The 70,958-nt window shown below is 42.2% G+C and overlaps 4 protein-coding genes across 20 annotated transcripts; 3 read left to right on the top strand and 1 right to left on the bottom strand.

Moving 5' to 3' along the window:
* The first annotated feature begins 550 nt into the window (after positions 1 to 550).
* On the top strand, positions 551 to 14,439 carry Dop (microtubule-associated serine/threonine (MAST) protein kinase dop). 6 transcript variants are annotated; one of them, XM_076423873.1, is made up of 21 exons: positions 551 to 1,791; positions 3,728 to 3,950; positions 4,396 to 4,616; positions 4,688 to 4,767; positions 4,851 to 4,953; positions 5,434 to 5,515; positions 5,843 to 5,945; positions 6,152 to 6,366; positions 6,765 to 6,840; positions 6,921 to 7,724; positions 7,792 to 7,964; positions 8,060 to 8,130; positions 8,209 to 8,436; positions 8,551 to 8,778; positions 8,926 to 9,463; positions 9,668 to 9,852; positions 10,173 to 10,393; positions 10,530 to 10,862; positions 11,138 to 11,203; positions 11,528 to 12,014; positions 12,691 to 14,439. In XM_076423873.1, exons 3-21 carry the CDS (start codon positions 4,439 to 4,441, stop codon positions 13,815 to 13,817), a joined length of 5,298 nt encoding a protein of 1,765 aa, XP_076279988.1. In that variant the 5' UTR covers positions 551 to 1,791; positions 3,728 to 3,950; positions 4,396 to 4,438; the 3' UTR covers positions 13,818 to 14,439. The 6 variants fall into 6 exon arrangements, with proteins under 6 accessions (XP_076279988.1, XP_076279984.1, XP_076279986.1 ...); XM_076423869.1 differs by having other exon boundaries at positions 8,926 to 9,493; XM_076423871.1 differs by having other exon boundaries at positions 3,728 to 4,029; positions 8,926 to 9,493.
* Positions 14,440 to 21,526: 7,087 nt separating this feature from the next.
* On the top strand, positions 21,527 to 30,077 carry LOC143208924 (prolyl 3-hydroxylase 2). 3 transcript variants are annotated; one of them, XM_076423897.1, is made up of 11 exons: positions 21,527 to 22,777; positions 23,042 to 23,306; positions 24,122 to 24,446; positions 24,744 to 24,869; positions 25,607 to 25,743; positions 26,095 to 26,244; positions 26,676 to 26,918; positions 27,220 to 27,315; positions 27,549 to 27,699; positions 28,193 to 28,467; positions 28,605 to 30,077. In XM_076423897.1, the coding sequence occupies exons 1-11, from the start codon at positions 22,413 to 22,415 to the stop codon at positions 28,782 to 28,784; spliced, it is 2,313 nt and encodes a 770-aa protein (XP_076280012.1). In that variant the 5' UTR covers positions 21,527 to 22,412; the 3' UTR covers positions 28,785 to 30,077. The 3 variants fall into 3 exon arrangements, with proteins under 3 accessions (XP_076280012.1, XP_076280011.1, XP_076280013.1); XM_076423896.1 differs by having other exon boundaries at positions 28,047 to 28,467; XM_076423898.1 differs by lacking the exons at positions 28,193 to 28,467; positions 28,605 to 30,077 and adding an exon at positions 28,047 to 28,185 and having other exon boundaries at positions 27,549 to 27,782.
* On the bottom strand, positions 29,104 to 45,196 carry LOC143208923 (F-BAR domain only protein 2). Of its 10 annotated transcripts, none has more exons than XM_076423888.1 (15): positions 44,482 to 45,196; positions 42,326 to 42,637; positions 41,679 to 41,936; positions 41,399 to 41,594; positions 40,995 to 41,315; positions 40,180 to 40,293; positions 39,569 to 39,619; positions 36,258 to 36,357; positions 35,499 to 35,760; positions 35,240 to 35,289; positions 35,025 to 35,167; positions 34,192 to 34,672; positions 33,628 to 33,844; positions 33,178 to 33,526; positions 29,104 to 33,023 (listed from the first exon to the last, which is right to left on the bottom strand). In XM_076423888.1, the coding sequence occupies exons 1-15, from the start codon at positions 44,509 to 44,511 to the stop codon at positions 32,953 to 32,955; spliced, it is 2,955 nt and encodes a 984-aa protein (XP_076280003.1). In that variant the 5' UTR covers positions 44,512 to 45,196; the 3' UTR covers positions 29,104 to 32,952. The 10 variants fall into 10 exon arrangements, with proteins under 10 accessions (XP_076280003.1, XP_076280004.1, XP_076279998.1 ...); XM_076423889.1 differs by having other exon boundaries at positions 35,246 to 35,289; XM_076423883.1 differs by having other exon boundaries at positions 35,025 to 35,289; positions 44,482 to 44,565; positions 44,643 to 45,195.
* Positions 45,197 to 46,247: 1,051 nt separating this feature from the next.
* Positions 46,248 to 60,701, top strand: LOC143208852 (uncharacterized). Its single transcript, XM_076423715.1, has 6 exons — positions 46,248 to 47,487; positions 47,549 to 48,439; positions 48,529 to 48,642; positions 48,853 to 48,942; positions 49,046 to 49,093; positions 49,883 to 60,701. The coding sequence occupies exons 3-6, from the start codon at positions 48,558 to 48,560 to the stop codon at positions 50,014 to 50,016; spliced, it is 357 nt and encodes a 118-aa protein (XP_076279830.1). The 5' UTR covers positions 46,248 to 47,487; positions 47,549 to 48,439; positions 48,529 to 48,557; the 3' UTR covers positions 50,017 to 60,701.
* Positions 60,702 to 70,958: the final 10,257 nt, after the last annotated feature.

Below are 70,958 nucleotides of genomic sequence, written 5' to 3'. Positions count from 1 at the left end.
ATCATTTAGTAAAATATTTGAAAAAATTGATAATAATCTAAACAAAATACTGTGATAATCTTTACCACAAATGCATCTATCTAAAAATGCTAAATGGTATATATCTGATTGTATACTAATATATGTTAATTTACATAAAATATGTTTATGATTTTCAGATATTAGAAAATCTGATTCCAAATTAGGAACATTTATTATGGCCTCCATTATTGCACACATGTGAGTAAAAACATTTATTACATCTTCTGTAGGAGTCGAAAGACCACCCCTTTGTAAATGATCAAAATATACATTATTTACAGTTGTTCCTTTATCCTCCACAATTAATAATTTGCATATATCACAATTTAATTTTTTTGCAACAGAATGGGACCCATAACCGGATATATGAATCTTAATGGAATCATCAACAATACAAGTGGATAAATAATCAGTGTCAAAAATTTCTGAAAAACCGCTGACATCAACAGGAGCATCACGAAGATCGTTACCATCGTCGTCGTCGTTGCAAATTTGGAATTTATTTTTTATATTAGCAAAAGAAAACGAACTTGCCGATTTTGAAAACATACGTTTTAATCTAATCTTTTTTTCGGCATGAATTGCTTCTTCATGTGATACGTATCATTATTTTGATACTCCAATGGTTCGAAATTACAAGCTTTTCTTTATAATTGTTTATCAAATTTAAGAAACCACTAATTAGATCAGAATCAATAAACTCTCTAACTAAATTTTCATGGTTTTCAATTCTTTCCCTGCGTTCTATAGGATCTTTTCTTTGTGGTAGCACACGTTTTGATGGCGAATTGGAAAAAATGGAAGGTATTGCATTTTCCATAAGTCTTGGACATCTGAACAAAACATTCTCCAGTACACCGTTAGGAGATGGAATATTCTGATAGCTTTGGATATCAGTTTCTGCAAAATGCAGACTACAAACTGCAGAATATTTTGTCGGTGTCCAATTTTTACGGGGAATAGCAGCCATCCATTTTTTCCGCAATTGCTCATCTTTGGGGAATTTAAATATAGAAATATAATTATTTTCTTTAAGAGTAGTATCATAATTTCCCTTACAATTGGGGACACAACAACGCCGTGGCATTATTAACTAATAAATAAGGTATAAAACTTTTGAAAAGAACTATGTAAAACAAATTTTCTGAGAACTCTGTATGTATATGATTTTGTAAAAATTTAGATGCTATACTATTGAAATGTTATTGAAATGCATTGAAAGAACAATAGATTGTATTAAGTAAATGTGCGACACACAAAGATACGGACCTAAAAAGTTAATAAAGAATACTTAGCTCCATTATTGCACGATGTGTACTACACACTGATGAGAACATTTGAAAACTACGCGGGAAACTGAGAGGCCGGCAGGGGAGATGGAGAGTCTGATTCAGTGGGTTGGGTTAGGTATATTGGTATATATATTTTTACCTTCAGCACGGCTAGTACTAGAGTAGGCTGTGATATAACATATTTACATACTCTTATATGGAATCGTACGTCAAAAAGGAATTATACCTCAAATTGCAGATAATTCATAAGACACTCAACTTCCGATATAATTCTGTAGTCGTTTCGAACTATGTAATTGGAAGTAATTGTTTGCGAGTGTTTTGAGAATCATCGTTGAGAAACGAGATATCGTATGTCGTATATTATTGTGACAATAAGGATCTTGCGAATGCGCCTGTTATTTCTGAATAATCCAATCGAATTTATCGAGAATTACAGGAAATGCATTGGTTCGATCGGACATTGGATGTAACAATGGTGAGATTTCTATAGGAACTGCACCAATAAGTACGGCAAGTACAGATAGCTGGTCACGAATTAATGGTTTCAAACCGACACATCGATTCTTCTTCCGTGATAACGTATATTTACATACTTAGCACGCGTATAAAATATTTTTGATCAAACTCATTTCACAGACCTAGCAAATCTATAAACTCTGACATAAGAAGCTACAACGTCGTCTTTTATTATTTGTCATTCTTCAAGCTTGTTCAAGCTTTCATTCGTGCGTAAAATCGATTTAGTTTAGGAATATTCAAAGAAAACGTTGGTAAACGTCGCGCGTCGACTCAAGGGGTTAGAATGGTTAGAATATCGTGAAATCTGAAAAATTTTCATTTCGAATTTTTCTCTAAAGAACATTACAAGATTTCACGAAGATCTGTTTATCTAATCGCTTTGAAATTCGCGAATTGTCTTATCATTATTTTTCCATTGAAAGGTCTCTGAACGATGGTTAATTTTGAATTGCGACTTCGAACTTTGAAGTGTGTTCCATCGAGGGAATTTCTCTCGGACCAACATAAGAATAACAAATGTAACAAATAATCTTGAGAATGATTTACAATAACACGATTTATTAGAAAAACTATATTTACAAAATACACATCGAAAAAATGTATATCTGTGGTTGTCAGGAAGAACGCCGCATGTCGTGATCACATATACTTTCACTTTCGAGATATAGTAGTGTCGTTTGAAGTTTTGATCACTACATAATGCTTTGACATAGGACATAGGATATATATCGGTTAAATTGTATTACATATTGTTTTGAGCCTTTCGAATTTGTTTTCATGACTTTTTCTGGTAAATATATAAATACTATACTATATATAGAGCTCAATTAATGCGTAAACTGAAATGTTTTGAAATTGTGACATGCGGCGTTTTTCCTTGCAACCACATCAATCAATCAATTGAACACCTTTTCTGTATGTTGCTTTTCTTGAAAGGAAAACGATAAGATTACTTCTGTATCGATCAGCCTAATCGATTTTCTGTTGTTATTTATTCGAATAAAAACAATGAATTAATCGGAACGATTCGTTAGCTGAAACTGATGGTTCCCTTATTGTGAGCATCCCGTAATACGTAAAACAGAGGTTCGCGCGCTGTATTCATCGTCGCGGGGGTCGCGGGGCGGCGCGGTGCGGTCAAGGATGCGTGTATTTGTGCGCGTTTTCATGCACGATCGTCAGGTTTGCGCGTGCGTGTCGCGTCTGTGTGCACGCGGTCCGGACCAGTCCGGACTCCGGCTACGCGGCTATGGCTACGGTGTGAATTGTCAGTGTGTGAAAGGTTCGTGCGCGGGCAGCGTGTATGTATGTCCATCATGAGTCAGAGCAGCCATGGTTGGTCCGTGTTTCGTAATTAATTCTGTTCGGTTGACGAGAAAAATGCGAGTCTAGTCCCCGGGAGCAGGACACCTGCACGTTCCCGGGCCGCGGTTGTCCGCAGAGGACATGCTCGTTGTGCCCGGTAAATCGCGCATCTCTCATCATTCTTCACCTCCCGCTTTCGGCTCTGCTCCGTTCTGCTCTCGTATCCACCTACGTGGTACGGTGGCACCCAGTGTTTTTCTTTTTCGCAAGTGTGCTTCGCTCCTCCCGTGTCTCACGACACAGACATCGAAACCACCACCACCACCCGGTTCCGTCTTCCCGCGGGACTCTTGTCTATCTTACCTCTCTGTTCGAACAGGTAACATTCGCACGGGGAATACGCATATTCGCTTTACCTAACGAACCGCCTATTTATGTATATTTACACCTCTCTCAGCCGTTTCTCGCAATCGACCGATCCCGCCTTCCTCTCTTTTTCTTTTCTTCTTCTTCTTCTTCTTCTTCTTCTTCTTCTTCTACTTCTTCTTCTTATATTCGATTCTCATGTATTCCACGAATTTTTATAGAACACCACGGGGAACGAGAAACTACTGCTCGCGGCGGCGGTTTCAGCCTCCGAGGACCACGGCCACGAATGCCCCGCGTCGATTTTCCAATATCGGTCTCTCCTCCGTGACGATCGAACCTTCACGCGAAAGAATGGACTGTGAACAACACGTCGACGGTCTCGTTGATCGGACTCGCCTTTTATTCACCGTTTTCTCCCGCGAATAAAACGGCTCGAGTCAGGTATATTACCACCTTCTCCACAGGGACATTTTTTAACCCTCGCACGACAACATTTTCACCCGACCATAACCGTTGTCACGTTTGTTTATTCTTTTATTCTTTATATAATCGAAATGGAACCCATGAAAATCACTGACACAGTTCATTCACCCCGACGATATTTCGCCGTCTCCAGACTCGACCAATTCCAGATTCAACAGTATTCTGTATTCTTTAACTATTCTGCACTGACACTTTTACTTTTGTAGAAAAAAAAAAGTTAGATGCAGTTGGTTAACGTTGTTGTCAAACGATGTTAATATAACTAATCTCGTTGTCTGATAAAGTTATTGTTGGTGAAATCTGTGTAGTCGGCGAAACCTGTGTCAGCAATTTTCATGGGATCCGATCGGAATATTCTCTGTGTGTGTATTTGTTACTATCTGTTGCTATCCATTCTGCGTAGATAATTCTGTAACTGTCAGGCGAAATAAAATTGTGGGAGAATCATGGATCAAAACAGAAATAGACCCAGTAGACCCCGTCTTCGGTCTCATGGCAATTCTGCCAGGGTTCTTGTGTTCGATCAGCCCGAAAGCGAGGAATCGGCTTGCAGCGCCGAGGCGGATGTGCAAAAACGTCCGATGCCGCCCAAAGTAGAGAGTAAAGAGGCTCCGGTTCGACCCGGTTTGTAAATCGACGTTCGGCGACTAAACCGATTTAACCTTGCTTCATGATTCACTGTCGAATGTTTTCAGTGAGCGGAGAACTATCGAATCTGGTTCGAATGAGGAACTCTGCTATTGGGAAATCTGCACCTTCTTTGTCTGTTCATGTGGTCAGCCGTTTAACATTATTAATCGATATTACAACAAGCGAAACATTACAGAGACATGTCTATATGCATCTTTTTCTTTACAGCGTGATTTTAACATTCCTAGGCGGGCTGCCAAAGCGGCTCATCGTAAATCTTTCATCGCGACAACATCTCCTACCTTACCAAGATGTCATTCACCGCTATCAGGTATGTAAATGTTGGCGACACGGATTCTTTCTTGTTCTCGAAACTTTTAACTTGAATTTCATCCGCCAAACATTATAGGCTTCCTTAGGAAATATATCGTGCTCTAAAAGTATATTTACAAGAGCGAGTAAAGCGTATAAATACATGCTACTCGGTTATAACCAACTCTATTACAGTACCATGTGTTTCTACTAATCGTATTATATAAGTGTTCAGGCACAACTTTATATATATATATGTATAGAGATTTGTATTTGATATGCTCGTGTAATGCAGCTGTTACAGTTTGCGACAATTACACGCAATCAGTTTATTTGCGAGTGTGTTAGATCTAGAACAAATAACTAAATAACTATGTCCTGAAACAATGTCCCAATGAGAATTCATTTTCATCCACTTAGAAGCGTGTGTTTTATATTGTTTATGTCTTTCAACAGCGATAGATGATTAATTTCTTTTACTGCTTGTTTCCCAATATAGCATTCGTCCCGATTGTAGGCAGTCCTCTAGAGAGTCCTAGGATGTCATCCAGTCCACATTTTGCTTTTGCTCCGATTAAAAGGTATCTACTTGGTGCCTACTTGGTGCCTACTTCGTGCCTACTTTTAGTCTGTTTATATCTGGCCCGGTCGTCTATGTAAGTAGTAGGTGTCGCCATTGCGAGCATTATATTTTTAATGCATTATTAATAGTAAAGAAAAACGCGAAATGCCAATGCAGAAACTAAGCTGTCTAATCTATCGGAAAAGACGAAGAACGTGGCTGTAAGATCCATTCTCGCGTTATAGTAAAGTGTTATCATTGTCCATGTGTTAGTACTGTTAAATAGAATAATTTATCGGTTCGTTCGTTACGCGAACATTAGATTAAACTGTGCGCAATGATTAAGGATTGGAGGAGGTGCCGGAGGAACCGGTGATGGCAGACGATGGTCAGTTGCTAGTCTACCGTCAAGTGGATATGGGACGACACCTGGCTCCAGTAATGTCTCGGTTAGTCATTTCTTGATAGATTGGAGGTGTATTGGAGGTGTGCGAGAACCAGAAAATCTCGACCCGTTTATCGACCAGATTATTATCGGGACGGGTCGAGACGAGGACGAGTCTATATTCCGGTTCTCGCACACCTTTAACAACGGTATGCTCGAAAGCACCGACGCGATTAACTAGAAAATCATGATGTATGTACTTAATTTTAGTCACGATACTCGAGTCAAGAACGCTTGCATCAACTTCCAAATGTTCCGACCAAGGACGAGTTACGTATGCTTTCTTGCCATTTCTCGAAACCTGGTACACCTTCTTCGACGCACCCGGGATTCCCGGGTTCCAGCATACCAGGAAGCGTGTCTCTCAGCCTTGATGAGGAAGGTCGTAGATCGCCTTTACACAGACCACGTTCTCGAAGTTTAAGGTAAATATCGAAAAAAATTCATGATCGTTACCGGACTGCCGATTTTTATGCAAAAAAATTGTTTCCATCTATCGCAAGATACATACAGGTGCGCCACATAGAGATTCGATTCTTAGTCGAATCATTCGAAAAAGTTGAAATGATATTAGGTTGGAGTAATTTTGCAAGGAAATGAGAAACACATGTTGCTAGCGGGAAACGAACGGACCCTTCGAACCTAATAATACACATACATAGGTGTTGTTCTCTATACTCTAATTCTCTATTGTCTACCGTGTTCGAAAATGCAGCTATTCTCGTTTCTGCTATAAACGCATAACAAAGTCCGCAGTTTAATCGTTAGATTTCAAGTAAACACAGTGTTTAACAAACGGATGTGTGTTCGGTCAATTCCACAGTAGTCCGAGTCGATCTCCAGTTTTGGATAGTGAAATCATGATGATGAACACTCTTTACAAAGAACGATTTCCAAAGGTAAGTATTATATAATTTGAAGAAAGAGGATACAACAACACATATTTAACTTGATAAACTTGAATGAATGAATGTGGTAGGCAACGCAGCAAATGGAAGAACGATTGACCAACTTCATCAACGAGAACAAGGATCTGGACGAGTACGAAGTGATGGCGAACATGACTCAAGACTCTTTGCCGATTCTACGGTTCGTTCATCATCAAGTGATCGAAATGGCGAGAGATTGTTTGCAGAAATCTCAGGAAAAGTTAATCACAACGAGATATTTTTATGAGATGAGCGAGAATTTGGAGCACCTGCTGATGGAAACGAAAGAGAAATCGCTCGAAGCTGCAACCAGATTAACGGGGCTTATTAAAAAATTGCTGCTAGTAATATCGCGTCCAGCCCGTCTGTTGGAGTGTCTAGAGTTCGATCCGGAAGAGTTTTACCATTTATTGGAGCAAGCCGAAGGTCAAGCGAAGATAAACGCGGGAATTAAAACAGATATACCTCAGTACATTATTACCAAGCTTTCTCTGAATAGAGATCCGATATCCGAGCTTCAAGAAGATTTAAATAAATTGGAGGATTCGGCAAGTTCGAGCGACAGCAACTTGCAGATCGCTTCGAGTCCGAATAAGGACGAGGAGAAGTGTTGTACACAGCGAGTGCCGTGCGAGAGCGACTACGAAGTATTAAAATTAATTAGCAACGGCGCGTACGGCGCTGTTTATTTGGTCAAGGAGAAAACTACGCGGCAAAGATTCGCCATGAAGAAGATAAACAAGAACAATCTGATGCTGCGCAACCAAGTGGAGCAAGTGTTTGCCGAGAGGGACATAATGAGCTTTACGGACAATCCTTTTGTAGTATCGATGTATTGCAGCTTCGAGACTAAGGTGTGTATAGGTTGATTCGGCAACAACAGGTATTTGTCAACGAATGATCACAACGAATCGATTGCAGAAACATTTATGCTTGGTGATGGAGTATGTGGAAGGGGGAGACTGCGCGAACCTTTTGAAAAACATCGGTCCACTGCCACCGGATATGGCAAGGTTTTATTTCGCTGAGACCGTGCTGGCTGTCGAGTACTTGCACAGCTACGGTATCGTCCATCGGGACTTGAAGCCAGACAAGTATGTAGAGCGTAGACTGTAGACGAATCGCGCGCGTTTTATCTTCGAATCGGTTCTTCGAATGTATTCGAATACCTTTTTTTTTCTTATTTCAGTTTACTCATTACAGCGCTCGGCCACATCAAACTAACAGACTTTGGTTTGAGTAAAATGGGTCTTATGTCCTGTAAGTGGTTTACGAAACCGGTTTACGAAATTCGTTCGAAGCATTTACCTCTGAAATTCCTCTCTGTGTTTCTTTTAGTGGCAACGAATCTTTACGAGGGATACATAGACAGGGATACGAGACAATTTTCAGATAAGCAAGTGTTCGGTACGCCCGAATATATCGCTCCAGAAGTGATTCTGAGACAGGGTTACGGCAAACCTGTCGACTGGTGGTCCATGGGCATTATCCTCTACGAATTTCTGATTGGCTGTGTTCCATTCTTCGGTGATACGCCCGAAGAATTATTTGCTCACACGGTTAACGGTCAGTATACATTTTCAATTGTATTATATGTATATCACCACCAGTGATATAAGTCTAAAAATCTAAAACTAAATGTACATAGATAATAATAAATGATTCGACCGTGTTCTGTAGATGACATCGAGTGGCCCGACGACGAGGATTGGCCTGTCCAGGTGGAAGGGAAAGACATTATAACCGCGCTGCTGCAACAGAATGCTAGGGACAGATTGGGAACCGGTGGGTCGCACGAAGTCAAGGAACATCCGTATTTCTATGGCGTAAACTGGAACAGTTTACTCAGACAGAAGGCTGAATTCGTGCCACAGTTGGTCAACGACGAGGATACAAGTTACTTCGATAGTAAGTTCTAGCTCTGCTTCTTGTCTGACTTGACGAAGAGCGACCGAAAAATCGGTGGTTTCGCGCGTCGCCTCTTTATTTAATTTAGCAGTACAACGAAAACAGCGATACAACGAAAACAATATTGACAATAATGATATATTGCAGCTCGTATGGACAGATACAATCACGACATCGGCGACGACACCGACGACACCGATGACTCTCCTCTCTTCGGATCATTTTCATCGTACTCTCCCCAATCGCGGAAGATCTCTCAAACCCGTCCACCGCAACTAAATCCGGAGTTAGAATCGGATGCCTCGAAGAAACTATCGTTCCGTACCGAGCTGGAACGCACGGTTGCTCAATTGTCGTTAGGATCTGGCACAATAGTCGCCACACCGCCATGCAAGTTAATCGATTCGGCGGTTCTGTTCGAGAAGAACCGACCGTTTTCGTCGTCCGTGAAAGGTAGCACGTGTCTGGAGACTCCGCCCAAGGCAGACAAATTGAACGCGTCGTTCACCACTCCCGTTGTTCCAATGTCCAGCGGTGACCCTCAGTTAACTATTATAAAGAACACGCAAATAGAAGGGGCGTCGATCAACTTGAGCACACCCGACTCCTCCCAAACAGAGTCGGAGGACATCAGTCCGCAGATCCAAAGAAAGAGACACGTGCACTCCCGCGACAAGCTGCCCAGGTTCAGTATATCCGTTGACGATGACCACATGTGAGTCGTTTATACACATTGAACATGACGAACATTATATTATTTCTTTCCTTTCTTCTACCGCGTGCATGTTTCATTCATCTTTGACGCGATTGACATACAGAAATAGGAGAAGGAAACGGAAACGAAAACGATAGAAACGTTATATAGAAATGTTGACTATTTCGGTTGCAGGTTGGACTTGGTTGCTGCAAGCAGGGACATGACCGAGGATAGCAAGCATAATTCTAGCACTGATTCCTTTGAGTCGTTCAACGCGATGCCAATTATACCACCGGTGAAACAAAAGTCTCGATCTGTGATCAAATCCGCTTCTACTAGTGGATTGTCGTTGGTGATACCTACCAGCGACTTCTCTTGTATGCATTCTCTCGAATTCTTTCTCGTCTATTCGTCCATTCGTCTGTTCCGTTCCGCGGGGAGTTCCAACGTGTTCTCTCTCTCTCTCTCTCTCTCTCTCTCTCTCTCTCTCTCTCTCTCTACGTATGTGGCGGTATGCCGCGCCCACGCCCACCAACTCTACGGCCCACCATGCACGTAGCATGGTAGCGGGAAGAGGTGTTCGACCAACGGTGCAGAGAGAGAGAGAGAGCTTGCGCGGTTCTCGGAGGGGAACAAGTTGGAACTCCTTGCTGTTCTACAATGTCCAAATCAAACTTAAGCGTATCTAATTTTTCAGACGACGCGTCTTTAAATACTCAGCCAATCGAATCTCCCGGTGGATCGTCCACTGCTTCCTCGAGAGACACGTCCCCTTGTCGCGAATTGAGTCCTCTCGTTACAAGCTTGAAACCTCCCATCATTATTCGAAGAGGACCATGCGGATTCGGTTTTACCGTGCACACGATCAGAGTTTACTACGGGGACAGCGATTTTTACACTATGCATCATCTGGTTATGGTAAGGCCGGCGGGGTTAATGTTTAGCATATATGCGCTCGTCTTCTATAATAGAAATTCTGCTCTTTGGCAAATTAGACAGTGCACGTTTCAATTGATATATATCGGTATTTAATCGGTTTATCGATTACACACAGGTTGTCGACCAATCTAGCCCAGCGTTCGAAGCTGGCTTGAGACCGGGCGACCTGATAACTCACATAAACGGTGAACCGGTACAGGGTCTATATCATATACAAGTGATCCAGTTGATGTTAAGCGGTGGTGATCACGTAACGCTACGCAGCACACCGTTGGAGAACACCAGCATTAAAACTGGCGGACGGAAACGAGATCTAGCCCAGAGTAAAATGGCACGTCGGACGCTGTACAAACAGCGGAAACAGAAGCGCGATCATTCCGATAAAAAACGAAAAACGTCCCTATTTAAGCGAATTAGTTCGAAACGAGCTAGCGTAGAGATGCAACAGGTACAGAAGATTTGTTATTTCTCATTTTTGCTTCTCTGAATGTAGTCGTGATAAACATTCTCAATGTGAACACGTACACGTGTTCGTGGCTAGTACGATCAATGTTACAATATTAATATTATGTACGTTCTATGTACCATGTACGTTCTGTTGTTTTCTTTCTCACACAAATACTAGACGCGGCATAAAATACGTTGAAGCACCGGCGCGGCGGCTTACTCACGAGCAATTTATACACCGATTATGTTAAGCGTTACTTTTGTTTTTTATTGCAGCCATTAACTATCAGTTGTCCATTGTCAGCACCCATTCTATCCAGCGACAGCAAACCTCCACTTATGGTATGATTTTTCGTAACGTTTCCTGATCGCGAACACTTACCCGAGAAAATCTGATTCATTTCGTCGCGTCGCGCGTCGTTTCTGTTCGAGAAACGAAAGAAATTCGGTTGCTTCGTTCGGATACGTTCTCTTTTTTCTCTCTCTCTCCATTGTCCGACTAACCGTAGAATTTTACAAGTCTTACGCAACACTCTCTGATCACCGAAGACATTCAGTTTCATAATGCTGCTTCGTAAACCTGTATTAATATGATATGAAAACATCGATAACCCTGGACGAACGATAATCCCGGATAATCCAAACCATTTGCTCAACGTTTTACAGATGGCCGCAGGAATCTGTTCGCCGTCCATGGTGACTCCGAGCCGGTCTTTCCAGTCGTTCGCACGCCCTCAGGAGACCTCGCCTTATTTCGCAGCCTGTGCAAAGTCCGTTTGTAGTCCATCGCCGCCAACGAACCGCGTCACCACCGATTCCTACCATTCGACAGGCAACTCGAGTTCTTCGAGTCCGAACTCCTCGTCGCCGGGTTCGAACACCTCCGCCGCGAACCTGGCGGCTATCTCGAACCAGTCGCATTACCAGAGGCCGAGCACTCTTCACGGTTTGAAGCACAAGTTACATACAGCGGCGAAAAATATTCACTCACCGAATCGCAGGAAATCCGTCGGTCATATACCGTTGTCTCCGTTGGCCAGGACTCCTAGTCCGTCACCACTTCCGGCCAGTCCGACCAGGAGTCCAAGCCCACTAGCGTTCCCCACAGGACATCAGCCTGGTAGTTCCAACACTACGCAGTCCTATAGTCCAGGTGCGGTCAACTCTATAACTTTCTTTGAATCTTTTAGAAATCTGCATTTCACAGCATTTCGGAGATTTCGGAGATTTCCGAGATTTCAAGGTCATCTTAATTCCTCCTCTCAACGGAAAGACATACATATCTTTTCTGTCATGAATCGGTAGCCTATCTTTGATAGACTATCAAATTCTGCGTAAACATGTATCGATCTTTGTATGTCCTATCGAGATCGAATAGTTGACGCGATAGGTCTTTCCGTTTAAAGGAATCAAGGTGACCCAGGAAATCTCCGGAACGCCTTGATGCATATAAAAATTATTTCTAATATTTCTTATTTTGATTTTTGATAACGGAAACCACCCTATACACATACTATTATACGTATTATGAGTGAATTTTTGTAAATTTTCTAAAGATTGCAATTCAAGTTTCCAATGAAGAAATGCCGACACTCTTCTCTAAATGCTAATAGACGCGCATTAAGTACACGCCTGAGGTGCATCGAGCACCATTGAAAGGCGCGGCCGGAAAATAGGAGCGTAGCCTTCGAAAATCGGCGGCCGACGCCGCCGCGAGTGATTAATTCCGAGGCCTGCGCGCGGTAGAGGAAGTGCTCAGATTAAAAATAAGGAAAAATTCCGATTGTTCCGAGTGTGTAGACTGTTTTAACGGGGAACCTCGGTTTCAGGTGTCTGTTTGTCAACGCCGAACAACCAGAAGAAGAGTTACGGACGACCAAAATCCGCGGAGCCAGGGTCTCCTCTCCTTAGAAGAGCATTAAGTCCAGACAGGCTGCACCCACGCTCCGCGGAGAACAAGACATCGATATCGCCGTTGGCGAATTCGGTGGTGAAAGTGACTCCTCGCGTGACGATCGCTCAAACCTCTCACTCGGAGGCCTCGGAGGAGAGCGGAGACAGCTTCAAGGACACGAGCGACTCGAAAACCGAGAAGAAAGTCTCGAACGAGCAGAAGTCTGATTACTCAAAGCTGTCGCACGCGATATCGATTAATTTAGGGAACGTGAGTATGACGAACTCGTGCGGTAGCACGCAGCTGCCCAGAATAGCGGAGGAAAAGGATTCGCCGACAGGTTCGAAGGGCGACGATTATTCGTCGAAGGGCGACGATTACTCGTCGAAGGGCGACGATTACTCGTCGAAGGACGCTCCTCCTTCGGAAAAGGCCGAGAAAGCCTTTGCCAAGTCGACGGAGACGGATCGAGTTCGCAACGAACGCCGTGACCAAGACTCCAAGGTGTTCCCATCTTCGAAGACCACCAAGGAGCAATCCATCAATAAAATCGGAGAGAGCACCAAGCCTGTCGATAATTCTCCCAACCCGCAAGCGCGTTCAACGAGCGCGTCCCACAAGCAATCTCAAAGCGGCGAGAAGGGTTCTCAGGCCATAGTTTTGAAAGCAGCGTCGCACGGCAGCGAGAGAAGCACCCAAACCGCGACGCAGAAGGCACCGTCGTCGCATTTCAGCGACAAGTGTTCCCAAGCCTCGGCCCAGAAATCATCGAGCAGTGATAAGAGCTCGCACTCGTCCCAGAAGTCGCAGAGCAACGAAAAAATTACGCAGGCTGTGTCGCAGAAGCCTCACACCGAGAAAAGCTCGCATGGCACGCAGAAGGCTCATAGCAGCGAGAAACCAGCCGGTCACAAATCCAGCGAGCAGAAAACTCCTGGTAAAAGCTTAGAGGCTAATCTGGAGGGTAGGAAGACCTTGAAGAAGCACAAGGTCGAGGCGTCCGAAGACGCTTCCAGCGTTCTCAACGCCAGCGGATCTGGAAAGGATAAGAAGAACGCTTAAGGAACAACGCGTTTTCTTGAGTCGATGAAAAATTATGTCCGCGCGTTAGTCGGACGCGTTAGTCTCCTCCTGCCAACTAATCACGACGAATGCCTGTTATAGTTACATTTCTACCCCCACCCACCGCCACCTGTTTTTTAAATGTTCGTTCTATCTCGACGAAATCTCACGAAACGGAAACAGTTAAGCGTCTAACTTATAAGCTAGCAGTACTTGGGTAAGAGCGAGAGGAAGGTAAATCAAAAGCAAAATGGAACAGTTCTTGTATTCGCAGCTTTAAACGAAAACAAGTGTTTGTAGACTCTCCGGTCTGAAGTGTTTTGTAGGCTTCCATCGAATCGACGCATCATGGAGAACAGCTTCGGCCAGTGTGTCTTGATACATACAGGCGGAGCGTGCGTATGTACTGTGTATCTCGAGGCGCGCGTCTCAAGCCATCTTGTAATTATAATCTTTATTGTCATACGATTGATTGGATACAAAGAAACCAAGATGAAAGTAGAGAAACTCCGACGTATTATGTATTTAAACGGTTTTAACTGTGCAATTCGCGAGTGAGAAATGTGTGTGTGAGAGAGAGAGAGAGAGAGAGAGAGAGAGAGAGAGAGAGAGAGAGAGCGAGTGAAAGAGAAATAAGAAGATGTAATTGGAGTAATTTATATACTTCAGGCTACAGTATTTACACGATCTCATTTACGTTTACGTTTAATATATTAGCACATCACTATAGGGATCAGCATCACGAATCGTGTACAGAGTATAGGTACAGATAGGAACGCGTGTAATATTTGTGAAAAAGCGAAAACAAAGAAGACAGCAACTATCGTATACACTCGTGATCCAGGTTTAAAATGATAGAGCGAAGGTTCGAAATCTAGCTGAGAAAAGCCGGTCATCTCGCATCTGAGATTTATCATGTATCGTACCTCTCTCTACATACAATATTATTATCATTATATTACCAATGAAAATAGGATTTTATTTGGTACCACTTTCTAATTAAAATTTGTGTAGAAAAATTGAAAATTGCATAAACATCCGCAGTCTAATAATATTAACTATGATTACGATTTGTTCCAAATTGGAAAGCGAAGATAGTGAGCACACGATAGCAAACGATATTTATTTGAACGGTTGAACGGATGAAAGATGAAAGCAAACGCGAGGGGTTTTGTCAAGATGACCTTCGCGTTCAGGAGCCACGAAAATCGGCCTACACAAACGAGTGTACACGATAACCGACTTCGCGCTGCGACGACTAGCGTACAAGATGCTCCCGTATGCACAATGACACATTATCTCTGTCTTTTTATAGTGATTCGAAGCACGCTGTGATGCATTTAATGTGTGACGTATAGAAATTGGTGCTACGATTCTTGGCTTGGGTATCATCTACGCGAAATAACTGGTGCTCCCATTCTTCTCAGTCAAATTGTTGCGAGATGATATACGAGAGAAGCAGAAAAGAAAAAAGAGGATGCAGAGAAAGAGAGATCGAAATAGAGAGATGCGAACGAGAAAATCCGTCAATTCACGACAAGGTAGGACGCGATAGATAGTGGCACAGAGCAGGAACGAACATATCGCATTGGAAGCATCTTAAGGTTTTCCAGGTCGTGTGAGAGTTGTGAGCGTCCTCGAGGGCCCGTTGGCTTCTGACACGTAATCTTTTTAGTATTAGGTACTCGTTAATTTATTCTGTATATATACACATATATGTATACAGGGTGTTCACGCTATTACTAACCAGCGTTTTTCTTGTAAATAGCAAATATTAAAATATAACCTCATAATACCTCATTCTCCATTAAAAATATTCGAGGTCTCCTGCATATCTAACAAAATAGTATAAACGCAAAAAAGTTACATACGCCATTGTGTCGCATATAAAAAACAGCACTACTTTTTCCTTTTACATTTTTTCTAATACTTGCTATTTAGAAGAAAAACGCTGGCTAGTATGTAATAGCGTGAACACCTTGTGTATATATATATATACATACACGTACACACGCGCAAACATAAACGAAGAGGGACAGACATACACATACTCACACACAAAACAAAAACCGACATACACGCGACGAAGAAAAAGGAGGGCAAAAAAGATAACAATGAAAAACAAGTGTACATTAGTAAAGTGCAAAGTATGCTTTAATCGTGAGAACGGCCGCGGTACCAAAATGGTCGCCGCGGCTTCCGGTAGGGTTCACGCATTCCCCGCGCTTCTCGCGAGCGTTCGCTTATGGAGGAACGTCGTCCTTTGCCATAAAGGGACGCGACACGACGCGAACGTGAACGTGTCTCTGCCATAGGTTTGCACGGACATGTTCCGCAAACGTTTTGTACAATGTACAAACGGGTACGAGACGCGCAAGATGCCTGGACGGGCCTCGAGTGCCCCTCCCCGGCGAATGATAATGCTTGGCGTTTCAAGCGAATCGAATCGAATCCAGCGAGCCAAACGAACCCGTCTCGTTGCTGCTGCTATTTTAAAAAAGGAACAAGAAAACTGAGGAACCTTTCTTTCGTCCGATCCATGGACCGTTCTCGCCAGAACGATCACGGGTTTTGTGCGCGTGCTACCACGAATCGCGAAAGTGTTCAAATTGGACTTCAAGTTCGAGCTTCGGCTTCGCGATTTATAGGATCGTGCTGCGACCTGTTTGTACCGACTCTGCCGAGAGATTATTGGCAAAGCATGTTCAATGAACTCGATAAAATACTTGTATTGGTTTCCCTTTTAACGCGACTGTCTCGTATTCGCTAGCCCTGGCAGAAAATGTTCGAACAACTATTTCGACATATTCGAATAGACTGCGGATCTTTATGCATTATGGCTTAGAAATATTTTCAAAAGAATAATTCTAGAATGTAAAATTCGAAGGCTGTTCCCATTCAAAAAATAGGATTCTATTTCATTCCATTTTCTGCAAATTTCTCTATGAAAATGAAAAATTGCATAAACATCCGCAGTCTATATGTGAAACATGAAAAGTACTACATATTGTACAGTGGGTATACAAAGTGTTCGTACATCTTTTGAAAACGAATCGCTTTTTTAAGAATTTTTCTTGCTAGCGGTATTGTGTTGTTTTCCTTGAAAAGTGTCGTTTGTAGAGCGAGAGCTTAAATGTAAGTTTGCGTGCGTGTGTGTGTGTGTGTGTGTGTGTGTGTTTAACGCTAAATTCGCTGATGCAAACAGATTTTTAGAAATTCATTTTTACGAGGATGTATGTTACCAAAAACAGAAAATCGTTTTGGTCTATTGCCACTGAAATTTGTATGCATGAATTAAGGCCATGGAATTTTTGTTTTTATCGTTGTGATAAATACTGTGTATTATTTATTATATGTTTTCAGGATCGAAGTAGTTGCAAGTTTTCTGAATGTTTTACCAAGTTTATATTGTTTCTCGATTTAACGTTGCTTGTCGTGATCTGACAATGAATATGAAACTGTTTTGTATTTTATCGAGTTGTAAATAATTTTCGGAACGACTAAAAAAGTGCAACGAGTTCAATGGACAATTTGCGAGTGTCTTGTGTGACGACAGTGCCGACACGAGCGCAGAACAACAGTAAAACAAAAATTGATCGCGGCTCCGACCTAGTAATAGGCGCTATTTCGATACCATTTTTCTTTTGCCAACATCTAGTGTTCGCGATACGATTGTCCGTATCGTTTCGTAGCAAATTACTCTCGTATAAAGTCAAATCAAATGTTAACCCTTTCGACTCGAAGCAATTTCAATTCCGAAATCAAAACATACATATGTATGTCTTTCAACCTACAAGATACGAGTATCTTTTTTATTCTATGTAATCTTTTTGACATTATGCAGATGAAATTGAACCTGTTTTGTCTCGTACGACACAACATTTGAATTTTTAGCAAGTCGGTCGGGCGCGTTGATACGATGAGAAATTTGTCTCGCGAAAAGCGTATGAACACTTTCACGATTCATCGCGTGTTCGCTGCGTGTGTTGTTTTAAGGGTAGATAAGGGTAGAAGATAAGGAATGCTCTTAGAGGAAAACTGGCTTTAGAGAAGTAAGGCACAACTTGAAATTCCATCGACTTTTTTTTCCAATTATCCGCCGGCGCGACGCGACGTAGGTACTATTAGTACGATCTCTTGTTCTCCTAGAGTGACCTAGAGATTGCAGAGTTTTCGTGATCATTTGTACGGTTCTTGTATCCGGCCCCGAGAGAGAGCCACGTTTCATCTCGAAACGACAGTCTCGAGCGCAATCTAACCGCTAGACAGCGGATCTTTACGCAATTATGGCTTTTGAAAATTTTAAAAAAATCCTACTACGCGGAAAATCAGACGTTTTATTTGATTCGAGTTCATTCAAATTAGTTGACAAAAAATTCCAAATTGCATAAACATCCGCAGGCTACTAACCGCTTTCGCTGTTGCAGTTTGCAGCAACCATGCAAGCAACCGCATATTATATGTATTTTCGACGCGAACATCTATCTGGCCTTTTTTAGCGAACGATTCATTTTTTACTCGTTGCGATCTTTCGCTTACGTTTACGGAGATGTGAAAGTTTAGAACTCTGATTTTCTATTAAAGGTGGTCGACACTTTTAATCAACGAGTCGAATGGACGTCTCGAACAAGGAACTTTAGTTGCGTTGCGTGTACTGTATACAATAATTATAGGCAGCGGATTTTTATGCAAAATAGAAATTTTCCAGCTGAATCGCAACAAATCGGAGCGACATAGAAATTGATTGTCTATGCGTTAACATATGTTCGATGCATACTTTGAAATCGTACTCGTAAATGCATCAAATTCGCTGTCTAATTATATCGTAATGTACAAGAAACATCTTATTCAAGGTTTCCACTCAATCGTTTCCAAGTGTCATCTGTCAGCTTCTGGCGACCAAGTTCGTTTGTGTCATACATATTCCAAAAAGGATCGATTGGTTTCCGGGGGTGGAGTCCCTTAAAATACTTTCCAGCAAGAAAAATTTAATTTTCATTGTTTTCGGCAGAATTTCCTGATATTTCTGCAAGAGAAACTGGCAAATCGTGAGGAGTTGCTGTCTTCGCATCTCTGTACATAGAAATGTTCCTCATTGTTCAACGGCTAAAACCGACCGATGCGTGTACAGTCTACATGCTAGACAGCGAATTTGTCGAGCAGACTCATTTTATTATACTTGACGATCGTGAACAGCTGGGGGATCGCTCGTCGCCTCACAACTGTTGTCGTTCAAACTGTCGCCTCACCCCCGCTCCCGTTTGCATACGTTAACTCCGCATGGTTGTTGATGGAAAGGATACCGCGGGAACTAGGAACTCGTCGAGAAGATCTCGAGAGAAGGATCGATACCGATCTCCCGTTCGGAGAGAATGCAGTTTGATCGAGAGAGAATCGCACGAGGATGTGGGCGGTAGACGAATTTCCACGTACAGGGGCGAAGCTTCCCTCGAGAGGATCGGTGTACAGGGTGTTTCGAAAATCCCGGTTCAATCGAGAAACGTTCGAGCGAACAATTAGTTGGGGGTGAAAGAACGCTGAAATCTTGTTGACTCGAGATCTTGGAAATTTGTCGAAAGGGGGAAGGGAGGGAGGGGGGAGCGAGAGAGAGAGAGAGAGAGAGAGAGAGAGGGAGAGAGAGAGAGAAAGTTGTGTCGTGTTCTTTTTCTTCGAGTAGTTACGGGCGTAGTCTCATTTCCAGGATTGCAAGGGTGTGTTTAGACCGCTGTCTTCCTCGAAAGTCCTATTTTTACGTTTACAAGGCGTAATTTGCATTATTCGGCAGCTTTATCAAAATGTCTACACGCGCACCTTTATGCTTTCGAATAATGCAACAGCGCTCGCCGGTTCTACAATTCTCAGATGTTTAATTTTGTGCTTTCCGGTTGCAGTTGCAGGCTTCGAACTGTAATTGAATTTGAAATGTCTGCTTGATCGCTGTTTGCTCGATTGTACCTGTACGCACATGCTGTGTCTCCTCTGTTCGATGTTTCTGTTTTGGTTCGAGGCTAATCGAGACACGTCGACGTCCATCATCGTCTTATTGGTAGCTCGGACCATCGTGCGTTGCACGCGTAGCGTGCGACACAGAGCAACATAGACGAGGATCGATGATTTGTTGAACATTGTTTCATTACATTTAAGTGGGTTGTGATTATATATATATACACACATACACACAATATGTATGGAGGAGTAAATGTATTAGTTGGTGTCTTATTACCGGACTACGGACGTTCCGCGATCTCACCGTGGCTACCGAAACGAACTTCCATCTTCTTCTTTGCTCGACGAGAGACTTTTTCTAAGAGAGAACCGCGTAAATCGTTTTTAGACGACCGTGAACTCTCAGGGGCGTCCGTAGTCCGTATGTATTATCGTTGAGACGTGTGCGTGGTGTTTGATTCTACAGCCGGAAACGCGAAAACTTCCGAATTTCGATTCGCCGGCGTCGAGTGTCGTCGTCGCGTTTCTCCTCTGACCGTCTTTCCGTTTCCGATTGTACAGCGAAAATTGACCAGCGTACAAGGTTCGACGAAATCCTGCCCGCGGAGAAAAGACCCCCAGTTCTATTTCCTCGATTGTATCTTGTGTAATTGCAAGATCGTTCGATGCGAGACCGCGGCGGGCTCCGACGAGATACATACTGTTAAAGACTGCCAGCCTTATGGGAGATCGAGTCACTCGAATAATTCAGTGTTTTCTTAAGCCCACTAGGATGTATTCTAGCTGGCATAAGAAACGGAAGGCCATCGACGCGATCTCGTGGGTGCAGAAGGTCACCGCGAGGAGATTCTCGTCGCGTCGCGTCGCGTCGGTGAGAAGGCAAATCCACGGAACCAACGTTACGGAACTATATCGATAATATTACATTGCGAATTGTTACATTTTGCACCGAGCGTATTCCAAGTTAAGCAGATATTTCAGACAATGTTTTAGTGTTGATTTTTATGGTTTAAAATATGAAAGTTTTCTTTAGGTGCGCCTGCGCTGTCTTTTTTAGACAAATACGTATGTGTATTATTCAAGCTGGTTCTCACCCCGGGCGTGAACACTGTCATATTGTATTCTCTGGTTCCATTTGGGTAAAGAGCGCGGAACCACCGACTCTTCTCTTCGGTAGCGGAACTTTTAGCGATGTTGGTATTTCAGATGATTGTTAGTTCCACGATATTCCCGCGCCCACCTGTGCCCGCTTGCCAGATAGGCAATGTCTATGTCGCTGAATAGCACAGAGGCTAACAGTCTCTCTGCATATCTCGTCGGTGCCGCGCCGCGCCGCGGGAAACCGATCGAGCAGTGATATACTATCATATTATATGTAGATCGTAGGAAGCAGGCGCTCTTTTTCTTTTTCTTTTTTTTTCTCTTCGCTTCTTTTTTTGTTAGGAGAAGAAAAAGAACACCTCCGATGGAACTCTGTTCTTCGTTTCTTTTCTTTTTTATTGTGATAAGCGAACTGGATGTTCTCCGTGAGAATGTTTATCAGCGAACTCGACGAACGTTTGATAATTATATTACATGCTCTCCACGTGAAATACAGTTTCGTTTCTTTATTATACGGCACGATTCTCGTCTTATCATTTCAACACCCTCCAACACCAAAGACAGATCATTTTATGGTTGTATCAACATTATCTCCGTTGAAAAATCACCGGCTGCCGGCTGGCGGCTGGCTTCTTTCTGGAGGTATGCCACACTAATTTATTTTTAGCCTGTATAGATTTAACTTCAGCATAGATTCAGTTTTTTAATTCTCGTATTTTTGCAGTTGTAGAGTCGTAGAGTTATCGGGGAAAGTCCTAATTCAATGTTTCGTTGAACCGAAATCCTTATTTTCTTTATAAGATAACATTACTCTATCTTTTGGCTGTTGTTCGGTGTCTTCTATCCAGATAAAGACAACGGATCTTATCCCAGAATGCACAGGTTTGCGAATCTTGAAAATCGCATTTGCATATAGCAATAACACAGTGGCTTCGTCGATCGGAACCAGTTTTCGATCGAAGGGACCAAAAAATGAACAATTAGGAAAGCGTTCTCAACGTGTAGATGAAATATGTTAGAAACATCGAGAACGATGATGGTCCAGAGATCTGCATCTTGGTGACGTAAAAATAATTTTATTACTCACCTTTTTCATCAAATGAATTGGTTTAGAAAATGTCGACGCCGCGCCGCGCCGCGCCGCGTTGGCCAAACAATTAGTTCATTTAAATCTTAAACGAACAGATCTTTCCGGGCTACCGTTCATATCTTCCCCGACTACTGATCCAATTGATTGAATATTTGGCGAAGACGTACTCTCTCTTATATTCGATAAACACAGGGAAGAAAGATATATGCAGAAATGTTCGCTTGGAAGATAAAAGTTTGATTTGTTGAAGCTTCCGATGGAAAAAACGATGGAAAGTTGAAGTGGTTGTTCGGATCGGTTCTGCACTGGTTTGAATCGTTTCATGGAGAACTCGTCTCGCTACTGCCCCCCCCCCCCTCCCCCATACCCACCAACCAGCATCAGCACCAGCACCAGCACCAGCAGCGAAAGCCGCGTTCGGAGCGTTTGCGTTGCGTAGTGGGGAGAAACGATTACGTATGCTTCGTGATGTTAAATCCCACATCCCACAGAGAGCGGCGGCTGGCGGCGGCTCTCGTCGCGTCGCGTGTCGCGTCGGCTCGTCGGCAGAGTTCAGTGCGAAACAGCGAAGCGAAACGCGGTGCTCGACGACGATGAGATTCTTTGTGTTGATCTTGTTTTTCTGCGGCACGATCGCCGGCAACAACGACACCCTGTTCAACGAGATCCGGATCGATGATCCGGCCGATCCAATCGTAGTACCGGAGCTGGATTTGTCGGTAACGGACAGAACCTTGCACGAGATCTACTACGATGCTGTCCAAGCTTATCTCGATGAGGACTGGGACCGTTGCGTCGAGAATTTCAACCAAGTCTGGCACGGGTACGCACTACGCACTGAAAATCGAAATTATTCAGCGGATGCGAAACTTTCGATGTCTCTTTTTCTCTGTAGATTAATATTAGTAAACTGCGGATATTTATGGGAAATCTAAAATTCTCTGCATCGATCGAATTTAAGAAATGGAAACCAATTTGAATTGTACGGTTTTTCATATTCTTTCGAAGAACGTTTAAGCTAGAATAGCTACATCCTCGACGTTTCTGGATTCTACTTCCGGTAGAAATAAGCGAGTCCTTCTTGCAGGTACAAGGTTTACAAGCGGATGGTGGTCAACTGCAGAAAAAAGTGCAGGGCAAAAGCTAACAGCGAGGCTCCGATCTTCCCGGAGAACATCGAGGATCTACACTTCTACGAGAGGAAGATTGTGGAAACGCTGTGTCTTCTGACATGCAATCAGGAGTACCTCGAGATCGCCGGTGACAACGCTTTGAAGACGCTGCCGCGTGAAACTGAGAGCAAACTGACAAACTATCACGTGTACGAGTACTTACACATCTGCTATTTCAAGGTAAGCGACGATGCTACCCGTGTTCTTATCTTTAAAAATGGTATAGAGTATAGAGACTAGAAACTGTAGAAACTCTTTTTACACACACACACACACACACACACACACAAATGAGTCTCTCCGACTTTTTACAAGTCATAAAAATCTACATTCTACATGAAACATACGAGGTACTGGAACTGTGAATCAAAATTTATTCCTTTCTTTAATACTTTTAGTTCGAATCTTTTGCTTTTTTCTGTTCCATCAATTTTCGCTAGCTTTTCTGGAGTTTATAGTCGGTTTGGCCGATCCCACGCCCGCAACTTTTTAGTAAATTTTATATAATTCGAGTTTAACGAATATACATATAAGCGGATGGGTCGTAAAAACCAGCCTAAATACATCGTCGGCTCGACGAGGAACCGATGCTGGAGCTGGAACCATGCAGTTACACGCGTTCGGATCTAGTCGTAAAAGCTCCCTTGGAATACACAGGGTAGGGGAGGGGGGGGGGGATAATGGCGCCAATATATGTATATCCTTATCTTTCTCGGCACTAAAAGTTTCCTAGCATTTTTGCAGCAACCTTTCATTGTACACGTACAACTATCCGTTTCACTGGAAGTACCTACATACCTCTTCGATCAATAGCGATGATAGCGCGATTTGCTAACCCGGTACCTCAAACTTGATCGCCTCCCTTCGCCTTGCACCGAATCTGCACCGAAAAAATAATTGAGGAAAACGATTGCGAAGAAAATGGTTTGATAAAACTGTAAAACGCGAAAGCAGACGCAGCGTCTAATGCGCAACGATAACGATTAATCTTGCAGAAGCAACGCTACAAAGACGCGGCGGACGCTGTTTTCACGTTCCTGGTTCGCCACCCAAAACACGAAATGAGCATAAAAGCTCTGAAACACTATCTAATGTTTCCCGGCGTGGAGACGCAGAACATCGTAAACCTAGAAGCAGCGCCTTATGTCAGCATATACTTCAAAGGGGTGTTGGCTTACGAGGACGCAAACTACGCGGAAGCGGTGGCTCTGTTCGAGGCTTCTTTGGCGTCCTATCTACAGGCCGAGGAGGAGTGCAGGTTCTACTGCGAGGGGCCTTTCGATCAGGGCTGGCACCCGGAGTTCACGTCCTCCATCGCCAGTGAGTGGAACATGTCCGAGAAACAAATTTTCCCTTCCATCGAGCTCGAAAATTGATTCGTGACGTCGCGTCGTGTCGTCAGTCGTCAGTCGTCAGTGACGACTGTCGTCACCGATCGCTTCCCAATATTCTCTACCTTTTATCAGAATCTCTCGAATAGATTTTTATTCAACTTGAGTTTCTTACGATTCGGTTGGAGAATTTACATCTCGCTGAAACGCTCGCGGTCCAGTGACGACAGAACGAATCAACGAACAAGTATTTTTCAGTCTACACATTTTCTTTATACTTTTTCAGACCACTTCACGTTCTGCCTGAAGTGCAAGCAGATCTGCCACCAGAGGCTGAACAACATAAACGGCGACTACCGGGGAGACATGCTGAAGAGCCACTACGATTACCTACAGTTCGCCTATTACAAATGTAAGTGCGTCGCGGTGCGGCGGGACGACTGGACCACAACGTTGCTCAATTTTTATCTGTCATATACATATACGTATCCTGTCCGTGTCTATTTGTGAAAATTCTTATCGACGTTGGTCCATTCACGATAAACCGAATAGACGAATAGAGTAGAGGAGACGCGAGACGATAACGAGCCCCCGATGTGTCCGGTGCCGTTGGTTATCGTACGAAATTGCGCGACCTTGTCGTCCCTTGTAGTCCCCGCGAATGAATCGTTGCGTCGGCAATCAGCCGAAACTCCTCAGGAAGCTGTTACTCATGCTCCGAAGGAGGTTTAATTGGATTAATCTCGTCCGACGAGTTGGTCCGATTGGTCGAGCAGCCTCGTTATCCCTGGAACGCGGTTTCAGACTTCGTCATCCCCGGCTCGCCGCGACCTATGCGACAATGTTTTCTGGTGACATAATCTTGTTCAGCCGGTTAGCCGGCCGCCGCGCCGCGGAGGAACGGCTTTGCTAATTAGACCGGTGTCAAAATACATCGTTTCAAGCGCATTCCGTTGCGTCAGAGAGGGGATTAATATAATAATTAGCTATTTCACGTGTAATTGTTCGGATCTCAATCCATATTGTATGTATAGTGTATTTCTGTTTGACGGATACACGCAGCACGTGAAACGTGAAACGTGAAACGCGCCACGTGCACGCGTGTATTTTAGTACACGTTCAAAATACCAATCTCTGCTTCGCACACAGTGAGAAACTTGAAGGCTGCCTGCAACGCCGTGGGAACGTACTTGCTGTTCGACCCTGTCCACGAGACCATGCTGCAGAACAGGAAGTACTATAGCACCCAGCCCATGGTCAAGGAGCAGTACTTCCAACCCAGAAAGGTGAAAATTTCGAATTTCAGGTCTTTTCATTAGGTTGGAGGGAAAGTCGTTTGTCGTATTTGAAATAAGCAAATAAGAAATCTCAAAGTTGTTCGTTGCATCCACCATAATAGCCACTTGGTTTAATCTCGCGGTTTGGTGGATTAATTTGAAATCGAAATTCGGAGAAGCAAACATTGTAATCGTTAGCCAGATCCTAATTCAAGTTGCACAGACAATTTATGGTGGCCAGTATACATATATACAATAGGATAGTTAGAGGGATGCTCGCAGAGCCCCACGGAGTTGAACCGGCACTGCGAATCGTTCGACGAATTAGTAGTTAATTGATGCTCAATTGAATGTTTTCAGGAAGCCCTGGCCTACGTTAAGAGACACGAATACGAGCTGACTCTGTTGCGCTACATATCCGACGAGTTTTCAGTGGTCGACAGAAAATTCGCGGATATAAGGAAGAAGCATCAGGCCAGGCGAGAGAAAACGAAAGAGAAGCCAGGACAGGTAAAGAATCGAGGAGAATGAAGGTTAAAACGAATTCTAAACACGTGTTCAAAAGACGACCCGCGTATTTTGATCGGGGAATCCCTTTTTCGACTCTCTGTATATTTTACCGAATAAAATACTAAAACACGACGACTATTCTATTATATTATTCTATTGATTCTATTCTATGCTCGAGTCTAATGTCTTTGTCTCTCCTATAAGCGTCCTGCTGCTCGATTTCTCCGCGGAACGCCTTGAGAATGCAACCAGGATTGCATCCGTGTATTCCGAGCATTGCATTCGAGGCGTGGAAAGATCGAAATTCTAATCGCAACGTTGCGCGTTCATAAGATGTAGAATGAACTTTGCTGCGGCGCGGCGCGGCAGTAGAGAAAGATATTTTTCAAGTCGCGCTGTCAGAGAAATGAAAAATGTTGGATCTTTTGCAGAAAATCGAAGAAGTCGAGGCTCTGCATCCACCGCCCGGTCATTCTTTTTCTAATACGCTGCTATTCAACAATCTCTCCGCGATTCAAGATGAAAAACACGCGATACCAGATAGGAAGCCGCAAAGGGTCAGGGACGATATCTCTGTGGTCGCAGAAGCGAAAGAACTTGGCGGAAAAAATCGCTATGTGGCGGATGGATTCCTCAACTCGACGGAATGCGAACTTCTGATGCGATTAGCATCGGTACGTCATTGTAAACAAGTTGTTCGATGAATCAGGCTCGCGCAATTAACACGAGAGTTGCCAGAATATTAAAGACTGATCTACCAAAGGGGGTCAAGATCACTTGCTGCTCCTGACTTCTTCTTTTAGAAATATTGAAATTATAAACATTGTTTTTCTGATTCGCGAAATTGTTTTAGCAAACTTATTCTCTATCAAAGTATATTATACATTATACATACATATACGAAACAACATGTACGAAAACTGGTAGGAAATCTAAATAATAAAAGAATAAAATGTGTTTTGAAAATTGTTGCAGATGACAGCAGTGGAAGGTGATGGTTACAACGAGTACAAGAGTCCACACTCCAAGTACGAGCGATTCGAAGGCATCACTGTCGGCAGAGTCGCCTTGGTGAGACAGCTTCTAGGGTAGATGATACATATATTTATGTACCTACTGCTGCGGGTGTACGCGGTTTTACATATTTTTTCCGAATCAGATCAACCCTGGAAACGAGACTACCCCGTTAAGCCCTCGGCATTACGTATATGTATATAGGAGTAGGAGTAGGAGTAGGAGTAATTTAGAGTTTAAAGTTTAGACTACGTTACCGTTTGTTAATTCTTTGAAAATAATGATCGCAGATGGTGTACTTGGGACAAATCGAGTCTGAACGATTGCGGCAGCTTCTCGAGACAACGGAAGAGGCTCGCAGCCACGTGGAAAGGTATTTCGGTCTTGATCGAGCGCTCCATGTCACGTACACTCACCTGGTCTGCCGCACGGCTCTACCTGGTAATTTTGATCCGATGCATCAACGTGATTCTGGTCCCTTTCGCAGCTGAAACCGCGTCGCACAGACTCACTTCGTGTGGAAAGTGGGTAACAAATTCTAAGGGCTGAGCCATTGTGATGCGAATTTTACCGGGAAGACACTGACTTTTGCTGAAACCAGTCGAAATTCGAAATTCGAAATTTGAAATTCACATCACAGGTGGAACAGCCCAGCAGCAAACTCGTTCACCTTTTCAGCGAATCATGCTTCGTGTCTTGAAAACGTAAAATCTAAAATCTAAAATCACAACAGTTCAACGCATATGTATATATCCGCGAACTCGGAATGTTGCGTCGATCGTTTCTAGATTCACCAGGGGATCCTAATGACCTTAGCCATCAGGTTCACGCGGACAACTGTCTGTTGAACGATCGGAACGTCTGCGTCCACGAGAGTCCAGCCTACACCTGGAGGGACCATTCGGCGATCCTTTACCTAAACCAAGATTTTCAGGGTGGAGAGTTCTTCTTCGCGAAGGATCGCGTGATCCGCGAATCGGACAGCTTGGTTTCTCCGCGATGCGGCCGTATGGTGGCTTTCTCCGCCGGTGGAGAGAATCTTCATGGTGTCAGGGGTGTTGTTCGAGGCAGACGGTGTGCCTTGGCTCTGTGGTTCACGCAGGATCAGAGGTACAGAGAGTACGAGAGGACTTTAGCCGAGGCGATCTTAGAGAGGGTGGCTTCGGTTGGGCCTGCCACCAACGAGGAGGACGTCCAGGTGCCTTTGAGGTGAATTATTCGATGCTTGATATATGAAGGTTGCAACATATGAAATCTCAGAAAGACAAACAAATTTCATATGCAGCAAATAACATATGGTGTATCCGTATCGGATAGTCTTATTTAAACGAACATTGAACGATCAGGTACGAGGATCTTCTTATCCGGTATGCCAACAGCGACGTTTTCCTAAAGGAGTTCTTGAGAGATTCTTCCTGAAGAGGACTGAAGTGTCGCAATACCTCCAGTATTTTAACTGTTCCAGATATCTTAACGCTGTACCTACCGAGAACCTATCTTCTTTTCTGAATAACCATTGTCGATGAAATTGTTAGAATATATTATTTCGGTTAATTTGTTATTTAAAAGCCGTCGGTAGGTAACGCGTTAATAGAATAAATAATACTTGAAAGAGTAATATATTTTCCCCCGTCAGTGACTGGACCTGCTGCAAACTAATAGGTACCTGAGAAAGACATGCACGAGTAATCGCTATTACTATATGTACTTGGCAGAGTTTTCGTTTTTTCCTACAAGGAAGTTTCATATACTTCCGAGTCTTAATTATTGCTACCGAGACTTTTGTCTTTACGATAGATATAGGGTATAGCGTCGCAGGATGTTCGTAGTCCCGTCGAACCACTGTTATTTATATAAAATATCCTAATCTTTATTAGAACATAGACATTACGTGTCAACAGGTTTACATAACCATCCTATGTATCGTGTAACATGTATACGGTAATTAATTTTTTCTCCTCGGCGTATTTATACTATGTATAAGGGTCATATATATATATATATATATATATATATATATGTATGTATACACGTACGGAGTGTCCGATTTCGATCTAGAAGTACAAATTACTCTGAGAGAGCCTATATGCTATACAAAAATTATTCAAATAATTAACGAACGACTCCACTAATGTAGAAGCTTGGTACGATTTTGCAGAAAATAATTGGCTGCGTGAAAGAAAATCTATATCATCTTCGTGCAGCTTCTACGCGAGAAAATGAATTAGAAGACCTTAGAATCCTTCGAAACCGTTCGCTTTCTACCTGCACAATTCTTTTCTACAACGGATATACATATACTATACTATAAGCTAGTTTACTAGCAATTGGAAATTATCAATGAAAATCGAACACCCTGTACGCATGATACATACGTGTGATGGTCTCTCCTGTAGCGTCGGTTCCTCCTCGTTATTGCAATTGTACACGCGAAAAGCGGATCGCATAAATTGCTCCCTATGCCGCGCCGGCGTGCTACCGTATATGTATACATATAGGTGTCGAAAACGTGTCCCCTATCATCGTTAATTAAAAACCACGATTTTAGTGATCGAGGAGTGCCATTTCTCGTGCCGTGATCATCGCGGGATCAGTCGGGAAGAAAGTGAACGCGACCCATTAACATTATTATGTTTCGTTACAAACATTTATTACGAAATTATAGTGACATCTGCGTATCACAGGAGAGCTCAGTCGATTTTTTTTTCTTCCAGGAACGACTCCATGATTAGTCGTATCGTAATATATGTATATTTTTATTATCTATCTATATTTATATCGTTCCCCTCGTGATATAAATATAAATATACGTAAATGCACATATTCCGAGTACGTACAGGTCCGTTTGCCACTCCGTTACCTTGCGCACGTCTGTAAACGACGGATCTCGTTGTTTGCCCCGAGATATGATCGATCAACGATATCGCGAATAAAAATTCAATCGTGCTAGCGCGCTACCCAAAGAAACAAACGCATACCGAACCGCTAACCGCTAACCGCTTCCCGTTGATCGTGCGACCGAAGAAAACTGTCAACGCGTCGCGAACGGAGTGAGAATTCCGTGGATCATCTTTCTTTCAGCGTTTCCGGATCACCTGTTCTTTTGGTTTTCGTTAGTATTGCTCTTTCGTAGACCTTTCGATTCGTTTCGGTTTCGTTCTCTTGTCTAGAGAACGAGAGTGAGAGTTAGAACGACAATGAAGCGAGAGAATGTGAAGTTCGTAAAATATACACGTGACACGTGTAAACGCAGAGCGGTGAACGACAACGGTTTTTCTCAACGTCCTGGGACGTCTTTAGAAATGTAAAATGATTATGTTACAGCTCGTCGTTCCGCGCAAGAGACACGTGGCGAGACACCGCGGGCAGATTAACGTTACTTTGCCGTAATCGGCAAGTCCGAAATCGTTAGCAGTTTCCGCGTGGTCATCGCCGCCTCATGAGGGTTTTGTTAAAATTAAGAAGCATAATGCACTTTTAGAGCCGCCAGGTAACGAATACCTCGCAATAAGTACCGCATGTACTCGTGTACAGATCGAGGATGGAAACATCGCGTGTTCGTCGAGAGACTTTCGAAAACAATAAATTGTTCGTAAAATCTTTACAAGAAGTCGCAAACATTTTTTTTTATTAAAATACTGGTGGACAATCTGAGGCACAATCTCGAATGTGAACGAAAGTAAAAACACGCTTTGTCTTTTTTCCTTTTCTAGAATGAAAATGATAAATCAATCACAGATCGAACTATGCACACGAATATATGCACGGTGCATTCGTCAACTTGTTGTCCATTACACTACAATCTGTACTGAAGGAAGCATCGTTGTGCTGGACTATCTTATAATAATAATAATAATAATAATAATAATAATAATAATAACAGTAGTAATAATAATAACCGAGTTTCGTTTTCAGACTTATTCTTATAGAGTTATTACTTTGCCTTGTATACATATATACATATACACACACGAGTATGCACATGTAAGTAGTTTGAACGAAATGGCCTGATATTCTAGCGTACGATTCGTAGACGTTGCAGTTAGAGCACGGTGACCGCTATGAACGAATGACAGAGGCATAAAGAAAATCAACGGGAGAGACGATCTCGATTCCTGTTCGAAGAATAGGCTCTTCAGAAGACTGAGGCAACATCCTTCAAGGTTTAGTAGAGTCGTTGAAAGGGAGCCGGAGCCGGAGCCCGAGCGCGAGACAGCTCGGGCAAAAGTTTTTACTCTAGGTTTTTTTAAGTGTACCGAGAAATACTGGATATAGATTCGCGACCATGAAACAGACGAACCGATCGCCGAAATCGAGCGACGATTAGAACACTCTTTGCGACACTCGCGAGACTACGGATCGCAATCTATTTAGTAGCTTTGATCGTTGCGACGCTAAAGTATTTGCGTCTCCGCGCGCGACAGTTCAACGTTCGACTCGCGGCAAAATAGCGAACGCGTTTTTTACGCGTGTTCGCCTCCTCCGCGCCTAACTCTCTTAACTATGTCTTTCGAATTTCCGAGCGAAGCGGAACCTACGCGTTCGTTTTATGTTACAGTTGGTACGCAAACAGCGTTGCGTACGCAGGATTTCTCAAACGATACGATCGCGAAACTCTGCGGATTTCTTTTTTCTTTTGCTTTGTTCGATAATCAATTTCTGCGCACACTTTTGCGTGTCTATACGCGTCGAGGATCGATAGACCTCGTGTAGAATTATAAATGCTAAATTTACAAGAAGTAATTCGAAAATTAGCGTGTACAGATCCTTCGCAATTCTCTTCCGCTTAACGGTTCCTAATACGAGATAGCTATACATTAAAGTAACACAAGGTGTAACAATAGATTAAAGACGTTGTACTGTTTGATGGTTTTCTTTTCGATAGAGAGAAAGAAAAAACGACAAAAAGAAAGAGATAGAGTGAAAGAGAGAGACAGAGAGAAAGCGAGAGTCCACCCATCTTCATCTTTCCTTTCTTATTTTCCTTTTTGTTTTTCTTTTCTCTTGTTCACGTAAAAAAAGTATCGTAACGTATTTTGATTATTATAGACACAATAATATGGCGAGAGTATACCGTGGCGAAAAATTTGCTGGACACCAAAGGCTTTATGCGAACACCCGCGTCGATTTCTTAACCGACGATTCCCACCCCCCCCCCACCGATCGAACCCTTCACCGTTGTATATCATGATCCTCGGATTGAAAGCTCGTTTCACACACGTTATACAAACGTTTAAAACGTTTACTAAAAATAGTACAATCTAATCGAGGACATATAGAAAATTGAAAAATATACAAGATATAAAACACATATCAGAACGCCGTTCTCATTCAGGTAGCGAGCGATTTACCGAGTCCGACCACGTTTACGAGTATTTCCGTTCGAGTATCCCGCGCGCCTGAATCGCGACCCTAATCCCGTCCGTCGCCATTCACGTTCGATTATTCAGAATTCAGAATCAGCATTCCACCAGGTTCGTGCAAAGTCCGCGAGCTTTTGTACAAATAATTTGCCTAGTCGACGACAACCCGAATCGTATCGCACATCGTTCTTTGGTATCCAACAGGCTTCCCCACGCCGATCTCGTGTTCAGTTCGAACGGACATTAGTCGCGGTATGGGCAGTGAATGAAGAAGCATGTACCAATATTAAATGGGCTGGCTCTCCCACTGAGGCGCCCATTCTGGAAGTCGTCAATCTACGTTCGATGGGGGCGCGGCGTATCTGGTTCTTGGGTCGGAATCTCCATCGCATATGTACTTCCCTAAGAGGATAGATTTCATTTCATTATGTCCGTGAAAAGATCCTTGGTTGATGTTGATATTCATTCGTTTTCCGTTCCGTTCCGTCCCGTCCCGTCCGTTCCGTTCTACAATTCAATTTCTCCGAATCGATGGATGATAGAAAAGGACACTTACCGGAAACGAATCTGCGCTTGACTAAACTTAATCTATAGCCCGGGCCCAGAAGTTCGAACTCGACACCGGACAACGTGGTCCCTTCGCAATTGAACTGGGTGAATATCGTTCCCTGGTTCCCCGGACCGTCTTCGAGTTCGACTCTCGCCTTCAAAGAGCCCACGCCGTGACCCTCGCTGTACTGGGACAGTTCCGTGAATTTCCACAGCACTCTGTTCGTCTCTGGCAGCCATTGAGCTTGAGGCTTGCTGTTCAAGGACTTGAAATCTCCGTCTATGGGCGCTGCAACGTGGAGGTTCAGCAAGGGACTCGGCGAAGCCATAGCCCGGCTATTATATTTGTAATCGATCTACGAAAACGGATATATTTCGGTGCTGATGATAATCCGTTTCGGTATAAGATTATCGGCCTAATACCGGATACAAAATGCCGACAGGTGTCTGTGAATACCTTGAGATCCGTGTGCGTTGACTCGCACTTCCAGTAGGCTACCAACTGGAAAGGACATGAGCCCGCGCCTTCCTTGCATTTGATTTGATACTTGAGTATGTCGACGTTAAAATAGGAAGCCGAGGGATTTTGTTCAGCCTGTTTACGTAACAATGTGGTTAAGGCACTCATGTTGAATTCGAAAATTGTACTGTCGACGGTTGTCTGCGTGGCGTCCCTGCAACGGATTCAAATTGGTTTAAAGACCTTGCTTGAAACGAGCCACGTCCGCGGTAATCGTCAGATCGAACCATAAGCAACGCGGCTCTCTCTCTCTCTCTCTCTTGATCGAGCGATCGATCGAATAGTCCAAGCACAATTTGCTTTACAATCTTTCGAAGAGCCTCGTTTCTTACAGGATGACTCATAGCAGTCCGCAAAATATATTTGCATGGCGTTCACCTTCCAACTACCGTTGCGGTAGGGGAGGGGTGGGAGGGGGGCCGGCCTCAAACTTACCACACAGAAAATATAATTTGCGGACCACGGTGCGACCGAACGCGAACGCGAGCGCTATGTACTTACATGCTGACCAGCTGATTATTAGGAAACAATTTTTCCAATCTATTGCTGTTCCTCACGCGAAAGGTGAGCTTCGCGGGGCTGGGATTGTTCGCCAGCACGGTGACGATGCCTGCGGGAAACGACAGCATCATGTCGCCGCTAAGCTTCACCTGACATCGCGTCTCGTCGGTACCCCGAAAGTAAGAGTGTACAATTTCGTGAAAGGCCACCGCCAGAGGAATGGTATCCGCTAATCCGATTGTCAATGGGGAGGGGCCCCTCGAGGAGCCGACTCCGACGCCAGCTGTGCGAAATTCCAAGCTAGCCACGCTGTCCGCTCTGGATATCGTCGCCGGCGACATCCTACCCCGAGAAGAAGGACCCTCCCCTCTTCGGGACGGCGGTCTGGGAATGATAATAGATCCTGTCGGAGTGGAAGAAGCGGATTGCTTAGGAGGTAAGGCCGGAGTGATGTCTCCCACTTCCGAAAACAGGTCACCATCTGCGCGAAACAGGTATAATATAACATCAGCATCGGTTCGATGATACATACAGTATACAATATACGATATGATATACACGCTTACTTATCAAAGTATATAAAATGGTAATTAAAGAATACAAGCTTCCAGCTTGATTTGATTATTTGATTTTGATCAGATGTAGCTGTTATACGTGACGCATCAATTTGAAATTCTGATAGCAATATATGCAGCTGATGGAAGAGGAACGAAACGTTCGACGGTCCCGGAATTGAGCGCGGATCCCACGCGTAATCTCGCGAGACAAAAAAGCATGCCGATGAGCCGAGAGCCGAGAACGTAATCTCGCGGGAGACTCTTGTTTCGACTCACCGGGGAACCGTGAATGAGGGTGCGTAGGTGGTGCAGATTGCGGCGGCTGCGGTTGAGGCGTCGGTGACGAAGACAGTGGCGGAGGACTTTGCAATGGCGCGTACGGATGACTGCCGGTTGGCGTCGAGGCGCTCGATGGCGTACTGCTGGGATTGAACAAGTTTAGGCCAAGTAAATCTGAGCTTGGCTTACCTCCTAATTGTTGTGACACTGACTGAGACCTTTTCATATGGTGATCTGAGTCGGTATTCGATCCTCTACGTCCCTGTTAGAAAATAAACCGGAGAAATCATCTTTTCAGTTCGAGTTTTCAAAATTGATAGAAAATTTCGATTCCTTGCGAGCTGAACGCTGAACAGCTATAACAGCCTTCAGGGCACAGTTTTACCAACAGTTAGCAAAATTGTAATTTTTAGCAAAACGGTTCAACAAAATGGAAAAAAAGAGAAAAAGAAAAAAAGAATGCAAAAATACCGTCGGCGCAGGCGACAACGATAAATTCTCCACAGTTGCCCTCAGCTCGTCGACACTGGCGCTCATAGGTGCCCCGCCATTGCTAAGCGGTTTAATTTCCACCCTGATCTTCCTTTCCCTCTCATCCTCCGAGTCGGTGTCCGAGCTGGAATAGAATCCCTTCTCGTTCTCCCACGGGTCTGATTTTGGTCTGATACAGAAACCATCCTCGTCGACTTCCGGTGTCGGTGTTTCGGATTTTCTGCTGTCCTCCTTGTCGTCCCTATTATCAAATCAGTCGAGTTCAGTTTAATGCACTTTCACAAGTTCCAGCAGGCCCAGTGCATTTTCTTCTTTTTCTTTTTCTATATACATACGATCGATATTAACTACTTTGCGACAAACAACAGTATTTAACGGACACATTTCTTTCTTTTGTAACGTCTCCGTACCGATGTGTGCTCTATTAGGTGACTATTAGGTGCTTACAGAAGCAAAAGAGAACGATTAAACAACGTGGGAGATCGGTTCCGCGACCAGGCTCGCGCAATTACTTTTTCCAATTAACGCGCCAACTGCCAAGTTGATCGGTATCTTTAATACCGATACGAGAGATACCGTTAAATGTAATAGGAAGACATCGAACTCTACCGAATCTACCGAATAACTCTAGTGTTAGTTATTCGATAGTTCGAAACTAATGTTTCTAGTAAATCAGCAACTTGGTCGCGGGATCAATCGCGCGAGTGCACTAGATCTGCTGAACGTGCGTATACTGACAGGTCAGACTTTTCTTCTTTGTTGCTGCTCGTCTCCACGACATCCTTCTTCTTTTTCGCTTTCTTTCCCTTCCGCTTTTCTCTCCTGCTGCGAAGGAACCCTGTTGGTCGTGGACGCACGATATATAGAAAACAAAGCGGCTCTTAATTTTTCACAATCCACCAGGCGCGGTTCAACGAGGCTATCAATGAGGTTTTGCCAATAGATGCGCAATAGTTGCTTACACTCGACAAGATAGAACAATTAACCGTTTGCACTCGGAGCTATTCTAACTCGAAAACCGAATTTTTCTTCCTTTTATCGTTTTATCGATATAGCACGATAACACTGATACTACACCTCGTACAATACACTTTCATTAGGTTGTTAAAATATTAATACCTTTAGTAATTCATTCGATACAAACTTAACGATGCAACAAATATTTTGAATAATGATAGAACAATTATTAGTGTGACGCCTCTCCCTCTCTCTCTCTATCTCCGAGTCACCGCTCGAGTACAAAGGGTTAATTTACCTGAGATCAAATTACCCAAGAAAATTTACGAAAATAATGCTATTTCTTATAGCATAGAACACGAGAATAGTACAGAAAAATATGTACAAACGATTCTATAAATATTCCCCCGTTTCGACGATCAAGAATGGCAACAACGCTGTTACGCACTACTTTAGGCGTCGCTTCAAGTACTTACTCGCAAACGTTAAACTCTCGACTAGACTAGGGGAGGTTAATCAATTTGTGTGTACTGGGACACAGTCGGCGAGTGTCTTATAGTACATAATACAAGATAAGTTTCGAAAAACGAAACATATAGCTACGAACTAAGAGACTAACAAGCGTAAAAACTACTATGTTTGGCGGTGTCAAAACGTATTTGTTGTACTGAAAAAGTTAATAACGGCAATAAATATCTCGCATTAGAAATTAATAGGCAACTGGTAATCCAAAACGGTGTAATGGAAATTAATTTACTTTCCAAGTGTATCAGGCGTAGCGCAACGTGATCAAACAAAAACATCTACGGTAAAAAAAGAAAAAGAGGAACGAATAAAAACAGACCAACAAGATGAAAATAGAAAATAATAGTCACCGGATTAACAATCAGCGGATGCATTTTTTACGATGCTTTTCTAATCGTTGTTACGTTCTCCAACTATGCCGACGCATGCGTTTCAGGGCTGAGCAAATGTCTGCAAAATTTATTCGTCAATTATTTCATTTTGATTTAATCCTCTCTTGGAAAAGTCGTTTCCGACTACTATCAATTTGAATCGAAGCACGTCGAGAAAATAAGATTTGCGTCTCGTCAGACCCGAACACCGCGTCGACATGAAACTTTTCTTGCCAAAACACAACGCACGCAATTAAGTACGCTGTCACGCCTGCAGTAAAATCAGACAATAACGATAGAAAAGGAGTACAAAGAGGTAGCTTGGATAAAACACGTTACATTAGCATAAGGCGCAAGAACAAACCCATAGTACACCATCACCATATATTGGGGGGAGGGGAGGGGAGAGAGAGAGAGAGAGAAAATATGAAAAAGTTAAAAAATCTCATCTAGGGATCTGCAAAAGGTCGAGTTTTTCGGGTTAAATTGTTTTTCTAACAATTACACGTCCTACTGACGTTACCGATATGTAGATACGTTTTTCTCAAGACAACAGAACGATATAGGAGGTTGCGCAATCTCCACGGTTATAACGATACCCTCTATGTAGACTCTAGAGAAAATTCGTGAAGTATGTATACGCCGTATACCACATGTTCTGCAAGCAAGTATACGCTATATCGACATGCAAAGTACGAAAAAGATACGAGAAGAAAAAATACATTTAAAAATACATAACAAGTTCGTGATTGACGAAAGACAAAAAACGAAACGGTAATTCCACAAGCGATAATTCCGTCAACTTCGAGACGGATTGTAAGATCATTTGGAAACGCGAACGTCCGGAGCTAATTAACACGTTGAATGCCGTGAGGGTCACCGATGATCAGCGCTATCGAATTACTTAAAAGTAATTGCGAATTCTGGTGTTCCAATTAACTGGATAATACCGTGAAGTAAATAGTACGTAATTGATAATAATTAACGATGACCAACACACTCGACGTGTTAGAATATGTTTCGCGATACGAGAAATCTGTATTTTTCTTTTTTTTTCGTAAACTACTGTCAGCTAATAAACAATCAAATGAACAAAAAATAAAGAAAAAAGGAGAGACGGGGTTGCTTGCAGAATCACATTACGCTATCACGAAGGATATATGTAATAATTTGCACTTGGAAAATAAATACGAGTACGAGTGAGCCATGCAGTAACAGTTCTCAATAAAAATGGCTCACCTTGGGCCCCCGTCAGTAGCCGAACCCCGCATTCGTATTTCAACGTTATTCAAGTCCAACTCCCTTCGTTCAATTAACTCTCTATGTGTGAACACGGTGTTTATTAGAAGGAGGTGGCGACAGAAAGTTTCAAAAATCGTTCTCACGACTGACGTGCGTGTGTGCACCAGCACGTTCAACTTTTTCCTGCAGGGAACACGTCTACGTGTATGTACATACTGTGCTTTCTGGTCAATGGAATCGATTAACTCCTCTGACGATGGTAGCACGAATTTCAGAAACTTTCCAGGACACATCGATTCTCTTAATGCTAACACATTGTGATATTATAATGTAAATTGTAGTCTCTATCGAGCGAGCATAATGCGATAAAAAAAAACAAACAAACAAACAAACAAGAAACATATGTAAAATTTTTACAATGAGTCGTGTTGACAGAAAGAAAATAATCCCCCCCCCCCCCACCCATCCCGTTTGGTATGTTTATGCAAAGATTGTTAGAAAAACAATTTATAAGTAAGAATTTGTGAGAATTGTGTTAGAGAGTATCGCCTGTTAGAATTGCCATGTACAAATCCTAAAGCTACAGCCTATAGTCTAAGCAAGCCCGGTTTTCTGTGTTAATCGTGTTTTAGGAAAAATAAAATATTTCTTCCTTCTAATGCTGGCTAGGTATTATGCTATCAACTGACAAATTTTTATGTACCTTCGTTATATGTACATACCATGTATACATATGTATGTATCTGTATACGAGGGGTACTGTATGCGAAAGCGAAGAAATATTTTAACTGTGCCTCGAGAACTAAGGATAAATCAATGTTACACACAAGTAAGTATATCTCCACTAATCGCAACATGACTTAGCGTGGAAAACCATTAAAAGACGTCTCGCAACGTGATTCTACGCATGTAACATTAATTCAGTGTGCTGAAAAACATTGTTAGTATACGTACACTGCTGATCTAAAAGAGTGCAGAGTGGAGGAACCATAATACGCGTTACCACTGTAAGTCACCAGATATTTTCATTTAACCACTTAAACCTGTATGGCCGTAAAAAATATTGCATCAGCAAAGGTACGGTAATGTAATTGGTCACCGAATACCACAGGCAGAGAACAACCAACAGAGCAAGACAAAGATAAAGGTTGCGTAAAAGGAGTGTCGAGTTATAGATGGCTTTACTTGTTTTCAATTGAAAATGAAAATGAAAAATTCAAATTGAATACTGAATACGTATAAATTAGATACTGTTGTCGCAGATAGTGATATTTTTAAACATTTTCTTTTTTTTCACCAGAATTTGATCGAAACAGAATTTAATTGTAACAGTAAATAAAAAATTTGAAAAAATGTCGCAGAAAACTGTAGCTATTGTCTAATAAGACACCCTCACCTCAATCTCTTTCCACTATAATTACTAAAGAAAGAGAGGGAGGGAGCGAGAGAAAGAGAGAGAGAGAGAGAGTACCGTGTAACCGATTGTCTAAATAAGTAAATAAACAGTTGAAAATGCAAGTAGTGGATGTGGCAAGGGTACAGGTAATCACAATGTAAGCAGTTACATTTAGATCCTCTGAGAGGGTTCCTGGAGATGCTGGGAGGTGGAACAGCAGGAGGCAGGTTGTTCCCCTGGGGAGTTGCAGGTGCCGAACCAGACCCTGCTTGCTTCTGTTTGTCTGAAACAACACTCATTGCTCATATCTTTGAATAATCTGTGCCTCCGAATGGCCCTTTTCTCTTCATCTTGCTATTTTTAACATATTACTTATGTCTATCGCGCGTTTCAATTACAGTTTGTGCTTTCAGTGGCATAAATGTGTTCCAAAGGACAATCGCTTGTAACTCAATATAAATCGGAAGATTAAAATATCTAAATAAGCTGTGGTCGTATACAACATATTCATAGATTCACGCTCAAAAGTAACAACTCCCTTGGAATACATTTTAGTTTATAATGTCATCCTCCACCTATTGTTAGATTATAACGTTCAAGCATTATGACACAACCACATAAGCGATAAGTCGATAAAATTGTTCCACGTATGCGTAGATTAATAAATCTGTGAGATCGAGTAGATAAAAAAACAAGTATAAAAGTTAAACAAGTGTAAAATTGTGTGAAGAGTAAATGGTACTGCTGCAGCAAATTAACATTGCAAAACACATCCACCGAAACATAATGTATTCGATTAGAAGACTTTGCTGGTTTCGAATCGCGCAGAGTTTACCGATTTTCTGAAACATTCGGGAACACGTAGAAATTTCTGACAACGATAACCAGCAATCTATGCATTATGTTAAGGTAGAATAAAGACTATTGCAATTAGAAGATAATAAAATCTGGTAAATTCGGTTCAATTTTAAAAAGAAAACCTACCCTGGGAGTTGGACATGAACAGGTTGAGTAGCGAGGTAGTACGGCGGGAAGCCTTGGTGGCTTGCGCATGTGACAGTTCTCTATCCCTTTCATTCAGTCTTTCGTTTTCTTTGTCTTGTACCCTCCCCTTTTCCTCATCCACCTGATTACACCCCCCTTTTAATCCCTGATCTTTTTTTGAACTGTGAGCGTTACCAGCGACTCCTGTTTCTCCATTGGCTCCTTTCGACGTTTCCTTAGGTGTCTCGACGTTACCATCCGATTGAGAATGAGCGGTCATGTCCCCTAAATTTGTCATGACTTCTTCGTATTCGATTATATCTGATCCAGAAAAAAGATTACACGAATAATAGAATGATTACATAAGTATAAAAATTTTATCTACGCGTTATAAGATCCGTTACCTGGTTTCTCGAAACCTGTGTACTTGCTTTGAACAAACTGTTCCAGCAATTTATCCACCGTCATGTCTAGACACTGACGCTTGAAATCGATGTGCACCTGACCAACCTGTTCGTGATTTGTTTGCAAGACATCTGCATAGATATTTAAAAACTCCTTCATGTGTTTTAGATGTGTTTCCTCCACATCCTGGAATCTCTTATTGTTCAAAGAAAAGAAATTCTATTAGTATTACGTAATCGCCATGTAATATTTCTCAGAAAATAAATTTTAGGTCGATACCCTGCAAGCCTGAGTCATTTTAGTCTGAAAATCGTTCCTGATAACCATGTATTTGTCTACCAATGTTTTATAATCATCCTGTGCTTTTTTGAACTTGATCTCTGCTTTCTCCAATTCCTTCTGACTGGCATTATCTTTCTTTAATTTTTCCAATTCGAGTCCCTTCTGCATACGCATGTCTTTTGCTTTCTGCAAAGTTGCTGTAATGCTTTGTATACTTTGGACAACTTCCAAGGTAGACGACTCCTCCTCTTTTACCTAAATATCATTCATTTTAGAAATTTCGGTTTCTACTTTGTTCGATATCTTGTACAATTACTTATTATTCATTTGATAAATCATTGTCTTCATATATTAACAGACACTAGCGACCGAAAGAACTGGCTGCCCAACCTGGGTGGGCGGATACAGATAAGATTTGAAATATTGTACATATACAATATGATTCATAATACATACATAGTATGATAAACAGTTGTAAAAAGGGACAGATACAGACTTTGGATCTTTTTTCAAAGACTAAATTAATATTAACACCTTATTTACCGGATTATTACATAATAGGATTTCCAATAATTGGATACACTTTCAAGAATTAGGAAATAATCGCCCGCTGGTAAATAATGCGATTGAGAAGTTTTACGTACAGCCTTATGCTTTTTATGTAATTCATCTGCATATTTCGATACATCCTTTATCAGTTCCGTGACCTTCTGGGCCATCTGCAGGTGCAGACATGCAAGTTTTTCCGCCGCACCCCTCAGAGCAGCCCAAACAGGTGCGAACGTTCCTTGGGTGTTACCGGTACTGCCAACTTGCTTGGCTACCTTAGTCAGAAGCTTGTAATTATTTTCTTCTATGGCTGATCGCTCTTTCAAAAAATCAGCCAACTCTTTACTCGCGACTACACCATGCTTCATGTTATGATATAACACGTCAAATCCATTATTCTTTTCACCCTTAAATCATAAAGAAAAATCGAGATTTAGATAAACAAGTTTAGTAATGTTTAACCCTTATCGCTCGTTAAAATTGCTATTGTTTGCACGATTTAAAAAAAAAATCATACAGAACAGAGATTTTCCAAGTTGGAAAAAGGTTGGATTTGGTAATTGAAATAACTCTAGGCGCAAAAATATCTATATCAAAGAGGAAGAAATTCCATTTGCAATTAACATTTCCGAACTGAAAGAGATATACAAAAGTATACTTGAGACCACTTAACCACTTAACACTTGAACTCTGATCATGCTATAAACTCACGTAGAGCAGAACTCTCGAGTGTCATTGTCACAATAAGCTGTCATTATATGTTATTACTATTACTCTTGTCATCCTATTGTATATATTACTTGCCATGCATGACCTATCACTTAATTTTTCCTGTGAACCTCGCTGACAAACAACACCAGATATACTTCTCAAATACGATGCAATACAAAATTGATTAGATAAACAAAAAGAAATCTTACAATATAGAAAACAAAGTGTTTCTTAGTTTTATAAAAATCCACTCTGATCGCTCATGATTTTCTATTTTTAAAAATATCAGCAGCGTATCCTGTACGCGGTAATCTCCGATAGATAGAATTTCAAAGAACCTGAAAGGAAGTAATAGCTATCTTATCTGTACAGGGCTCTCGTGCCGAGCGAGCAATGTCATATTTCCCAAAAAAATTCTTAGAATTAAAACCAGCATGATTCTCAGCCAGTGTGGCAACCTTTGGTTACTCGCGCTCCGCTTTCTACATAACTGTTTACATGGAACTTTGTGCAACTTTAATGCAAAATATATGTTTGCTAGCGTAGTCTACAGCTGTGTTTACGCTTGAAACACAACATTTAAAGTTTCGAGATTATAAGTACTATACGCGAGTAATTAAAAGTTAATAGCACGTATCTGAGAATTAATGGTTACTTTAGGAAAACTATCTCCAGTTTTGTCTGATACATTGGAACTAGCATAATTCCCATTAAAAAATCAACAGCTCGTTTATTTCTGGGAGTACAACATATTTAATCTGGATACATAATCTGTTGGATCACAATCTAGAAAATGCAAAAGGATCTAAGGAGTAATTAGGAGCTTTCCAGTATTTCTTTTATTGAATAGATTATTTTGATGTTATCAGAGTTTTGTGATTAGATTAATTGACTAACTGTTGCTTTAAAAGATCACCAGGTAGTGTTAACAAACGATATCGAGGATTAACATTGAGCATTGTTCAATAAGTAAGTAGTGAACCGTCAAGCGATTCGCGATTCGAATAAAAATGACGGCAGAATGTTTGAAAAGTGTTTGGAGCGGCCGCGTTTCGCGTAGTCGACAGTTCCACTCCCTTTCGCGATCGAGTACGCGTTCCTGCGCGTTCCCCGTTGGTTTTGTACGGTGGCTGGCGAGGCGACGACACGGGGATGAGATGACAGAGAAAGGTGAACGTGTAACCTTGTATTAGCGAGAGTAGCGAAGAAGAGGAGACAAGCATGCCGCGTAACACGGAGAGAAAAAGAGATGATCTAAAACGACCATGATAACGCGCAAGGAGGAAAAAGAGGGAGGGAGAGAGAGAGAGAGACACAGCAAGGAGAAAAAGACTTTCATTGAAGGGAATGCGTCGATTTTACGCGAGAAAGAAAATGTTGCCTCGAACGTGACGTGTAGGGACGGCGACAGGAGGCTGATCAGGTGACGGACGCACACAAGAATGATGGAAATATTAAAGGACGTTCTTGCTCGTACATAACCTAAATCCGACGAATATGACATCCTATTTAGAATAATAGCTGGAGGTGACACACTCACCCAAAAGTAGTCTGCGAAATCCACAGTCATGTTGGAACAGCGATCAGACCATCATAATTTATCTTCTGGTGTATCAGACCTGCACTGCACCGTTAATAACGAACCATTGACACACACATATATATATATATATATATATGTATATATATATATACACATACGGTACTATTATACAGGATGCAACCGTCCGAGTCGTACAACGAGACTGAACGAGACGTAACGTAACTCAATTTACGACGAACGTTTTCTTGCTTGGACGTTTCGAGCAGAACGAGCGCGCTCGACCGCGGAGACACGGGTCAACTTATTTCAACTATCTCTGTCGTCCACGGAAATGCCGCTCGCCGCCATCTTGCCGTCAATCCGCGAACTTACTTCACGGCGCTCGGTAAAACAGAACACTTGTATCGGGTCTATCGGAATGTGCCATGGACCTGGAATGTGCTGAAGTGCTAACCAGCTTCGAAAACTATTAGCAGCAGAGAGGCAGAGAGGATATGAGAGTGCTCACGCCCGGGTCTGATTGTGAGTTGTCACCACTTTTTGTCAGTTCCAGTACGCACTGGTACCTGCTGGTACCACCGACGAGGTTCACGCGAGGAAATGCCACGATCTGTATTCAGACTTTATTTTACATTGATAACGATAACTACTCCATGACCATCGAGAGCGTTCAAGCATAACTGAGCCATCGACGAGATACTATTAAAGACTGCTGCTAGGCAGTGATGCCAAGGCTGTGGTACTGTGGTACTAAACCATACCCCCACCATAGCCTACTATTGCCCCTATGTTGTTTTCCAACGCGCCCGCGCGCTACACTCACCAGCGTACCTCTACTGTATCCATAGAGGTACGCTGGTGAGTGTAGCGCGCGGGCGTGTTGGAAAGGATACGTAGGGGCAATAGTAGGCTATGGTGGGGGTATGGTTTAGTACCACAGTACCACAGCCTTGGCATCACTGCCTCAATGGTCTTCTTCACCGACAAAATGCCGTCGATGGCCTTCTGTTTCTCTGGATGGAGCCAGAATATATCCTAGAGGGCGTAAGAGTATCTCGTCGGTGACTGACTCATGCCGACTCAACCTGACTCATGGAACCAAGTTGCCCGTCTCGTGAGCGGCAATCCTTGCACCAATCGGCAAAAACTCGATCGTTGAAAACAATGAGAGCCAACAGAGGCTGAGGACACAGTCCCTTACCAGCCGACGCGGCAAAAACTCGCGCCGATCGGCAAATCTCGATCAAGCCCTTTTTTTTGGCTTTGTTATTGGGCGTTTATACCGAGTTTCCCGCGGGCCGCTTCCCGCGAATGTGTGCCATAAATTTCGAGTGGGTTGACGGGCCCGCTGTGCGTGGCACAAAAAAAGGTCTTTGTGGGTCTTTATTCCCGCTATCGGTCGTTTACCTAAACCAGCCTAAACGAACCGTGGAGCCGTGGAGCCCATATAGAAACCTTTTTTTTTGACGAGCCCGTCAACCCGCTCGAAAATGGCAAACGTTCGCGGGAAGCGGCCCGCGGGAAACTCGGTATAAACGCAGCCGTTGCGGCCTTTCCCGCCGACCGGCAAACCTCGGTCACGACCAGGCTTGCCATATTCCGCGCGGTACCAGGCCCCACCTCGCCACGCTACTACGCTGAGCCCGCCCCACTCTTCCCACTAACACTGACGCGTACCGTTAACTTAGCTTGCTCCACGCGGTACGCGTCAGTGTAGTGGGAAGAGTGGGGCGAGCTCAGCGTAGTAGCTTGGCGAGGGCAGGCGAGGGGCGCAGCGGTAAGGGGCCTGGCACGCGCGGAATATGGCAAGCCTGGTCACGACCATAAAGTACAAATATGTACATATGTTGAAAAGACTTTACTGTAAAAAATTAAATGGCAAGGTGGTCGCAAGGGAGTGCTTTATACTAGGGAGTGCTTTATACAATCACATTGATATTTAAAACGACTCGGCATGATAAGAGTGTGGTAAGAAGATCGGAAACGTGTTCGAGCAACCAAGTTTCCGACGAATAAGATGATGCATAAACGATGGCGGATCGCAGCGCCCTCAGCTGCTTGGCCTGGCCTAACCGTGTTTGCTCGTTAGCTCGTACTGCGACCAAAAGAAACAATTCTTTGTCATTAATCCTTTGATCTTTCCAAGTTTTTTGCCAATCCACGGGAGCCCGAGCCTGGAAAGCTTGATGACCCGATGTGCCCAACCGCGAAGGTAGTGTTCTCCACTTTGAATCGGCCCCATGAAACGCATATTGTCAAGTCTCGTTCCGTGTATCCAGTATCCCAGTGTATCCCCACTGATATCGCTTCCCCACTGATATATTCCATCCTTACGGAAAAGAACCGAATTACTCTCGATTGTCCTCGGGTTTTGCGTTCTCCGTCGCTCTTCAAACCCGGAGAGTCACGTTCGCCGGGAAAGTGGAAATTTTAAGTGGGCCCGAATTGTGTAAAGTTCGCTTCGCTGTTCGTCATCGAAGGCGTGCGCTCCACTACTTATTTTGTGTGTATATACCAGTATATACTTAGAGCCGCCATGTGATCTACAGGAACTGTCGCGATCCTCGTAAATGTGCATTTCGTCGGGATAAAAGATATTTTTGCAAATCGCGACACAATGGCGATAGAAATTTGCCGACCGACGAATACGTGAGTCCGTCCGCGTCACTGGCTTCGGTGTGTGGACCGGACTGGTGTGGACGTGTGGACGGTGCCGCTCTTCGTGTGCGTTTTTCTTTATCAGTGTTATCATAAAACGACGTACTGTGAACTTCTGTTTTCTAATTGTACACTACACCTTGTACCACGCATGATTTCACATAAATAGTGCTGTAATCTTGGACGCGTACGGTGAGTTTCGTGAACGAGATTCGGGACAGTTTGTGCGGTTTATGGGGTTAGGGTATATCGCAGAGCCAAGCTATTTAAATAGAGTGAGCTCCTTTTTCAATCTGATTATTAGAAATGAAATAATCTCCCGATTGACGCGAGGTTCCGTGCATGGTTAGTAAAAACGCTCACTATCTTTCCTGTTTAAAATTTCTGTATGATTTTTCTGTTACAGGATTTAGAGTAGTCTACAGAAGGTGGTAGTGGATATGAAACGTTATGAAATAAATATCCGATCGAGGGAAGTGGTACACGTGAGTGGGTCTACAAGGAAGAAATACAAAAGAGAATGATAAAGATATAGTGTGTGCATCGCGTTGTCGTGCATGACTAATTATCATTGTGTTCATATCAAGTTACTTTGAATGTTTTTACATGCTTGGAGGAGCTGACACCTGAGAAATCATCATAACTCATCATCGCATATATCACTTTACAAATATATATATATATATATATATATATATATATATATATATATATACAAATATATATATATGTATACACATAAATATATATATATGTATATATATAAAAATACAAATATATATATATATATTTACTGAGCAAGATTTTTAAATATAATTCTATATATACAAACGAATAGCCTTAAAGAAAAAGTTACTGTAAGTTTTTGATAATTGCGGTGCCCTTTGATATAACGGAGAGGAGAAATCAAATTTGTTCCGACTGAGGAAATAGTAACTACAGAGTTTTCTCTATATTTGGTAAAGATCGGCTTTTGTAAACGATGCTTGAACAGTTGCAAGTACTCCTGAGCACTGCACACAGAGTGTCCGGTTACAATCTGATCTGAGATGATCAGAAAAATGCTTTGAGTCCTCGAAGATAATGCGCAACAGTCAGGAGAGATTATGTTCTGTGATCTCAGAGTTGTGCAAAGTCATCGGTGTTTGCGTACCATGTACAACTGACAAATGAGTTAGTAGTGATATATTTTTCCATGGAGAAAGTAACATGGTAATGTAACTATTTCTTCAACAACTTTGGATAATACTCCGATTTGGAGAGAACGCAGTAGAACTGAAAGGAACACTTTGTACCGGTTAGTAGGTGCTTGGTAAATATTAGAATGTACAATGAATAAAGGGCAAGTTGTAGATCAGTTGTAGACTGATTGATTCTTTTTTACAGATACTAAAGGTACATTAGAGGAAGTCCTAATGCTGAAAGGAAACTTATCATCGTACTTAGACCCTCATAACGAAGAAGAGTCGTCTTATGTAACCCTCAGCAATGGACCATACGGTACTTAACAGTTGTTAATTGCTAGACTGCAGGTTTATATGCAAAAAAAATACTAATTACCTGAAATTTCTTCCAACTGATTTTATCTTTCTATACTGGCACAAGTTGCAGTTGCATTTTCATTGTAAATGTATAAAATCCGCAGTCGATTCATTACCGCGTAACTACAATATCAAATTAATTGATTGATCTAGGTAACTTATTTTCCAGTGTATGTAACCGATTCAGCCAACGCGGAACCGAAGAGTGATCATGACCTTGTAGATGTATATTTTTTAATCCCTATTCTTTGTAAACACTGTAAGTATCTCATTTCAATGTTAAGTATTATTTTTTTACTGTACTGTGCGAAGTTCACGATCGTTCACTGCATTCGTTTTTTTTTTCTCTCGTCTTGTTTCAGGTGAAGATTATGTTTGGGGCACTGGGAAAGTGGGGGTCAAATGCAAAGGTGAGTTTTTCTTTCAATCATTATTGCTAATTGAATATTTTAAGCAAGCTTCTACAATGATCGTTCGTGTCGTGCGTACATCCATGGCGCCTTGTACATTTTGATATACGGGATGTTACAATCAGTTGTAAATATTGAAATAGAATGAGGGCTTTAACGATTTTTCTCGCGTGACGATCTCATAATGCAACCCACTGTGCGTTCAGTGGATCGTATTCATTTGTTACGTAAATATTGAATGCAAAAACATACTTAACCGCTGGAAAGCGGTTTTAGATGGCCCAAGTCCATTCATATCTTAATTAGCGATTTTTCTGCGGTTTTATGCAGTTCTACGAGATGCATCTTTTCGTTAGTTAAACTAGACTGCGGATCGTTGTGCAGAATGAACACTTGCTTCATCGGTTGCAAGATATGGTAGCAAGATTAAAAATGTATTTTTCCTCTTTACTAAAATCTGGAGATAGTTACATTCTCATTATTTTGATAAAGTAATGAGAGAATAGTCGTGTCACCTTTGTGCTGCGTAAATCCCGTGTTAAATTTCAATATGACCATGACATATATGTATGTAGGAAGATTTTCCGTAGAAATCAGAAATCGTTTACCGACAGGGTAGAAAAGATTGTTTATTAAAAACATCGCTCCAGGCTTAGCTTGTTCTATAAACCAAAAATTCATGCCAATTCTATTGAATTCTATAACTTGTGATATAATGTAAACAAAAATGTTGGCGCTTCGGATAAAGGGTAAAAAACTAACCGCGATGGATTCGCCATCTCGGTGCAGAAATCGCGACTTCTGATAACAGGGTCACCGACCACCGACGAGATACTATTAAAGACTGCCAGCCCCTGTGCCACCGACGAGATACTATTAAAGACTGCCAGCCTTATGGGAGTTGGCGGGACCAGTGTTGCTAGATGGTACGGGAAAACTCGCGCATGCGCGACGATTCCAGCGTCACTGAAGTACGAAATCGGGCACCTTGGTTGCCCCGTATAGCTTCGCACAATCTTTTCTTCTCGATTTTCAAACATAACGTTTAATATGCGTATGTTATATTAAAATTTGATGTGTATGTACATGTAATATATAAATATATTCTAATTGTATATATACAGTAACGGACAAAAGTTTAAGACCGCTCTAAAGAAAACTTGCCCCACAAGCTATATACGGACTGTAGAACGCAGATACGTTCCTGGATTCGCCGCGCATGCGCGAGTTTTCCCGTACCATCTAGCAACACTGGGCGGGACTCGAATTTTTCGGTATTTCTTACGCCCTCTAGGATATATTCTGGCTCCATCCAGAGAAACAGAAGGCCAACGACGGCATTTTGTCGGTGAAGAAGACCACTGAGGAGATTCTCGTCGCGATGCATCGGTGAGAATGCGAATTATCACGAAACTATATCGATTATTATTAAATGTTACATTCTCCGCCATATTTCAGACGATGTTTTGGCATTATTCTGACACTATTTCGAATTTTTAGCGATGTGGTATATCAGATCACTGTAACTTTCACGTTATCCCCGCGCCCGTTGCGCCCGGTTACCGGGCTCGCTGAATAGCACAGGGGCTGGCAGTCTTTAATAGTATCTCGTCGGTGACAGGGTGCATCGTGCATCGTGGTTCGTTGGATCAGCATCGAGGGCGACACCGTAGCATAGTAACACATGCAGTCGCGGTGATTTAAAGTGGCGTACAATCGTGTCCCCCTTCACCTTACCTCGCGCGTTCGTTCCCAGCCCCCAGCTCAGCCGGCAGTTTCTTTTCTGAAACTTCACAACCCTCTCCTGTCCCTCTTGCTCCCCACCACCGAGTCATGCCATCGTACGACCCAGGAGCGTACATAGTTCTCTCGCGAACCCGCGGCAATTTTTATTCATTTTCTATCCGAGCGTTTATCCAGACCTGATCGATTATGAGTTTTCGCTCGACTCAATCGATTCTCTTCTCCTCCCCTGCGACACGAATCGCATCGTCTCTGTCGTTCTTGTCTCGAAAAGAGACTGTTATCTGAACGAATATCTTGAATAATTATTATACGCAGAATTTAATTAGCCTTTCAGTTGATAACCAAAATATATGAACAATTTTTTAAAGCTTTGGAGTGATTTAAGATTTTTTCTATAAGATTTCGATGGGTTTTTGGAAAGTATTTCTATACTTAAAGTAGAAAGTAGAAAGTATAGAAAGTGTGTGTATAGTTCAGGGCGGTTTTGTGGTATTTTTAAAAGGACAGAGGAAAAATTGTTATATTGTAAATATTTTATGAAATTCTATTGATTAATTGATACGTGGGACCATTTTAATATAACTGGTACTTTAGGGCGATATAGGTTTTTCTTAAGATGTGTTTTACCACCCCTATGAGGGGATGGGTGTTTAATCGATGTTGTCTTTGAATGATTTTTGTTATACTCTTCTGGATATTGTACGTTTTTCGTACTGGGTCTATTTTCTTCAGTCAGCTCGCGTTTAATTCGAAGCGAGCGTTTTCCAACCCCTATTGTGCTCTTGGTATATGTATAGACAAGAAAATTTTTTCCCAGCTGAAAATTCGGATTTCAATGGAGCTGTGGAATTGTGGAATTGTGGAACACGTTCAAGGAATTTTTTTCCAGCGGAACAGCGGAAATTTATATTCCGAGGGCTTGAAGTCAATCCTTAAAGTTGACAGCGCACTTGGTGCGATTGCCGCGCCACCGGATTACCTATTGAAAAAGGAACATTTATCATGTCGCATGGATACAGATCCTATAATTAATTAACATTGCATGTAAAAAAACTCCAGTTTGTTGATCCACTCGAACTCCATTCGAATGTGTGCTGACAATAATTTCACACTTTTGAAGCCTCAGAAATATAACTGTCTAAAAAGCAATCTCTAAAAAAATGATAAAATATTATAAAAACTAAATAGAGCATTGAACGACTAAAGGATCTATTAACGCTGTGCGATCTTCAATTCACCTGCGCACCATCTTAAATTGTACGTGACAACTGAGCCATCTTAACGTTCTACAGACTTAGATCTTTAATTAAGGGCCTAATTCATTTTGTAATCTCGTTGATTCAAATTTAAAGAAAATCGGGTTGCTAACCGAATACAAGAAACAGCCGTTCGTTTGTCCCGTTGATCGATGCGAATGTACCTGACGGGAGACGACGCGGGGCAAGTTTCCACGATCAAACGTGTTCCATGATAATAATTTGTGGACGTTCGGTGAGCGTGTATGGCCGGATATAGACACAGAGCTCATCTAAATACGTGGAAGATACAGAATTAGCGAGCGGAGAGGTAGGAACCGTTCTCTTCGGATCGAGCAATGTATCCGCGTGCGGGCCAGATATCGCACACCCGGCAACTGTGCAAACAGAATTACTCGCGTTTCATTGTACCACGCACCGGGGAAAAGAGGAAACTGTAGTTGGAAGCTCGGCTGTTGGCACTGAGAGACCCTGGCAAACATATAGAAAAGGTTCATTCTTTCTGAATGAAAAAATTGTTTAAAATTAGTACCAATCGAGTGAGCATCTTTTCGAGTACATATTAAATAAAACACTTGCACGATGAGAGGGTTGTTGGGAACGAAATTGAACAAAAATCCAGGCTGCAAGGGGGGGGGGGGTTGATATTTGGACCCAATCACCGTGCCAACTCTCGAATGCGCAAGTATAGCTGCGGGTCACGCGTGACCGGCGATTGAGGGTGGGTTTCCCCGACCCCCATGGAATCGTTTAAAGGGATTCGTAGGATCCGTAGATACGGCTGATGTAACCTCGTTCGCGCGAGTCGTAACGCACGTTTACACGGCCGTTGTAAATGTGGGGCTCCCCGGTTACTAATCCTTGAGAATCGGCGCATTCGATTACAATTAGGCGGAAATCGCCTAACGATGCCGTCAAACTGCACGCGGCTACGTGACCGTGCTCGCATCACGTCGTCGCCGCGGAATAGATGATTTTCTACTGTCGTCAAAGAACCTGGAGGTAAAAGCAAGAGGAAAAAGTTCCGCCTCGCGGCATCGTGTAAAACGAGTTCTCCTTTGTTCCTTCGAGCCCTCTTCTTCTCTTGGACCCGCACCCATTCGTGACCGACCCGCGCGACCCGACACATCCTTGCGATTCGACTTCGTGGATGTCGATCGACGTCGTTTCAGTCTTCTTGCTTTTTTCATTTTCCAAGCATACAAGCTCGCCGAGATGTTCGATATTCGTGGATTCGACTCTTGTCTCTGTTCTGGTCGTCGGTGTTTTTAATTTTTACGGATAGCAGCTTCTTCGGTGCGATGATCAATGTAGACCTCTGCTCTGTTTCGAGCTGTTCGGTTTCTAGATTTTGAAGATCAAAGTTTTTTACGGTTGGATGATCGATTTCGATTGTATCCGGCTCTGGGATGTTGCAATCTTCTTCTTGTTTTGCGGTTTTGGGGGATTTCAGGTTTTTTTTATTGTGATGGGTGACTATTCTGGAATTGTGGTCTAGTCGGTTCCTACCCTTTTCTCCATTTCTGAAGACTGCATTGGTTTAATGTTTTCCTCTTTTGATTCTTCAACTTCTGATATTGGAGCTTCTTTTGCTAAAATAATTAACCTCGATGAAACCTCGCGTTAGTCTCTTATTACAGTTCAATCTTTCCAGTTTTTATTTTCTGGACTCGTAGCCGGTTTTACAACGGTCATTGGCCCCTTTACCTTTACCTTTTTTCGTGTTTTATTCCCGAAGATCGCAGCTTTTCTCACTTCGATGATCAACCATTGAGAATTCAGCTCTCTCGCCATGCTACAAAGTTTCCCTTTCTCGATTCTGTATTTTAAAGAATTGAAGCTGCAAGCCTTTATTTCTACAATGATGAACCTTTTTTCTTTTTTATTTCCGAGGATTGTGCTGTTCCTCGCTTCAACGATCAACCGTAAAGAATTCAACTCTTGCTACGTTTCTAACATTTTTCTTCCATGCTTCCATGTTTCCAAGAATCGGAGCTGCAAGCTTCAACGGCCACAACGATCAACCCTTTTCTCGTTTTATTCCCTAGAATTGTACCTTTTCTCACTTCGATGATCAACATTTACGGATTCGACTCCAGCTCCGTTTCAATATTTTTCCTCCTTCGTTCTCCCCTCTTCGAGAATCGAAATTTCTTTCACCGCGGTGGTCAATCTGTATCGATTGCTGCAAAATCGTTGGCTCAATTTTCTGGTTTCCTCGCGTTACATCCTGCACCGTCGCAGATTGTTCACTTCGATTCCAAGTAGAATTATGCGTCTATGTTCAGCCAGCATATGTATTTAGGTGAAATGTAGTACATATTGCGTAAGCGAGACACGGGGCGACGACTCCACGTGTAACGGAGACATGCCAGTTCCAACTTCTAACTGAAATCTAGCCAAAGAGCTGGGGGCCGCGCAATCATTCAATAAGAGTCTTCGACGCCCGATTGTAAAAGGAGGCAGGAGAGTGAAAGTCTCCGTAGTCCGGCGCTGGTATTTATGGCAGTCGTCGTTGACGTTGTCGTTGTCGTCGTCGTCGTCGTCGAGAGAAAAACGTGCACTCCCGACAAAGCTGAAAAGAGAGTCCACGGTGAAGTGCGTTCTCGCGAAGTCGGAAAAAGACCGTATTCAGTTCGTCGCGCCGCGCCGGGGTGATCTCTTCCGCGTCTACTTTTTCGTCCGCGGTTTTCAAAAGGAACGGTGTCCGCCTCGCTGCACTGCACCAGGACAAAGGCTCAAAATACTTCGGGAAGCCCTCGTGTCGGGCCTAGGGCTCACTTCCTGCGCGAATAAACGGGATCCCCGGCGACGTCGCGGGATATTTCATCGGGGTATTTGGCCTGAAAACCTGGCCAACACTATTTTAGTGTTATTTCGAGGTTCAAGGTCGCAGCGTAGTCGCCTGATGACATTCCTCTTGACGTCGCGATCGAAGTATGTAGTTGGTGTCATTTAGCTAAAAAGTCAACTTTCTCATATCGATTTCTAACAAGTATTGCTTCCTAAATGTCAATCAACCTTGAAAATGAAAAAATCAATGCTGTTTTCCAAGAATTGCAATTAGGACGAATACTTAAAGGTGTAGACATTTAGAGATACATACCTGTACTATATATGTATAGTACTTTACCCCAAGAAAATTGCTTCTCTTCTTCGAGGTGCCCTGATCACACACCACTTAATATTTCTCATTTTTTTTTTTTGCTTACGATGAAAGTGCACTCTTTCGTGTTACAAAATTAACATCGACACTAAAAGTTATTGTTCACAATATGTGAAAAATTAATATTCAATCAAGTAACAAATTGGCCAAATTTTTTACATTTGACAAGGAATATGTAGAATGTAGAGAACCCTGAAAACGCTTGTTTTACACCAAATTGGATCATTTTCAGCATTCTTTCCATTCATCCGTATATATATAATAATTATGCAAGAATATTGTCCAACTTCCCCCTACTTTGCAAGTTATCATTGTTCAAAGTTGTCAATATTACTTCGCGACGAGTTTTGCTCGCGTGAAACAGGCTCGTATGACTGATCAAATGTCTTCGAAATACGAACGTTTTTGCAATAACATTATATTAAGAGATAAATAGAGTAAATATACAGTACATATGTATATGTATAACGTATGTAAATTAACTTCGATAGTCATTTTTATTTAAAAAAATGTAACGAAACGAATGATGAGAGTTTCTTAGCGTTCGTGCTGCATTTATATTTCTATCGTTAAAACCTTGTGCAGCGTTCGGAAACTCTTTGAGATTATTGTTAACATCTGACCCGTACATGTCACAATTAAGATTAACATGTAAAAGAAATCCTAAAATACTGAATCCTGAGGCAGTAGAGTTATTAATTAACCAATGCAATCGATCATCATGGATCATCGCGAAAGACAAATTATGGTACATATGTTTATTTTATTAGCTTACTTCTTTATTTGTGGTAATATTGACTGAATATAATGTTAGTACTATTTTATTCGCAATATGTATCATATTTAAAATATTTCATTTTTTTTTTACACAGGAAAGCATTCTTTTATGTGCTACAGATTACGACCAACACTAAAAATTATTGTTCACAACAAGTAAAAAAAGGTTGAAAAACTATATTTGAACAATTCTTTTTTTTTAATAAAAAATGCCAATGAAAAGTTAGTAAAAATTATTGCTTAACAAATGCAAAAAATATTTAATTATCTCTAGGTAAGAATTACTATTTACTATTTTTTAAATATTTTTCGTGAAAATTTCATTGCGATATCTCCAATAGTTAAAAATTCGGAATCCGGAATCCGGACCACTGTGCGTCGGCGTTCCGAGATACGTACTCTCAATTTGAACGTACTGTGCAGAGCACGAGAGAAAACTAGCGGGAAGGGAACGGAGAAAGAAGCCAGACCATTCAGATGGCCTTTTCAGATGGCTCTTACCCCGTTCTCCTCCCCCGCTAGTTTTCTCTCGTGCTCTGGACAGTACATGTGTGTGCCATTGCAACGCTTCAGGGTGACCTTCATTTTCTGTCTAAAAAATAAGCTTTGTTAAAATTTGTAAATCATCGAATAATCACGAATTAACTTTCGTGTCGAACATTCTTTAATCGGATGTCTCGAAAAGATGACCTTGATTTTTTATTAAAGAATATTTCCGAAGTCATTAAGCTCAGAAAGCACTACGGTTTTTGGCACTGCTGTACATGTATACTTAATACTTAATAATAAATTGCTGAGAACATGTGGCTTTGGTACCTGTTGGCACTGAATTTTTCAAAGATTATATAAATCACTGTCTAAACACGATCATCAAATAAATAAAAACTAAAGGGGAGCGTCGAGGGGAAATAAATTTTCTGGTTATTATATAAGTTTGCTTCTCTCAAAATAAAGAACATTCTCTTCTTTCCTTATTCTAGTATTAGAACCATACAATAAAGACACAGGAAGAAAAGGAGCTATTGTATTACCTCAATACCTGCCTCTCCATGCAAGTTGAACCGTTAATATAATATAAATTTCTTGGAACGTTCGTCCAGAGTAAAAAGTAAAATTGGTCAGAATCGAGAGCGTAAGGTTTATCGTCGTATGTTATTGTTTACGGAAAAGGAATAATGTTGTGGTGTGAAAGTGCACATACTATCCATTTTTTACAGTATTGATATTTCGAGTTCCAGCCAGGTTTTCGAGGCAAATAACCCAGTGCGCGCCGGCTGCGATTGATGTAGAAACAGCTGATCGCAATTTGGCAGAGACTCCGGGCGGCTCGCGCGAGCCCTGTTCACCGAGAAATTTCTCCGCGGATTAGCCACGGAACGGAAAATATCGCTCGATCCGACTAAATTCATCCGGAAATTGATACTCCCTGGCATCCAGAGGAGCGAAGGGTTCTCCTTTCCCCATTAACGTCGGTACTTGGGGTGGTCTCAACCCCCTGGTTCCTCAAATCTGATCCAATTAGTCGAAAGCTTCGATTGATTTCTTTTTTTTTCATTCTCGGTTTCAACTTACGAATGTTCACTTGAACAGCAGAATATTCAACTTTCGAGGATGAACGAGGATGAATCGAGGATGAATACCAACATAGTTAGGTTAATAATGTAAATAATATTGTGAATAATGATACAGCAATTTTCAGTGGTGACTGCTAAGTGTTGAAAATATTGATGTATTATTTCTCGACTCTTGAAGTCATTAGAAAAACGGAAGGACATTTTTACTTAGTTCCTGTTTCTTGCGATCAATGCAGACAATTTTTTCTCGGAGGAATAACATTTTGAAATATTCAATGCAGACAACAATTTTTTGCAGAAACATATACATAGAACGTCCCACCAAATTCCGCTTAATTATTCCAGAAGACATTAAGATAATTCGTTTGTGCGTCAGCCGCGATCCGCCATCCGCGATTCGCGCGGCGCGGTTCAGCTTCGGTATCACGACTTTCTTTGCCCATCGATCGGCTGCAAAATTAACCTCGTGCGTCACTCGTAATCGTCGCTTTCGAAATTCATCGTCGTTCGGACCGTTGCCGGCGGGCTCAGGTGTGCACGGTCTACCTGTCCGTGCTCGACACTGAATTTACAATTTTTCCTTGGCGTTCCGTCCTGGCCGTGTCACCTTTAAAAGGCAGAAAATTACACTAATTTCACCGGGGAGTTTAACCAGGGCTGAAGAGGGGGATCATCTGTCGGCGGGTGTCCCGTCGGACCACTTCGATTTTAAAACCGTTTCTATGTATACCGACGATGTGTATACAGGTGTCCCTAATAATATGTATACACATCGTTACATCTAATAGACACATGTACTTGAAAATATCTCACTGTAATAGAAATTGCAGTGGGGAATAGATACCGTTGTTAATGTCCATCTAATAATGTTCTTCTTGGTAACTTTATTGCCACGTTATTTCATCCTTGTTGTCGCAATAAGATTACCAAACGAGTACTTTCTTGTTAATGTCTGTCTAATAATGTTTTTCTTGGTAACCGTATTTTATTTTTCTTGACGCAATAAGATTACAAAAAGAACACTTGATCTTGAGAAATGGTTTGTTGTAATATTTTATATTCTAAAAATAGTATGAAGCAAAAGATGTGAATTTTACAGACTGTTCGACATCGTCCGGACGCGAATGATCCTCCTTTGCAGTTTATGGGTATGGGCAAATAATTCCATCAGTCATAGTGTTAAAAAATCAATAGACGGGACTTCTGATTGATAATGGGACCACAGTTATTAGCATCTTTAGACAAAACTGTCGCTTGTCAGCATCACCTAACAGGATTTACCGTTCGATTTCCCATCACGACCCTTTCCCCCATGATCGTGAGAAAGCTCCCTTCCCTCATAAAATGTACTTGAACGGTGCGTTTCACCTGAGCCGTGCCGACGTAGAGAAAACGATGAGGTACTGAGTTGTTTCGAAGGACAATCGAACGGGGTCAAAAGTCCTCCTGTTGCTACGTGGAACGAACGAAGCCATGGAAACGAGCTCGTCGCGCAAGCGCCTCGCCCTTCCGTTGCTTTCCCCTCTTTTTTCCTCGATTTCCGGCTTCCCCGTCGTCGTCTACCGTTTCTCTCTCTCTCTCTCTCTCTCTCTCTCTCTCTCTCTCTCTCTCTCTGCCTCTCTCTTTCTCTATCGTCGCGGCAGATGCACCCAGAGTTTTTTCACTTTTTCGCCAGGGCCGACACCAAAAAGGTGATCCTGCCGAAAATCCTCCATCGGAGGAGGGCGAACGCTCGTTTCCGGAAAGCCTCGATCGCACGGATTTACCACTCAACGTTTTATGGCTCGTTATCCCCGAAGAGGTGCTTCGACCTTCCCGACTCTGATTTGTATTCGATTCGTCTCCGTAGAACGGCCCGCCGCACATTCTTATCAACCGGGGAGCGTTAACTTCCGTAATCCTCGCGAGGGTCATCGTGCCGGGCGGTGCGATGCCGTCAATCCTAGATCCCTCGGATCGACGAGATCGGGACCAAGGATCTTGTACGCACGATTCTCGTTTCGCTTAATTTTTGGTGTCTATACATACAACGTCTAAGAGCATTGACCCCTGGAAATATCGAGTCAGTCTCGCGACCAAGTTTTCCAACGGAATCTATTAAATAATAATAATGATCTTTATTTATTCAGCCCCACGGCTAGGAATCGGACTTGGTTTTGCAACAGAGCTTGACCTAAGCGTTCTATACGTTCGCTACTATCCTCCACGCTTCTTCTATTCCTAATTACTAGACCTGTGTAGATCTGTGTCCAAAATAAAAATTTCCTTCGTCGATTACAAGACGCTGGAACTGTACAAAAATTTCTTTCTATCTTTAACAGTTTTAGTAAATTGAAAATAAAATATGGACATTCTCTTAAATCGTCCTAATGTTTCGACTGTTTTAAATTACATCCGCCCATTCCTGCCATAAATAAATAAAATCCGCAGTCTAATGATTTACGAGTATGTTATCTATAACCTATTTACTTTCTCTATTGCAAAATATTCGATGTGTATATTCTTAATTTCCATTAAACAGGAATAGAATTGTATTTTGTGAAAAAATGCCATCAAGCATGGAAATTAATTTTTATTGTATATTTGGATGAACCGAATTTTATTAGAAGAGATATACATACAGGCATAAATGACACTATGGTACCTGCAATTGATGAATTTTGTTAGGGAAGAGAGTTGGTTCGCGGGGAACGTTTTTCTTGGAGTGCGAGGCAAGTCGCCGGGTTCGACGGTGTTGATCCGCTTCCTCTGACCTTAATTGAATGATTTCGATCCGAACGACCTCGACACCCCTCTCGACCGTCCCAATTTACACGGCCCATCCGTATGCACTTTGACCATCAAACGGAAGCCTCTCGCAGCCGCTCAAGTCACGATAGGACGCGTCGTCGAGAGCTCACCCTCGTGCAGTCAACATTTAACAATCTTTTAATCGATAATCCTGTTTACTCGAAATTTATCGACTTTTACTTAGCGTTGCGTTGGCTCTGTTACATCGCGCATCGGTACTCTCTCTCTCTCTCTCTCTCTCTCTCTCTCTCTCTCTCTCTCTCTCTCTCTCTCTCTCTCTCTCTCTCTCTCTCTCTCTCTCTCTCTCTCTCTCTCTCTGACTGAGAATAATGTTAATTTCAGTTAATCATTTTTTTTACGGAAATGTTGATCATTTTTTACTTTATTTCGATTTCTAGTATTGGGCCAACTTACAGAGACAACGGAGTATAAAAGTAATGAAATATGTTGATTTATATATAATATTTAAGAAAAACCTTAAGTATCCGGCGCTAGGAGATACACTTTTCTTACACGTAAAACAAGTTCACCGCCGCACAGTAGGGTATTTTCCCCGAAAAGTTGGCCACAACTATTTTAGCATTATTTTAAAGACTTGCATAATTGTGTAGTGAGTTATTGGATTCATCTTCATGTCAGCTACAATACAAGCAAGAATATGTAATAAAAAGTACATGGTGGCATTTAAAAAGTTAAGTTGACAATAACTTTTTATTCAAAAGAAATGTTTTTATAGTTCTTTCTATTTGGGGATTTATAGATGACCGAGTACTTTTGTTCGAAAGATTTTTTTCCAGATTATCGGTTGTGCCTGAACAATCGTGGTAACTATTGAGCACTTGCTCATCCATACATCAGAGTACAAAAAGTAATGCTAAAGCTGTATTGGCACACATCTTATCGTATTGGCAATCAATTATTTTTGCATTGTCAACAGAAACCTTTCCGTTTCCAATGGCGCAAAAATCAACGTCGGGACTCAATACTCTCTCTTGGAAGCCTAAAAATTTCTTTCTTGAAAATTCTACGAATAATAATTTTGAATAATTTTAAACAGATAAACAATAACGAAGAGAAAATTGCTGAAAACTATAATGTATACCTGTCTAAAATGTGTCTGTTAGAATAAGCGATCCTAATAGCTGAGCAATATGTCAGAAACAGGCGAAAAGAAAAATCAGTACTACAGATGTCTTTAATTGCAATGCATAACAACGCTACATGAGTGCATAAATAAAAAAAATAAAACTATTGTTCATGTATTCCAATAGCTCAGAAAACCAAAATTTTTCATCCGATGCAAGTTTGAAAAATCGTATTTTGGCCAGCTTTTGGAAGCAAATACTCCACTGTGCGCCGTATACATTATACATACTATACATATACAGAATAATCTAATTAACTCGAACGACACAAGTAGAAAAAGAGTCGAACGCGAACGAAGACGGGAACATGACACTCGCCTAAAGAAATCGTCTAAAGTCGAAACATTTGCTCCTCGTCGAGCACACATCCTGTCCATCCTAGAAGTTTACCTTCTCCCAAAATCCAAGTCCTTTCATCTCACCGAAGTGTACACGGTCGTCACCGTATCTCAATCTTCTTTTCGGCACATTCTTTTCGCGGAAGTGTCCAGCACGCGCAGCACCGACACTACGATGATTCTTAGGTACAGGGGTCGGAATTTTTCTTTTTTTCGAGATTTTCTTCAAGGGGTGAAAACAGCTCTTAACCTCTTATTTGACTTGTTTCCTTGTGCGAAGTGCGTTCCTCGGTAGCGAGTTCTTTACGCAAGAAAATCGTGTCGTCACAATAAATAGTGTTTCGCATTCTATCAATTTTTGCTAATATACACAGTACAGTCATAGTAATAGCAGAAAAAATCAAAAAACCACCCTAACTGATACACAGTTATAATAGAATCGCGTATGCATGGCGATGTCGAGCGTCCTTCATTCCGTGTGCACAGTATGCAAAGACCATTGCCAGTGGTTGTCCGAGGGTCGTGAAACTCGGAACTGAATATTCCTGGGCGGGGGTGAAAGGCAAGCAAAGGCGGTCGGTTGGAGTATAACGCATAACAAGTCCTTCCGTGTGTATAGTGGCGTGCTTCGACTCGTTTTTCTCGAGAGCGCGCGCGCGCGCCTACGTGTGCCTACTTTTGTATGCGAGCTCTTCATATCAGGTCGGTCGATTAAACTAAAATTAACCCGTCCACCTCGAGCAGGCGAGCAAGCCAGCAAGCCAGCAAGCGAGCAAGTATGTAAGGGAGTATGTATGCGAGCGAGAACGCGTTCCCTCTTTCGGATCGGCAACACGCTTTACTTACTCGCGTCAACGTTTCAGTTGTTCCGTCGTGTCGCGGAGACACATTTTCTCTCTCTCTCTCTCTCTCTCTCTCTCTCTCTCTCTCTCTCTCTCTCTCTCTCTCTCGTCTCTCCCGTGGACACCTTGAATCCGAGACTCGCATTCTCTTAATGCGCTACTCATCTTCCACCCCCGCTCGAGCATCCCTTTTGTGTCCACAGACTGGGATACTTCTCGGAAGGGCGCCTAATTCTCTGCGCGCACCTTCCCAACCGACGCATTAATCCTCGCGTCAATTTTTTCAATTGTCTGCGACTGCGACGTTTGCTAATATATCGTAATCGTATGTGCTTAATCGAAATAGCTAATGATTGGTTAACTTTTCACACTCGAAGCTGTTTTAACCCTTTGCAGATGGAGCTATTTTAACGCGAAAATTCAACTCTTCCAACGACCTCGAATAATTCTATTGTATATGATTTTTTTCATTGTTAAGGGAATATGAAATTGTAAATATGTTTGATTAAAAGTTTCTTTAAATTTTAATTAATTGATTAAATAGTATAACGTAAAATTTTCATAGAATACTTAAATGTGTTGTAATTGATTCGGTACCCACATATTATATTTAATAATGTAAACAATATTGTGAATAGTGGTACAGCAATTTTCATTCACCACTCTGACAATGAGCCACCACTCGAGTATGTACATATGCACCAAGGGTTAATCCCAAAACCAAGACATTCCTTTTGGTGTATAATAGAATATCCCCATTGTATTTATTTCCTTCTATTCGTACGTACGACACTTAAATTTTCATCAATTTCTTAGATACAAACACAGGGATGAAAAAAATCGTTTTAAATTATAGTGGCACTTTTTAGTGGCACGTTTTGGAGTCGCCATTTTTTCATACTTGATAGTTTACGTTTCAAAAAGAAACAATCCATAAAACAATCCACTTTGGAAGCTCTGGCCACTTGACGTTTTTCATTCACCCCGTGGTCTTCATACGCGTCGTCTTCGGCGCATTTAGTAGGTATGTATTCGCGTTGTGCTTCTCGTGTGAGAAAGTCCGGCGATCGTGCGTGAATTCAAATCGATGGCGAAGAAACACGTCGCCTCGTTGCTTTTAATAAACCAGACAGACTCCCGGCCAGCGCATAAGTTTCGATTAAGTCGCCCGAATACGCACGCGTACTTCCACCACAGTTTCTTCTTCCTCATTTTCTTCCACTTTTTCTTCTTCTTCTTCTTTTTCTTCGTTTCCCTCCAACCCTTTCGCTCGCTCTTTCCTCGTTTATCATTCTTTTGTTCTTATTTCTGATACACTGCCAACGATCCTGGCGTATAACCGATTTATAATGCATACATATTTATGAAGAGAATATTTGTGTAGAGTCAGGAACCGGCGAGAGTTATTCAGGCAGTGTTCCAGTGACTCGCGGAAGTCTGCTGGATAAAACTAGAACCCCTATCTCGCGTTCCGCATCTTTTTTGCGAGTCCGTGGAATTTCTGCGCCCGGGGAAATCCCCGCGTTATTTTCCTACACCGAACAACGAGCTCGCGATATTAATATATTTAAATTGACCGCGATAAAAAAATCGCAGAGCGGCCCGCGGGGTTGGCCGATTTCCATCGCGATAGCGCGATCGACGAGAAAAAACAGCTGCCACCCGACCATTTTACGGCGAAATCAGCCCTGATTTCGAATTTCTTGCAAAATTATAGGCATTTGAATTTTCCGGATTTCGTATGGACGAAATGACACGTCAGGAATGTTTATCACGGGAACCATATCTGAGAACGGGTTAGGAACTCTCTTGCATCTTAATTTGGAAGAGTTGGTCTACTACTGTGATTTTTCTTCATCCATTATAACAATTTTTTAATACTCCAACTTCTAAACTAATTGTTATCGTGAAATCTTGATATGGAAAAAGCTCGGGGAGCTAAACACGTTTCTTCTCTCTGAGTTTCTATTCCCGATATTATACACATCAAGTTGACCTTCTTTTTTTATTTTGATCTAGAATAATCTAGATGATTTGGGCTATCACAACGATTTTCCAATCCCCAAGATTAATTCTGCAATTTTAGAAATTTTCACCAAGTTTTATTCGGCAATTTCGTACTTTGGAGCTCGAGGAAGTTTTACAAATAAGCTTCGACTAAGAATTTTTCTCTCGGTAACCATACCTGATATCGAGTTGAACGGTTTTTTCATTTTAAGCTAGAAGCTTCGGTCTGTAACGACGATTTTTTCCAATCGCAAAATTCATTTTATACTATGTAGAGTAGAGTAAAAACTGTACAATGATTGGCACCCTAAGCCAAAATCGTGGTAAATATCATATCTTTTTATCTTTTTTTGAAATGTTTAAACGAGCTTAACTTGCTATTATTTGCTGATAGAGATTTTTCAGCAAAATCGAACAGTTTTACGAGTCATAAATCTTTTATTATAAAATATATTCAGTAAATAAGAATCGTAAGACAAATAGTACAGTCATTGGCACGGTAAGAAGTAAACGTTAAACAGGCTATTTGTTTCATAATTAAACATATACGCAGTTATTACATCTGTAGTACAGTCCGAAATTAAGTTAAAAAAGCGGTAAAGTATACTTATTCGTAATGAAAATTTGAATAAAACACCATTTACACTGCACTGTGGTCATCCGTTGGTCTTACTGGATGTACATACCAGGGCAGCGTTGCTAACAGTCATATGTAGAATTCAGTTATGAAAACTTACAACGTTGCTTTGAAATATAAATAACAAGCAATATAAAATGATTTTCTATACCAGGAATTCTTAATATTTGCCGTTTGAATGAAAAGTGCCAATAACTACTGCAGTGCCAGCAATAGTACAGTTTACCCTATTGCAAATTTTTACCGAATTGTTCCGAATGTTGAGGTGTTGATAATTTCGGGAAAACAGGGTGATGTTCAATGAACCTTGCTTGCAAAATTGTCTCAAAGCCACAACGGAGTCTGCTCAATTAACCATACAATTAATTAATTCTGTGCGACTGGAGGCGCCTAAGATCTTCGCTCGCAATAGGCTCGTGTCCGCTTGAACGGATCGGCGCGTTATCCTGCTGAGATAATGGCGGCTTTCAGTTTCACAAGTTTCAGAATTGCTCTATCCCAATATACGGAACTTGACAAATTATTCCATTTAAAAAATCAGAGTTGACTTCTGTTCGCCCGTTTCAAATACCCAAACCTTTGCATTAACCCCTTACCACGTGATACATACCACTCGATGACTTACTTTTTCTTTTAAGTCAGCAGAAATTCTGTTGCTCTGTAACCAATCTTAACCCTTGCGTAGCCAACCGGGTAGCAACCCGTTCACTGAATTTCTTTCAACAACTTGTTAATGTTCCTCTAAAAATATTACAAAATTTCTCTGAATGTGCATTCTTTGCTCGTTAATATACATATGTGTAAGAGTAAAGATGTTTGAAATTATTTATTAACGAGAAAGCATATAACTTTGGTTAACAATGTACATTCGTACGCCGAATAAACATTAGACTGTTTAAACGTAATTTGCATTCGTGTTCCGTGTTCCGTGTTCCGTATACGTGATCGTTTCGTGTCTTAACGCGTGAACCTAAATGTAGATAAACGTTCCGATGATCATTTTTCGAAAGTTTGGTAGGATTTTTGTGGTTTAAGGGTGCCCGCGTGCCCAAGCGAGAGTGTGGTGACACACACACACACACACACACACACACACACACACCGCTAGACCCAAGGGTTTTTTTCTGCAGAAACTGTCGCTTCAACATCGCAATTAGGAGTTCAGAAACGGTCAATTGTGATTCCTAAAAGTCCAGAGGCCAAAATGCATATTTTTATGTTATCTTAGAGTATTCGGCAGCATGCAAAAAATGTGTAACGTGCAGTTTAGGAACGAGACAGTGGTGTTACTAGTGGAAAATTTCGGAACCTCGAGGTGCTGTTTTTTTCCCTACACACGTTGGATCGAATTTGTTAAATTTGTTCCTGTGAAGAAATAAAGCTCTCTGATTGGTGAAAACTAGGTCGTGGACCACCGTGCAGGGTGGAGAATCGCGAACTGTGTGCTCGACACACCTCGTCACGGTAGAAAAAGGCGAAATCGACCGAGGGGGGGGGGGGGGGGAGTGGTTTTCTCGGTAGGAATCGCGTGTTCCGATTAGGCTAGGCGGCTGCATTTCGGGAAATGTTACACACAGCCGGGATGCACGCAATGGAGCTGCATTGATTCGCAGATATAGAGGCCCGCCAGGCTCAGGGCGGAGGTCATGGGTAATGGAGTGCAGCGTCACGTTGCTATGGGAAATTCGGGATTCCCGGGGTAAAGGATGGAGCCAACACGAGAAGAGTAGGACGGGCACCGATGTAGTCGATCGAGGGTTGCGATGATGTCAGTCCCCGATTTCATTCAATTAAATGCGTGCGCAGGAAAAAAAGAACAAAGCGACAGTCTACGCTGCTTGCCTGGCTGACAATGAGAACCGCCTCGAGGATCCAGCTGGGTTTCGATGGAGGATGAGATACCAGCAATCTGTATAGTATTGCATAATTAACACGTAACCGCTTCTTTTTCTCGATCGAGTGACGCACGTTCTATCAGCCATTATGCATGAAACCCCCAGATATTATCGAACTATGTATATGTATATAATTCAATTAAACGCTGCATTGCGGGACAATGATGGCGATTGCGAATAATTAACATTGTAACACTTTGGTACCCTTACGTACCCGTTTAATCCTCGGACAACGGATGATTGTTATAGCTATATGTATAATAGTTCGTGTGGACAACATTAGTCTTTCGTCTTTCCGATATCCCCAATGCAACACCTATTCGTTCAACTTAATTGCCAGAAATTGAGTACTTCATTTTGATGTTCCGGGTCAAAGTAGACGCAGGCACAGTCGTCGGAGGGTTAAACCCTCCTTGTACTGCGATTTATTTTACGGCTCCAGTGATTAGAACATCTGTGTCGTTCATAATTTCTTACAAGAACGAAATTTATTGTGTGTGTTTACGTAGTCTCCAATCGCCATACAACGACAACAACATTTCTCTTATCATACATCTAGCCAAATTATAATGTTCAAACATTATTATGATATCTGAGGGACCCCACCAGAGTTCGGGGTTTAAGATTGCGTGTGTTTTTGGTTTTCGGAAACAGCCGATATTAATGGCTGCAGACTCGATAACAACGCTGATATATACATGTATATTTCGGCATTTTCGGGGCAATCGCCGTTTCAGCCCGGTGCATAACGATCGGCTATCAAATATCTGCTCGCTTATCTTATCAAACGACGTTCCAAAAGAACGTTGTCTCGCATGCATCGTGTAAATCGTAACACTCGGAGCGTTCCCGGCAGATTCTCGGTTTGAAGAGAGATATCAGGCCACACCATGAGTATTGTCATTTTCTTTCTTTGTTCTCGGTGGAGAAATATACTTACGTTCGTTCTGAATCATCAGTGTTTGACCACCGGTTTTCCATGATCTTTCTCGACATTACACACTGTCGAAGATGGTAGATTTTTTGCATTTATGACAAAGTTGGTCAAACACAAAACTATCAAGTGTATTAGAGAAATTGAATGATGTTATGATATTATATATAATTTATTAAAACTATTAAAAGAGGAAATACACTTTCATTTAACTTCTGTTTCTGTTTCTGAGAGAAGTTCCCATAAACACGTCATCCGAATACGACGCATGATTTTACTTAAAATAAGACTATAGACGACATTAATTACGAGACAACCTACCAGATAGAATCAAAATTCTCGGTTGCAAATGTACGCATCGCATCGACCGCGCAGAAGTGCATCGAGCGAAGGACGCTCGCGTATCTTACCTCGGTCTCTCGGTTCGCCAATTACGCTGCCTCGCTAATTATTATCGGCGAGACACCCGCAATTTCGTCGATTACGTAACTCGTCTCATTACCGTTTATCTGCGCCCACGTTTCCTATGTACATATCTATCTATGCGCGGTATTGTTCCGCCGCGCCGGCTCGAGTCTCGCGTCTCGCGTTCTCTCACGTCGCGAAAGCAATTTCGATTTCCCCGAATCGAATCGTAGAAAGCGACGCCTCCTCGCCGAAGCACGATTCGCGATTCGATTCGAGGAATAAAACAGAAAAAAACCTCACACCTGACCGCGGCACGAATCTTTCGCGAATCCATTTGCATCGTTACGTAAGCGGCCTGTGCGCATCGATGGAGTCGACGTCGATCGACGAGCAACGCCGACTACCAGCTCCAGCTCGAATGAGTTCGCGCGTCAGTACTTTTGATACGCGATTATGGTCGTGCGAGAGACGCGCGAAACCGCCGCGCCGCGCCGGCCGAGGAAAACACGAGCGGGTTCGGATTATGCGGGCGCGGCCGACCTTTCCGTTGTCGTTTAAACGTTGACGGATGATGCGGATTGTGATGCGATTACCGATTACCGTTAGGAGCTTGGCAATTAGCGGAGAAGCTGTACAAAAATTGTGGAAGGTCGTCCTAGGATGTCTCAAACTATTCCTCTTTAAAAAGTAGTCTCAGTCCCTGTGGCTGAAAACTGTCCTCGATACTTTGGACCAATCGAAGTTGTGCCAATTACTAGCCAACTAGGTTCGGAAAATCATATCAGGCACCGTAAATGACGATATTTTGACGTTGTTACCACTCTATCTGCTTAATTATCACAGAATCATCTTAATTACCTTCTCTTCCAGAGCAGTTGCTCGGTAAGCGCGCGAGTGCGGGCTCTATGCGCCCTGTGGGCGGTCCTTCTCGGGGAGTATCTCATTATCGAGCGTCCATTCACGCGCTCGCTTCCCCCACCACTCCATTTGTTTCCCTACTGTAGCTGCTCTCCTTAGGCTGGGGGTTGCACTAAGCGACAGAGTGGAGTATGTATAGTGATTGTTCCGTGTCACTGGAGGGCATGGCTATTGCATACTTTATCGTAAAAAACCACCGAGTGAAGCTACCCAAGTTCACCATTTAGGAAGAAATCATGAAGAAATCATTTTTCTCGTTCGAAACAATTACTTGTCTCGTCACTTTTAACTCTTCATGGTTGATATGACAAGATGTATAATTGTATGATATCACAACTTGGTCAATATTAGCAATTTAATTAGAACCGAAACACGAGATATGGCAATGTACGAAAAATTAGAGGTTGTTTGAGTCATCGTTGTTCCATTGTCCTATGGATCCGGCAATTTCTGCCCACTTGAGCGAAAATGAAAAATCGTTTAGAGATTTTATCTGGGAAACTGTTTGTCACGATCGATACGCACTATTATTTAGCATCGTTATCACAATCGCCCATTTAAATGCCGCGGCGGCTGATCGTACGCCCGTCGACAACGTGCAAAAATACACGTCACCGTGTGATCGCTGTTCCGCAAGATAAGATTTCTATGCGAAAAATGAAAGACAACGATAAGTTTCTCTTTTGCAGTCGCGTCTCGATCGAGGGCGTGCACGCGCTAACGCGTGACCCCGCACGCGCGTCACCGCAACGATCCATCGATCGAATCCGAGATCTGTTTGGCCACGTTTGGCGTGCAGCGTTTGCATCGGAAAATATCAGCGTTATCGCTTTGGTTGTTCAACTCTCGAGTCACGGTCTGATTGGGCAAGCTTTTCTGTCTGCTTTTCCTCGCGTGGTTGATACCGAAATGCTGTCACAAACTGAGACGTCAAATTTTTGCTCCGGGTGGAGCGTGTTTGGTGGGCGTGGCTTCGCTGTTCTCGACTTGGACGAAATTTATATTCTGGATTACCGGTGGAGGCAATGCTTCACGAAAATACCAACGAAGAAACAGATAAAAGTCGGAATATTTAAATTTCTGGTAGAGGATCCGAAGTGGGGGCGTGGTTTTATTGCTCCCGATTTTGATGGAGCTAAAGCACTGCCTCACACGGTAATTGGTGATTTTAGTTAGCCATGCAGGCTACGTCAAAGGCAACTGACATACAAAGATCAAATAGAAGACGAAATCGACACTGCAATATCTTGCAGTTTCTTTATGTCGATTATTCCGAGTAGGCGTGGCTTCGCTTCTCTCAGTTTTCACACAGCAGTTCTATCTCCCGCAGAGAAATTGACATGCTTATTCATTCACGAAGGCAACATTTAACATTGAAATTGAAAGAACAAATAGAAGACGATACACCCTGCTGTTTCTTCATGTCGATCGT

This window comes from Lasioglossum baleicum, chromosome 5 (assembly GCF_051020765.1).
Source record: "Lasioglossum baleicum chromosome 5, iyLasBale1, whole genome shotgun sequence".
Taxonomy (NCBI): Eukaryota; Metazoa; Arthropoda; class Insecta; order Hymenoptera; family Halictidae; genus Lasioglossum; species Lasioglossum baleicum.
Note: the sequence above shows the minus strand (reverse complement) of the source record. Positions and strands in the feature narration are given on the sequence as shown.

What these genes read in the sequence shown, in the direction of transcription:
- LOC143208924 (XM_076423896.1), top strand. Translation starts at nt 22,413, where the DNA reads ATGCTTCGTGATGTTAAATCCCACATCCCACAGAGAGCGGCGGCTGGC. An exon ending in TACACATCTGCTATTTCAAG is followed by an intron (nt 23,307 to 24,121) that starts GTAAGCGACGAT and finishes TTAATCTTGCAG; the next exon opens with AAGCAACGCTACAAAGACGC. An exon ending in CTGTCGGCAGAGTCGCCTTG is followed by an intron (nt 27,316 to 27,548) that starts GTGAGACAGCTT and finishes TAATGATCGCAG; the next exon opens with ATGGTGTACTTGGGACAAAT.
- Dop (XM_076423869.1), top strand. Translation starts at nt 4,439, where the DNA reads ATGGATCAAAACAGAAATAGACCCAGTAGACCCCGTCTTCGGTCTCAT. An exon ending in ACAAAGAACGATTTCCAAAG is followed by an intron (nt 6,841 to 6,920) that starts GTAAGTATTATA and finishes TGAATGTGGTAG; the next exon opens with GCAACGCAGCAAATGGAAGA. An exon ending in ATTTGCTCACACGGTTAACG is followed by an intron (nt 8,437 to 8,550) that starts GTCAGTATACAT and finishes CGTGTTCTGTAG; the next exon opens with ATGACATCGAGTGGCCCGAC.
- LOC143208923 (XM_076423883.1), bottom strand. Translation starts at nt 44,511, where the DNA reads ATGACTGTGGATTTCGCAGACTACTTTTGG. An exon ending in CACAGGTTTCGAGAAACCAG is followed by an intron (nt 41,316 to 41,398) that starts GTAACGGATCTT and finishes TTTCTGGATCAG; the next exon opens with ATATAATCGAATACGAAGAA. An exon ending in CCCTCATTCACGGTTCCCCG is followed by an intron (nt 34,673 to 35,024) that starts GTGAGTCGAAAC and finishes TGTTTCGCGCAG; the next exon opens with ATGGTGACCTGTTTTCGGAA.
- LOC143208852 (XM_076423715.1), top strand. Translation starts at nt 48,558, where the DNA reads ATGCTGAAAGGAAACTTATCATCGTACTTAGACCCTCATAACGAAGAA. An exon ending in CCTCAGCAATGGACCATACG is followed by an intron (nt 48,643 to 48,852) that starts GTACTTAACAGT and finishes CTTATTTTCCAG; the next exon opens with TGTATGTAACCGATTCAGCC. An exon ending in AGTGGGGGTCAAATGCAAAG is followed by an intron (nt 49,094 to 49,882) that starts GTGAGTTTTTCT and finishes ATCTCGGTGCAG; the next exon opens with AAATCGCGACTTCTGATAAC.